Source organism: Microtus oregoni, unplaced genomic scaffold (assembly GCF_018167655.1).
Source record: "Microtus oregoni isolate MIOR12 unplaced genomic scaffold, Mior012 000183F_ref0000375, whole genome shotgun sequence".
NCBI lineage: Eukaryota > Metazoa > Chordata > Mammalia > Rodentia > Cricetidae > Microtus > Microtus oregoni.
The window spans coordinates 287927-359484 of record NW_024544841.1 but is presented as its reverse complement, the minus strand read 5'-3'; the positions used below and the strand labels follow the sequence as shown (position 1 = coordinate 359484).

At 47.5% G+C, this 71558-nt stretch overlaps 1 protein-coding gene across 1 annotated transcript; it reads right to left on the bottom strand.

The window, feature by feature from the left end:
* Nucleotides 1-39907: 39907 nt before the first annotated feature.
* Nucleotides 39908-67888, bottom strand: Upb1 (beta-ureidopropionase 1). Its single transcript, XM_041647532.1, has 10 exons — nucleotides 67735-67888; nucleotides 61857-62028; nucleotides 59609-59696; nucleotides 53693-53787; nucleotides 50353-50514; nucleotides 48612-48781; nucleotides 43397-43478; nucleotides 42237-42279; nucleotides 41368-41522; nucleotides 39908-40222 (listed from the first exon to the last, which is right to left on the bottom strand). The coding sequence occupies exons 1-10, from the start codon at nucleotides 67836-67838 to the stop codon at nucleotides 40112-40114; spliced, it is 1182 nt and encodes a 393-aa protein (XP_041503466.1). The 5' UTR covers nucleotides 67839-67888; the 3' UTR covers nucleotides 39908-40111.
* Between the last annotated feature and the right edge of the window lie 3670 nt (nucleotides 67889-71558).

Sequence of the window (71558 nt, the reverse complement as noted above, 5' to 3'; positions counted from 1 at the left end):
AATCAAGACAAGTAATTGCCTTATGACCTCAGCATGGATGCCAGTGAAATTCAAGGATGCGAGATGACTCACACAGCCCAGCCCAGTTGACTGGAGGTGTGGTCAGGCCTGAGGCAGGATGGAGGAGAGGGGCATGAGCTCACACTGGCACCCCTGGGAAGGCTTGTGTCTCCAGAAAGGGTCTAAAGAGAAACCACTCTGCTTGCTGCTCCCAGAGATACTTGGTAAAAGATCTGGCCACATTCGTGCCTCCAACTTCTGACTGAAATGGAATCCTGAGTTCAGCCCAGCTGCCCAAGAAGAGGACAGGGAGGTCAGAACTTCTCATGGGCAGTACCTTGTCTGTCCAATGAGAATCTGAGTCTCTGGAATACAACCAAGGACTCGCACTCAGGTCAAGTTGGGGAACAGAGTCCAGAGTCCGCATCTGGGCTCCTCCAGTCACACTTGGCAAAGCCATTCAGTCACACAGACGGGGACATGAATTTTCTCTGTGAACTGCTGGAGGCCAGTGTAACAAACCTTGCAGTCAGGAGCCCTTCCAGGGGTCCTGGCCTTGGCCACTACTGTCTCATCTCAGCGGGGCAGGTACTGCACTCCCAGACTACTGATCATAGGCAGCATTGGAGACTGTCCCTAGGCCAAGGGAACCGAGTAAGGAGGAGTCAGAGCCAGGCAGAGACCCTGTGACCCGGTTCCCACTATTGTCTCAATGCCTAGACTGGAGCCTGGTCGCAGGCAGAACGAGACAGGCGCATTTATCTCGTGACAAGTGCAAATGCCTGGAAAGGAAAAAGGATTACAGAAGCCAACCACTGTTTTCTCTAGACATGAAATTGAGATTAATCTGTGTGAGGGCGCCTAGAGTCTAAATCAAATGAAAGGGGAATTTATTGATAGCCCCTGCTCGGGCATCATCCCACCCAGGGATCCTCCCCAGCCAGCAGAGACTCCATCCGATCCCCTGCCTCATTGTCAGCCTCCCTCATCCTCCATGGTATAAACCACTCTAAGTCCCCTTTAGTATATACAGATTCCTTCTATCAGTTCTAGTCCCCTAGAGGATCCCAGAATCTGTGACAATCTAATGCTGCCTCGCGTGGGCATCATCAGTACAGGTGGGGTGAGAGGGGAAGAAAGAAGAAAGATGGGCATCAAGATGGCCACCCATGAAGGTTCTACACCCCAGGCATTGTCTCCCAACTACACACAAGGGAGCAGAGGCGAGTCAGTGCCCCCTTCCTAGGTACCCAACGGACAGGCACAGGCTGTGGAGCAGACTCCGCCCAGAGGGAGTTGGTGAAGCAGGGGAGATGAAGCCCAGCCACTGGAAAGTTCATGAACAAACCTTTGGTTCCCTCTCCAGAAGTGAACTCACTGTGGTAGTGTTCCTGTGAATTAAGTGCAAGGCTAAAATGAACCTCTAGGTGGCAGCACCAGGACAGTCATTCCAGATCGCCCAGCCAGACCAAGAGAAGGATGTCAAAGGCAGTGCAGTGGAGAAGTGTTGGCAATGAATGCCTGGGTTCCTATCCTGGACTGGCCACAGTGGCTCCTTGTTAAGAGAGGCTCATGAGGAAACAAATATAGACTTCCCAGCTAGACTGATTGGAAGCTCAGCCCAGCCACTGCCCTCAGAGACTGGTGGCCATACCTCAAACCTGCAAGCAGGGTTGCACATAGTGACCCACACTTTTAATCCCAGGACTTGCGTGACTGAGATAGCAGGACTCCAAGTGTGAGGCTGGCCCGGGCTGTATATCCAGTTTCAGGCTATCCTGGGCTATATAGTGGAACTCTGTCTTAAAACCTACAAACACATCTGTTTGTCCTTGCTTACATAATGGCATCTTTCTGGGTAGGTCATCTACTGGCGGAGTCCACACAACCATGGTCTCCATTGACAGCCTTGGAATGGCCTTCCTCTTGAACTGGGGTTTAAGGCTGTGGAGACCTTGACATGCTGTGCGGGTATCAGCAGCACCCTGTCACCCAGGACTTCCCCGGCTCAGGGCTGCTTCCGTTTCCCACAGAGGGTCTGCACAGCCATTTAGTCTGTTTTGTGCCCTTTAAGGGAGGTTTTTAGAGAAGAAAACCCTGGTTTAAGAGGAAGGCCATTCCAAGTGGCATGTGGAGATGGCAAAGTTCCTCCTCCTACTCCCTACTCCCCCACCCTCCACCCCCGTGGCCGAGTGAGTCTCAGAGGAATGGCCAAACCTTCTAGTCCTTGTGTGTGATGGTGACAGTGGGCATAGAAAAATGTGTCCATCACAGCTTTTTCTCCCCGGATGTTTGTGGCCTGAAGAGTATTGTGAAACCCGCCTCCTTGGTTCAGCTGTGTACAGTAATAGCCCAGCCTCCTTGTGTATTAGTACATGGTAGCCCCACCTCCTTTCCTTGTTTATTTATATACAGTAACCACACCTCCTTGTTTATTTATATGCGGTGGCCCCACTTTGTTTATTTATATACAGTAACCCCGCCTCCTTGTTTATTTATATGCGGTAGCCACGCCTCCTTATTTATTTGTACAGAGTAACCCCTTCTTGTTTATTTATACACAGTAGCCCCGCCTCCTTGTTTATTTGTACACAGTAACCCTGCCTCCATTTGACTGTTTGTAATAAACGCCCTGAGCTTCTGGGGTGCTGCAGCCTCTCCACCCCAGAGCCCACTCTGCTCAGTCCCAGCTTTCCTGGGTGTCTGTGTTTCTCTTTACTTTATTCCCTCACATCCTCAGTTCAGTACATCCCTGGAGTCATGTCAGGCACAGCGAATCTCCACACGCTAGCCTTCATCCCTCCTGAGAAATAATTGTTACTGGAGCTTTACGTGGCCTGTGAGGACTGAGCACAGGTCTGCTCTGGTCTGGCCTAACACTCCTACCCCACAGTGTTTGCATAATGTCTCCAAAAGGAAATTTCAGAGGGTATCTGGTTAACCAGCTGAAGGACTTTGAGCAGTGACATTGAGAGCCAGAATTCTGATTCCCTTACTGGCCACCCCATGGGCACAGTTGGTCTATGGGTCGTTCTCAACCTAACACTCACCGAAGAGAGCAGTGGAAGACCTTACCTCAACCAAAGATCCTTTCTTTCGCGGTGCCAACTTGGGTGCAACATGGGATTGGTGGCACCAACCCATAGAAGCAGTGGGAGAAGGTTCACTGAACTCTGAAATTTCTGCGACTTCCAGCCTTTCTATTATGAATGCTACCGCGAACACCTCACACACAACCTGGTACTCTTTGATATCACTTCCTCAGGTCACGGTTGTAGGAACACTGTTACCTTGTTAAAGGACATGTGTCCCATGAAGTATACTGTCCCCCCCAGAGACCAGTATAGCTTTCCCAGACACTCTTACCACACCCTTGGAAGCTGGGGATAGGGCAATTCTTAGCCAACAGATGTGTGTTGTGGTCTACCCAGCATGGGCAACCAGAGATCACCTTGCCAATGGATAGTTGCTTGTGTTCATATCACCATTAATACCCTGCTGTATTCTGCGTTGAAGCAGATTTTTGCTCTTTATTCACTAGTACCCCCGGGACCTGGAGCCGACCTCCAGCTACTGGGGTCAGAGAGTAGGGAGTTGTTGCATTCTGAGGTTGTTAGGGCCTGCCTTGTGAAACCGGAATGTGGAGGGATGCCTCTCTCAAGAAATGAACAACTTGGGGGCTGGAGAGATGGCTCAGTGGTTAAGGGCACTGGCTGCTCTTCCAGGTCCTGAGTTCAATTCCCAGCAACTGCATGGTGGCTCACAGCCATCTGTAATGAGATCTGGCGCCCTCCTCTGGCGTGTGGGCATATATGGAGGCAGAATATTGTATACATAATAAATAAATAAATCTTTAAAAAAAAAAAAGGCTGGAGAGATGGCTCAGAGGTTAAGAGCATTGCCTGCTCTTCCAAAGGTCCTGAGTTCAATTCCCAGCAACCACATGGCGCCTCACAACCATCTGTAATGGGGTCTGGTGCCCTCTTCTGGCCTGCAGGCATATACACACAGACAGAATATTGTATACATAATAAATAAATAAATAAAAAGAAATGAACAACTTGCTTCAAGGAAAAGGTAAAAATAGATGTCACATTTGACATTTACAGGAGATGGAATAAAATTTCACTAAGAGAGGCAAGTGTGGGCCGACAGAGAAATCAAACCAGATTTCCTTCCATGGGCCCCCACTCCTTTGAGATAGAACCTGGGCATCAGGACCACAGAACAGAAGCTGGCACCTTAGCCACAGACATCCATCCGGCTTAGGGAGAATTTTGAAGACTGTAATGTTAGAATGCAGCCTCTGCTGGGTACTCCTCCCATATGCCGATTGGCATCCTACTGGGTCACTGTTTGTGATTCCAGAGCTAGCCCGCTGGCTGGTGCCACCACTCACAGGAGCCTCATGCTGTTCCCCACCCCACCCCCTGCTTCCTCTCCTAGAGCAGGCTGTGAACCTTCCTCATCCTCTGCCGAGTGGGCTCTGATTCTCTTCAGGGACCCTGTTGTGCTATCTCTGGTGTTGGGGCCTGAACTCTCCCTGGAGCTCCAGCATCGCTGATGCCCCTCTCTGTCTGTCTGTCCATGCTGTCAATAACTAGTGAACCATTGCCCCATCCTCTTGAAACACCCATCCCTTCCAAAACCTAACTCCAGTGCTATGTGCAGGAATTAATCCTAGGGAAAGCAGATGGATAGCGTGACTGTCCAACCCCACCTCCAGTTGGTACGTAGAAATAATTGTCCATTTCCCTCCCAGGGAACCTATAGCCCTGAACATGGTTGTTTGTTTGGTTGGTTTTTGTTTTTCAAGACAGGGTTTCTCTGTGTAACAGCCCTGGCTCTCCTGTAACTTGCTCTGTAGACCAGGCTGGCCTCAAACTCAGAGATCCACCTGCCTCTGCCTCCTGAGTGCTGGTAATTAAAAGCGTGCACCACCACGTGGCATCTGGCCCCTACAGGCGAAATAAACCACCCCAAATAAAGGAGGGAGCCCCAAGGAGCAGGGACATCACATGCTGAACAACTGTACTTCTTGAGAAATCAAGTTCAAGCTCAGATTCAGCATCCTCGGCCATTATATATCGAGTTCATTTTCCTCCTCCAAATGTCCACCACCCCTGCCTCATCACCTGAGAATTGGCATTCACCAAACAAAAGAAAACTAAATGTCCTCCTTGTCCTGGGGACAATTCCTGGCACACTCAGGATCAATCTCTGATGCTGAAAAGAGTGTTTTCTGTGTCACCACTTGCCACCAATGTGCAACTGTCCCTGATAATTCTGGTATTCCTCTCTGCGTTCATAGTTACTGTTAGCACGCAGACATTTACCCTGGCCTGCTCTCAGGGACCTAGCGGGACTCGTCATCAACAGCAGCCAAGATGTGACCCTGGAGCTACCCCAGTCACCAAGCAGAGCAACCCTCCCTACGCAGGTGCATTATCCCCTCATAAAAGGCAAGCCCCTCCTGTCCCTCTCTCTTTTCCTTCTGAGCTCATTCAGAGCTGCTCCTCCCCCCAATAAGCCTCCCACCTGAGCTCTTTTGTATGGTGTGAGTTTGTGGCACCTCTTGCCTCTAACCCAGGGCTCTGGCTATGGTGTAACACCATGACCAAAGCAACTTGAGGAGGAATGGGTTTGTTTGGTTGACACTTCCACATCGCTGTTCATTAGAGAAGGAAGTTAGGGCAGAAACTCACTCAAGCAGGGCAGGGCCCTGGAAACAGGAGCTGATACAGAGGCCATGGAGGGGTGCTGCTGACTGGCTTGCTCCCCATGGCTTGCTCAGCCTGCTTTCTTATAGAACCCAGGACCACCTGCCCAGGGATGGCACCACCCACATTGGGCCCTCCCCCCGTCAATCACTAGTTAAGAAAATGCCCAGCAGGTTTTCCTACAGCCTGGCCTTATGGGGGCATTTTCTCACCTGAGTTTCCCTCCTCAGATGCCGTTAGATTTTGTCACACCGACATGAAATCAGCCAACACAGCTGACCCCTTGTCAACTTGTCATCACTGTTGAGACAAAACCCTTCCTTTCTTGCTCATCCCCGAGATCTCACGTTAGAAATATAAGTAACTTTAAAAATCACGCCGTCTTTAAAAATCCAAACACATTAAAAATTCAGTCTCTTTAAAGGACCCAATCTCTTTTAAGGTCCAATGTCTTTTAAAACCCAAAGTCTCTGCAAAATCAAAACTGAATTAACTGCTTTCTAACTTTACGAGGGAAGTTTAGGAAGTTCAGGGCACAGTCACAATCAAAGCAAAACCAAACACTAAAGTGTAACTAGCTCAGTGTCCAATACCTGGATTCACTCCCAGTTTTCCGTGCACCTTCTAGGAGCTTGGGGTTCCTTCTCCAGCTCTGCCCCCTGCAGCACACACAGCTTGTCCTTCAGGCTCTGGCTGTCGCCACCCAACTGCTGCTGCTGTTCTTGATGGCCATCCCACGGTCGGTGCTGGGGTCTTCTGCTGCAGCCAGGCTGTTCTCTCACCAATAGCCTCTCATAGGCTCTCCTCATGGTGTCAGCCTTCAATGTCTATACATGACCCCTTCAGTCCTGAGTCTTCACCTGCCACTGAGGCTTCATCTTCACTAGTGGGCTCTTAGAGTTCCAAGCCTCAGCTGCTTTCCACGACCCCTTCATGCTGTCTAAACCAGTATCACCTGGGTGACTCTTACACTCACAAGTCCAGCTGCTGGCCTGAGGTACAATCTTGGTCTTCTATGGAATAAAGCATCTGTGTGCTGACTCTGCGGAAACACTGAAACCGAAGATTTTAGTTCGATGATGCTGGTCGCTTCTGGATCATTGCTAATTTCTCAGTTCCGGACAGCCAGCAGCCAGCATCCCAGGAAAGCAAATGTTCACTTCAGTGTCTTGTTGGTCACAGGTGAATCTTCAGCCCCAGCTAACCAGAACCACAGAATCTTAATTCAAAATAACAAATGGCCCTGATCGAGTCTTTAAGCTTCCCTCTGAAACATCCCAAGCCAAACCTCCGTCATCTGCAGTGCCTCAACGTTCTTATCTTCAAAGATCCAACAGAAGAGCTCACCAAACACTGAACACGCAATGGCTTTTTTTGCACAAAGTTTCAAAGTCCTTCCACAGTCCTCCCCAAAACAACACGGTCAGGTCTGCCACAGCCACACCCCACTATCCTTGTCCCTACTGGTCTTAGCCAGGGTTTCTATCGCTGTGATGAAACTCCATGACCAAAGTAACTTGGGGAGGAAAGGGTTGATCTGACTTAAAGTTCCACATCACTGTTTGCCATTGAAGGGAGTCAGGACAGGAGCTCCAACAGGGCAGGAAACTGGAGGCAGGAGCTGATGCAGAGGCCATGGAGGGGTGCTGCTTACTGGCTTGCTCTCTTACAGAACCCAAGACCACCAGCCCAGGGGTGGCCCCATCTCCAATCACTAATTAAGGAATTACAGGCTTGCTGCAGCCTGATATTATTTTACAGAGGTATTTCTCACTTGAGGCTCCCCTCCTCTCAGATGGCTTTAGCTTGTGTCAAGTTGACATGAAACTACCCAGCATGCTCCATCTATTTGCTGCTGGATTGTTTGAGTTTTTCTTTTCGATTCAGAAGACTGGGGTCCATTTCTGTGCTAGCTCAGCAAACCCTTGCCTTTCTTCAGTCTTACGAAGTCTCAGTATACATCTGCCTCAGTCCCTCTCTTTGTATGGGGGATCAAACCAAGGACTGGGACATGGCAGGAACCCCTCCAATACTGGGCCACACCTCCAGGGCCTGATGTTGTAAGGCAGGATCTCCTTATACCACCCAAGCTGCCCTCAGCTCAGGAGGGCCAGTCTCTATCTCTTGATTGTTGGGATTACAGGCAAGCACCCCTACATCAGGTTTTAGGTAGATAGCCCCCCTTTTTTAAAATTAAATTTCTCAGGAAATTTCAGTTTCAAAGAATTAGTTTCACTATAACATTTTTTCAAACAAAATTCCCTTTAGTCATTTCTTTCCCTCCCATTTCTACCCACCCCGGCTGCCCTCCACCGCCAGTGGCCTCTGTTCTTCTTTTCCTTCACAGATGGCTTTTTTGCCTGCTCCTAGTTCTCAACCCCTCACTCCACTCTGGAGCCTCCTACCTTCCGATCTAGTTTGTCTCTGCTCTCCCTCACAATCCTTCATTTGCGTACATGCTGTGATGAGTAGGTCAGCAACGTGACAGAATCCCGTGTCACCTAGGAGACAATACGGAGCTTCAAGTCAGCCTCTGGGAAAGACTGTCAAGGATTATTTTGAATTGCGAGCAGGACTCCTCTGCATAGGGTATCCTGGACTGTGTAGAATGGAGACAGGAGGCCGAGAACGGGCATGTACATACCTCTGTTCCCTCTGACTGTAGCTGGGATGTATAAGTTACCCCAAACCTGAGCTGCTGTGACTTCCATCACAGTGATGGACTGTGCCTCCATCTGGGAGTGGAAATAAAACTTTCCTTCTCGCGTTGCTTTTGTTGGGGTATTTTATCTCAGCAACAGGAACAAGAAACTAAGACACAGACACTGAAGGTTAGCATCCCCACGCGAGGAAGGCGATACAAGTCTCATCTGAGACACACTTATCTCACGCCTATGATGACACTTTCCAGTTTGATCAGTTTCCTGAAAATTCCATTTCTCTTTACAGCTGATATTCCACTGTGTATGGATGGCCCAGTTTCATTATCTAGTCTTCTACTGGTGGACATCTAGGCGGGTTCCTGGCTATTGTGAACAGAGCAGCAAGGAACCGCACTGTAAGTGTCTCTGAGGTAGGCTAGAGAAGCCTTTGGGTACCAAATATAACACAGCTGGGCTCAAGGGTAGTTCTACTTTCCATTTTCTGGGGGAATCATCACACTGATCCTCGTAGTGGTTACACTAGTTCACACTCCCACCAGCAGTGAACAAGGACCCCACTTCCCCTAGTCCCACCACCTTTGCTGTCATTTCTTGATCCTATCTACTCCGGGGGGTGGGGGAGATGGAATCTCTAAGGGGTTTTCATTTGAATTTCGCTGATGGCTAAGGCTACTTAACATTTTGAAAAATATTGGCCATTTGTGTTTCTTCTTTTGAGAGCTGTCTGTTCATTCCATTAGTCACTTATTGATTGGCAGGTATGTGTGTGTATACACACACACCACACACACACCCTAGAATTAATTCCTTGTCTGGAGCATACATGGCAAAGACTTTTTTTTTTCTTGTTCAAGAGGCTGTCTGGGGGCTGGAGAGATGACTAAGTGGTTAAGAGCACTGGCTGCTCTACCAGAGGTCCTAAGTTCAATTCCCAGCAATCACATGGAGGCTCACAACCAACTGTAATGAGATCTGGCGCCCTCTTCTGGCCTGGAGGCAGGAATGCAGGCAGGACACTATACATAATAAACTTAAAAAAAAAAGGCTGTCTGTTCATTCTGCTGATAGTTCTCATTGATGTGCAGAAACTTTTCAATTTCATGCACCCCATTTGTTGACTTTTAGGTCTATGTCCTTGTGCTGTTGGCATTCTCCGGAAAGTTGTCACCAGGTCATTCCTTATGCTCATCGCTTCTTTCCCCCTTTCTTGTGCACACCCCTGGTTCAGCATTTCAGGTTTTAAATGAAGGCTTGTTAGTTTTAAGAGGATTGGCCGAATGGACAGTCCGTTCCCTAGGTGTGCCATTGTTACGTCAGCTCAGGATTAATCAGCTTGCAAAAGTACGTGATGTGATAAGATCAGGTTCAGTGTCAGGCTGGGGTTTGAGTTTTAGAAGCCACAGAGTAACTAACGTTTCCCAAATATAGTGCCTGGTGTGGTACCAGGTGTGGGACCTACACATCTCAGTAGAGGCCCTAGGCTCAGTAGTTTACCCTCAGGCAATACCCAGTTGCAAGAAAGACCACCAACTGAAACCACCCAAGCACCACCCAGGCACAGACCATCCAAAGGAAATTTCTAGCATTCCAACCATTGTAGATAGGATCACCGGCCAGCACACATCCATCACTTTTCATCAGGACACCCCTAGACAAATGTCAGCCAATCACGGGTCCTGAACCTTAGAAATCCCTCACCCCAGCCTCTACTATTATATAAAAAAAAAAAAAAAAAAAAAAAAAAACCACCCCAGCTGAGCTCGGGGCTCTCTGATCATGCCAATCTACACAAGTAGAGTCCAAATTTGAACTTGAGTAAGAATAAAGGCTCTTTGTTTTTATAAACAGGATTTGGTCTCCTAGTTGGATTTGTGGGGGACTCTGCGATCTGGGTGTAACACCAGGCAGGTAAGCCCCAAAGCTTGTGAAACAGACGCTGTCCATACTCATTTCCCAGCTAAGAGAAGCTGGGGCTTGCACTCTCCTTCCGGCCCCAGGAAACCGTGGTCCTAAACCTGCTCCGGAATAAGCATGTCACCATTGGTGCTGGCAGCCCGAGCAGGTCGTAGATGCTGCCAGCCACAGTCTCCTAGGCAGACAAGGCTCCCCAGAGACTCTTCACTGCAAATGCATGAGCTGTTTTAAGGAAGACAACGATGAAAGGAAAACAAAGCCGTCGAAAACAAAGATGTCCTTGGTGACCATCAGCTCTTGACTTTCAGAGCATCAAGAGTGACTCAAGTGTCCCCAGGGAGTAAAACCTCCCATGCTGATTCCAGTTCTTGTCCTGTGTTACGATTTCCATTTGAACAACTTCTTTCCTGTCCAAATAAATATTCCAGCATAAATTTCCAAAGGAGGGTGAAAATAGAGGTTGGGAGAGGTCAGAGTAGGATTCTGTTCTGAGCTAGCCCTGTGTGTGTGTGTGTGTGCAAGATTTGGACATGGGGGGCTGGAGAGATGGCTCAGAGGGTAAGCGCATTGCCTGCTCTTCCAAAGGTCCTGAGTTCAATTCCCAGCAACCACATGGTGGCTCACAACCATCTGTAATGGGGTCTGGTGCCCTCTTCTGGCCTTCAGGCATATACACAGACAGAATATTGTATACATAATAAATAAATATTTAAAAAAAAAGATCTCACATCCTCACACATACATGCAGACAAAACACCAGTGCAAATGAAAAGAAAATAATTTAAAAAAAAAAAAAAGATTTGGACATGGGGAAGGAGTGTGTGTGTGTGTGTGTGTGTGTGTGTGTGTGTGTGTTTGTGGTGTTATATATGTTGCTCCTTGTCTGCCGCATACCCTGCATTTGAAATTCTCCTTCTGTGGCAGCTTCTACAGCTTTCCAGTCAGACCGAGTTTCCTGAATGCGCAGCAGAGAAGATTTTTGAAGAGGCCCTGCCACATTTAAGAATCCCAACCCAGGGCTGGGAGTGTGGCTTGGAAGTAGAAAGTGGCTTCAGCATGTGGGAAGCCTGTCAGAGCCGAAACTAGAAAGACAAACTTCTCCTGCTCTGTCATTTATCAGACAAAGAGGAACTGGGGGCATCCTGGCATGAAAAGCCTTCTGCACTGGCCTTCGGCCTGCACAGAAGTCAGGCTGGGGTGTGGAGGATGCCTCAGGGATAGTGAACTGGGAGTCTACCGAGGGAGGCAGCCTACTTCGCTGGGCCAAGGGAGGGAGTGTGATCAGGGAGCGACTTGGTTTTTGGAATTACTGGGCTTGAAGTGCCTGCAGCCAGCACAGAGGAGAGGGAGGTGGCTCCAGGAAGCATTTCCGAACCAGAATCAGGGGGCTATGCTGAGCCCGAGGGCTGAGCTGGCTGTGATGACAAAGAGGGGCCAGAGAGAATGTGGGCGCACAGGATGGAGGCGAAGAACTCTAACATCAAAGGTGGGCTCTACATCCACTTACCCCTCAGAAGGCTGACTTTCCAGTGGTGATACCCAGAGCCTTGTCCTTTGCTGTTAGCCCCCAGGGGCCAGCTTCATGCCTGGTGCTGGGTGGGTACTGGCTTGATGGAGTGCAAGTTTACCCAAATTTGTGGTTCATCATCGGCCACTAGAGACCACAGGTCAGGCAGCAGCTACCTCCTGGGGCCTGCTGCATACCCAGGCCTGGGGTAAAACCCCAGGGGCACAGTTCATGGCCCAGGGCCAGGAAGACTTTACCATCTAAAGGCAAAATGATTATGAAATACCAAGAACACATCAAAAAATAACCTGACAGGCGTTACCTAATAATAATATTTCTCTCCTACTTGAAGCCGCTCTCTTAAAGACATTTCTTTCAAAATCACAGCCCTGTCAGCCCAAGCCCCCTGTCTCCACCCCCTGCCAGGAGCTCTCCCTGACAGCTAGCTGTGAGCTGGGCTCCGCCCCTGACAATCAGCCTGCTTTTCAAACAGGCAAGGCTCCCTTTCCTCTGCAGGTTAGAAATAGCTGCGGTGCCCACACCTGGCCTCCCCTCACTGTGACTGCCTCAGTCCTCCCACCTTGGGTGGAGGGGCCCCTCTTGTGGGTCTCAGACCCTGGGAAGGTGGAAACAGTCTCACAGCTTCCTAGGAGCTACACGCTGAGGACATGCGGACACCAGTGTCACAGGGTGTGTGCTGGTTTCCCAAAGGCTATGGGCTCAGGGGCCAGGCTGCCCTTCCAGAGCTTCCTGTGGTCTCAGTCCAGGAAGATGGCAGGTGCAGCAAGCCCAGCTTGTGGATGGACATCTCTCTCTACTGCACCCCTCAGCATCTGCCTTCTGAGCACCGCTGTCCCGCTGTGCTAATCTCTCCTTCTGTCCTGAGTTCCCTGTGAGTCCATTGCTGTCCCCACCTCTGCCTTCCTGAGACTGTGCATTGGGTCATTCCCAGCTCCCTCCCCGCAGACAGTCATTCCTTTAGGCCTGAGGGGAGGGGGGGCAGATTGCCCCATATTGCCTTTGGGCACACCAAAGGCTGATTTGGGGGATGCTGTAGGGCCCTGTAGCAGGCTGAATAGTGTGCCGTCCACCCCAAGGTCACATATTGAAATCCTATCCTTCAAGGGGCCTTTGGATGTAATTTAGCGGCATGAGTATTTTGGCTCTCACAAATGGTGTTTGTGAAGGAGACTTCATTTATTAACTATTATTCTATTACTAGTCTCTGACCTGTCCTTTTCCAAGCTGTTCTTTCCCTCAGTTCACCTTATAAACCGGGATCACAGATCTGCTGTACACACACTGCAAACAGCACGTGGAGACTATCCTCCTCAGTATCACCTGGGTAGGGAAACATGTAAAGCAAACAGAGACCCCTTTCTGAGTACGGTCAGTTTCCCTGAGACAGACAGAATGCCCCCAGAACGCGCCACTGCCTCCCTTTCTTTGGTAGGCCTCTGTGCCTCTCCTGCCGCCAAGACAGAAGTAAAGTACTTACAGAGGCTCATTTGGGTTTTGGAGGCTGAACGTTTCTCACGGGTGTATTCCTCTGCCTCATATGCCAAGCGGCTTGAAAATCTAGTTTTGAGTGGGGACCAGACAGGAGAAGGCTCTGCCATAGGCCCAGGCTGATGTCCAGGCTGCTCTTCCACTTGGGACATAGGAGCCACAGATCCAGTGGCCTTTGAAGTATCAGCGGCAGACAGGGTTGTGCGGTGATCGGAGGAAGCCCTGAGCCAGTGAAGTCCTGAGTGAACGTGTGTTGTTGACCTGGGCATTAAGGACAAGAGCCTCGCCCCTATGGGACTGAGGGGGTCCAAGTCACGGGACCCCAGTGTTTTCCAATCCCTGTCATCACTTTAACTGCATATACCTTTCAAGGGGGAAACTTAAACATTGTAAGTTAACTACTGATGAGTCCTTGTTCTTGACTTTAGACGATTCTAGCCCCGTAGCTGAACTGGAGATTCTATCTCTGACCTCATTCTTTTTTAATCTAACCATGCTAGCACTATCTAGTCAATATCATTGAATTTCTTAATTTTCCAGAAATATCTAAAAGCTTTTAATATAGAATCATTAAATCCCTTGTCTGTCACAAGCGGTGAATCAGGAGTCCCAAGTCATTTATCTTATATAATCCATTAAAGAGTTCGCCGTGCAGACAAGGTCTGCTCTGTTCCCAGGAGAAACTTTTGCTACCATAGGCAGAGTCAAATTAGAGTCAGTTCCCCTCCAAAAAACTACTGGGTCTAATAGAAATATTGATCCTTACAATTCTATCCCTTAAGGACCACTCTTGGTATCAAAAAAAATCTGAATCCAGGTTCTCCGGAGGAGCAGAATCGATAATTGTGTGTGTGTGTGTGTGTGTGTGTGCACACGCGCGTGTGCGCGTGCGCGCATGTGTGTACGTACCGGGCTTGTGCGTGCTTGCGTGTGCTAGATTAGTTTACACAGTATAGGCTGGGTAGTCTAACAATGGCTGTTTTTACATCAGAAAAGCAAAGACGCTGGTAGTTGCTTTATTCCCTAAGCTGCCTCACTAGCCCCAGGCTGGTGCGGCAGGCCCAGAGCATCCCTGGTGAGTCAGTGGCCAGTCAGTACTTGTGTTGGAAGGTCAAAGAAGCTGGATTCAGAGGTCAGGATGCCTATAGAAGAGGCCCACAGCCGGGCGGTGGTGGCGCACGCCTTTAATCCCAGCACTCGGGAGGCAGAGGCAGGCGGATCTCTGGGAGTTCGAGACCAGCCTGGTCTACAAGAGCTAGTTCCAGGACAGGCTCCAAAACCACAGAGAAACCCTGTCTCGAAAAAAACCAAAAAAAAAAAAAAAAAAAAAAAGAGGCCCACAGCAATGATGGACACACACTTACTCTAAATGAAGACAGGAAGGCATAGGCTTACATTACTTTTCTCTTGGACCTTTTTCTATCCGGCCACCAGAGTGGGTTTCTGTTCTTCAAATTTAATCCTCTCCGGAAATGCCCTCACCGACCTGCCTAGACATTTGTCTCATAGATGCCTCTAAACACCATCAAGTTCACAATCAAGCCAAACACGCATTAGTGCGCAAGTAAAAAAACCTAAGTTATTTTGAAGGGTTCCTTATACTCTCTGGTTACAGTTTACTCCGTGGTTACAATTCCTTTGCTTTTCAAAGTTCCACAGGGACTCTTGCATCCACCCCTCTATTTCCAGTGCTCTCGTTTAGGCTTTTCTCGCATCTCACTGCGGCCATTGCTGCAGGCCAGGAGTCCCCACTTCCAGTCGGTTACCCTGCTTAGTCTCTGCTCAGAACATGTATTAGTCAACAGCTACGAGACAGTTCAAGTACTAACTACACAGAGTACTATTCACATCTCTAGCTCCCCAGTGGAACCTAAGTAGCCCCCAAATAGATGACCTTGTCCTCGTTAAGTATTGTACCTGGTTGCCTAATACTGTATGTTAAATATGTGTCTTAATTAGGGTTTCTATTGCTGTGATGAAACACCACGACCAAAGGCAATTTAGGGAGGAAAGGGTTGATTTGGCTTACACTTCCCTATCACAGTTCATCTAAGGAGCACAGGGCAGGAACCTGGAGGCAGGAGCTGATGCAGAGACCACGGAGGGGTGCTGCTTACTGGCTTCATCTCCTTGGCTTGCTCAGCCTGCTTTCTTATAGCACGGGGACCAGCAGCCCAGAGGAGGCCCCACCCACGGTGGTCTGGGTCCTCTCCTATCAATCACTAATTTAGAAAATGCCCTACAGGCTCGCCTACAGCTCTGTTTTATGGAGTCACTTTCTCAGGTGAGGTTAGCGTGTGTCAGGCTGACATAAAACAAACAAGCTCACTATGCATAAAGGAATCTTACTAAGCGGATCAATAAACACCAAGGACCAAGCCATTCGAAGAGGGGATATGAAATATGACATGTGAAAGAAACACAGGACACTCACTGTCCTCTGGGAACTTCTGCTCTTATTGGAGAGACAAGCTGAGGATGACAATGCATTACAACCCAGAGACGTAGATTCTCAACCCTGGAGGCTCTCAGAGAGGAACGAGGTGAGTCTAAGGGGGACGGGCAGAGGCTCCACAAGAACGAGTGGGATCTGAGAGAGCAGCAGCTAAGCAGCAGGACGCTTCAGATGTAACCGGCACCAAGTGCCAAGTACCTGCACTAACCTGGGGAGAAGGGGGGGGGGTTGGCCTAATGGGAATGGAAGAATATATTGGGGAATCCACTGGAAGAGTGAGAGGGGGCTGGATAACAAACAACTTTCTCTAAAAGTCAGGAAAACTGAGCTTTCCCCCAAATAAGGAAGCAGTCACTTGTTTGAATATTATAACACGTCAAACTGATATATTTGAAAAAGAACACAAGAATTTCAACTTATAAAGCTAAGACAATTAAATGGTGATTTGATGTAGAAACAGCTAAGACTATCTCTTATTCAAAGTGACTAGAAACATTTCAAGCTTGAAACTTTTAATTTTTCTTTTAATTCCAAAAGAAAAGTGATCTTGGAGTATTTCCCCCACATCTCTAAGGTGAAAAAAATCTGTGATTTGATATGCTTCCAAGTATGAAATTTCCTGAGCCCCATTGCCCTGTTGACTTGGATTGCAGATCTGTAGATTAGAGACAGCCAACACGGACAGGTTTCCCTTTTAAAGCATAAGGAAGCATTAACTTTAAAAGCCCCACAGCTACCCACTGCGGCACAAAGAACTGCTGACCCTGGTGATCCAACAGAAGAGAACGGTACACAAATGATTCCGGGACGTGGTGGCTGCTGCTGATTGAATCCAGGGCCTTGTGTCAGACAAGTACACTGCCATGAACTGCACCTTTATTTTTATTTGAGGTGAGTCTTGCTAGGTTGCCTAGGCTGAATTTCAATTCATCATGTAGCCCAGGTTGGCTTTGACCTTACTGCCCTTCTACCTTAGCCTCCCAAACAACTGAGGTTACTTGCATATGCCACCAATTATCTACAAATAATTTGTTTAAAAATCAATGTGTCCGACTTTACAACAAATCTATGACCATGATGGGAGTGTTATGGTAGGAAAATTCACTGGAAGACAAACTTGAAAACAGGAGCGATTGCTTCCTAGCAAATGCAGCCTCTCAGTTAACACAGTGGTGCAGAGACAGGATGCCGTGATGAAGTCGGCCACGCTAGACACAGAGAAAGCTGGGAAGGGACAGAATGCACCATGTTTCAAAGGCAGAGTGGCAGTAACAGGCTGAAAGGAAGAACAAAGAAAGCAACTGTAGTGTTTGAATATGGGCAAGTCAAGAAGTGTATCGTAGGAGGAAGATAAATTCATTTTAAAGTACACCGAGTTTAATATAAACTCTATTCCAGGGGAATATAATAAGCCTCAATGGTAAGAGTCAGAAATGAGTCTTTTAAAACTGTCAGCTGGCAGAGCTGAGTCGTATATAAAGAAAAAACTTGAAAATACTTTAATTATACCTTGTGCCAATTGGATGGTATTTTTCTATATTTTTCCTTTCTTCTTACTCCTCTCGATCTCTGTTAGCAATTCTGATTTGCATAGTCCTCTCCACGGAAAAGAGATATGCTTAAGAGGTAACAAGCTGAAGTTGAAACATGCAAGAATTTATCCAAGAGTGATTACCCAAAATGCATTTTGGCTTTTCTGGAACTTTGAGTTGCTTTAGAGTTGACCTATAGTCAAACAAGAAATCCAGTTCTAAGGCCTGTGACATGGCTCAGTGGCTAAAAGTACTTGCCACCAAGCCCGATGACCTAGTTTGAGCCCTAGAAAACACACACACACACACACACACACACACACACACACACACACACTAAATAAATAAATATTAACAAAATATAGGGTTCAGTCTTGGGGCATCAGAAATCATCCCTAGGGCTGAGTTCGGCTGTGATATTCTAAGCCTGGAAGCCAACCTTCTGTAGTGTTAATGGATTCTCACAGTCCATCCTCAGGAATCCAGAAGAAGGGGTCAGGAGTTCTCGCACAGTGGTGGGGTGGGTGAAGAGGCTGTGGGAGTCTGGGGTCCCTATCTGGGATGGGGGCAGGAGCAAGTATGGGACATAGGGTTATAATGCAGGTCACCTGGGTGGGTGGGGCTGGTGGGAAGAGTCCAGGGTCCCAGTATGAATAGGAAGGGCCTGCCAGCAGGTAAGTGATATGTGGTCCTTATGCAGGCCATGGGATGCAAGGGTGGTGATGCAGGATTCCCCTCTATATGCTATAAATGTGTTATTACCATTGGTTAATAAAGAAGCTGCTTAGGCCTATGGCAGGGCAGAAGAGAAAGAGGCAGAAATTCCAAACAAAGATAGAGAAGAAGGCAAAGTCAGGGAGACGCCCTGTAGCTGCTGAAGGAGACAGACAACCTTGAAGCCTTACTGTAATTTCACGAGCCTCGTGGTAAAATATAAAATAATAGAAATGGGTTAATTTAATATGTAAGAGTTAGTTAATAAGAAGCCTGAGCCAATAGGCCAAGCAGTGTTTCAATTAATATAGTTTCTGTGTGATTGTTTTGGGCTAAGTGGCCAGGAATGAACAAGCAGCCTCTCACTACAGGGTGGCATTGGCTGTATGAGTCTGGTGTCCCTGCCTGGAGAGACCAGGACAAAGGGGAGCTGAACTACATGGGGTTCAGGACGTACGTGCGATCCTCAGTAGGTGGGGGAGCACAAGGCAAGAGATCGTCAAGCAAGCACAGGGTGGGCGGAGTTGGTGGGAGTCTAGGGTCCATTTCAGGAGAAGAGATACAAAGGGTGGACCACAGGGGTGGCTGTGGTTGGTGGTAGGAGTCTCGAGTCCCTGCCTGGAGACAAACACTAGGAGTAGTATAAGGTGGAGGACTTCAGAGCTGGGTGGGGCTGCAGGCAGCCCAGGATCTCCAGGTGAATTTGTCCCTCCTCTGCAGCTCTCTGCTTCTCCCTGGACTGTGGCTCATCGGTGCCAGCTACAGGGATTGGCCTGGAGGTGAGCAGGTTGCCTTACACTGTCTGGTCACAGACAGAAGCCAACCCTGCCACCGTGTCTTTCCTGTTCCTTTCTCAAGTTGCTCCCATAAGCAATTCTCTTATAGCACCAATAAAATTAGCTCTCAACCATATGAGTGTACTCAATGCTACTGAACTGTATACCTAAAAATGGTTAAAATGGTAAATTTTATATGTACTTCTATATCTATACAAACCCAAAATATTTCAATGGACAAAGGGGGGGGGAGGATAGCATAGATTAGGCTTTTAATGTATTCCTCAGAGTTCTGCAAGCTCGAAAGTCTAAGATCTAATGAACAGTGCCCGTTTCCTGGTTCAGGGAGGAAGCTTTTGTCCTCCTATGGCATAAACAAATTTCATATGGCTCCTTTTATAAAGGCGCTAATATCACTGGAGTCTCAGCCCACCTAGACTTAGCCACTCAGCTCCCAAAGATAAGTGGGTAGAGAAATCAACAATAAAACAAGAAAAAGAGGTTGAATCTTCCAGTAGCCACATGTGCAGACAAGCTATAAAGGCAGAGGCTATCTGGCTACACAGAAGGGAAGGCACAGAGGCAAAACTGGAGGGGTCCCTGTAGCTCAGGGAGTCCCATAGTATGGAGGACTGTATCTCTGGAGGGACCCCTGTAGCTCAGGGAGTTCCACAGTATAGAGGATTGTATCTCTGGCAGGGTCCCTGTTGCTCAGGGAGTCCCACAGTATAGAGGATTGTATCTCTGGAGGGGTCCCTGTAGCTCAGGGAGTTCCACAGTATGGAGGATTGTATCTCTGGCAGGGTCCCTGTAGCTCAGGGAGTTCCACAGTATAGAGGATTGTATCTCTGGCAGGGTCCCTGTTGCTCAGGGAGTCCCACAGTATGGAGGATTGTATCTCTGGAGGGGTCCCTGTAGCTCAGGGAGTCCCACAGTATGGAGGATTGTATCTCTGGAGGGGTCCCTGTAGCTCAGGGAGTTCTACAGTATAGAGGATTGTATCTCTGGAGGGGTCCCTGTAGCTCAGGGAGTCCCACAGTATGGAGGATTGTATCTCTGGAGGGGTCCCTGTAGCTCAGGGAGTCCCACAGTATGGAGGATTGCATCTCTGGAGGGGTCCCTGTTGCTCAGGAAGTTCCACAGTATAGAGGATTGTATCTCTGGCAGGGTCCCTGTTGCTCAGGGAGTCCCACAGTATGGAGGATTGTATCTCTGGCAGGGTCCCTGTTGCTCAGGGAGTCCCACAGTATGGAGGATTGTATCTCTGGCAGGGTCCCTGTTGCTCAGGGAGTCCCACAGTATGGAGGATTGTATCTCTGGCAGGGTCCCTGTTGCTCAGGGAGTCCCACAGTATGGAGGATTGCATCTCTGGCAGGGTCCCTGTTGCTCAGGGAGTCCCACAGTATAGAGGATTGCATCTCTGGCAGGGTCCCTGTTGCTCAGGGAGTCCCACAGTATGGAGGATTGTATCTCTGGAGGCAACTTTTGAGTGGTGCCAAAGAAATTTCGGCTCCTTCAGAGATAATTTCCAGTCTCGGGCTGAATAACTACTGGATTCTTGGACCATCTGTTCTGTTCATAGGCAGCCATTGTTGGATTAACTGGACCACAGCCTGTAAGTCATTCTAATAAATCACCTTTACACACACACACACACACACACACACACACACACACACACAGAGAGAGAGAGAGAGAGAGAGAGAGAGAGAGAGAGAAACATCAGTTAATTAGTCTAGTTCCTGAAAAGCATAGCACCAGCAAAAATTTTATACTAAATGAACTTCATAGGACCCTGCAACCACTTCCATTTTGACCAGAGGGACAGCATATCCACGGCCTAACAGAGAAATTCTCAGAGCGGTGCGAAGCCTGAGATTGGTCCAAATGTAAGTCTTGATGACGCTGGTTGATACTAAGAAGCCAGGTCCAGATTGGTGCAAAACACAAGCCCCAGGGACTGATTGGTACTAAGAGACAAGGCTGTGATTGGTCTAAACAAACTAATGATCATGTTGACACAGCCATCCCTTCCTGAGCTGTAATTAGTCTGCTTAGGCTAGCTCAGTGAGTCAGCTGGGAGATACTCTTGGATTACCCGATGACAGGCTTCTCCCCAGGGACCATTTCCTGTCTCTCTACTCTACAGTGGTGTGAGCTGAGCTGACATGGAGGAAGCAGCCACAGACACGGATGACTTGTGGCAGCAGAGAGGCGGGCTCCTGGTGGTGGCAGACACATTGGTCCCAAATGACCCTGGCAAGCACTCTGAAGAGTCCCTACTACGGAAGCGGTCATCTGGCCCAGTACCTGACAGATGAAGAAACAGAATCATGGTTTCAGAGCAGCCGGGCCAGGAAGGAAAAGGGCAGCGGGAGTAGAGAAATGGAAGGGAGAGCCTATGAAAGGATAAAAAGATGAAGGGCATCAATCAAAGAAACTAGGCATTTGTGGGAAGAGTTCCAGTAAGCTGTCATGTTTCCAGGGCTAAGGGTTTCAAAGAACCCAGACTGAGAGCTGTAACACAGGCCCCTGCCAAGAGCCCAAGGCACGAGAACTGGAACCCTAGAGGATGCTGCTTGCAGCAGCTTCAGCCTGCTGACTCCCTGTCCTCTGCTCACTAAATCGGCCAGAGTCCAGCACGTGAAGAGCTTCTTGCTGTTGTAATGTCTAACGTGCTGAAGCAGAAACTGCTCGCCTACTGGTGATTGAGAGGACTCTCTTTTGAATCTGTGTGGTCTCCTGGATTTGGAGAATGATGATACTTTGGGTCTTATTTTTTTTTTTTTTTTTTTTTTTTTTTTTTTGGTTTTTTTTGGTTTTTCGAGACAGGGTTTCTCTGTGGTTTTGGAGCCTGTCCTGGAACTAGCTCTCGTAGACCAGGCTGGTCTCGAACTCACAGAGATCCACCTGCCTCTGCCTCCCGAGTGCTGGGATTAAAGGCGTGCGCCACCACCGCCCGGCTTTGGGTCTTATTAAAAGAAGCTGCCAGCCAGGCAGTAGTGGTGCACACCTTTAATCCCAGCACTGGGGTGTCAGAGGCAGGCAGATCTCTGTGAATTCAAGGCCAGCCTGGTCTACAAAGTGAGTTCCAGGATAACCGGGGCTGTTACACAGAGAATCCCTGTCTTGAAAAACAACACAAACTAAAAAAGAAGCTGCTTTATTTTTTTCTTTAAAGTTTCTACTGTAACTCTCACTCACCTTTCTATTATTTGGCCTTCTATGGTATGACTTAAAAATCCAGTTAACGCGCCTTCTCCAGCATGAGAGACTTGAGGAAGAAAGTTAGCTCTAGGAAACACAGGGTTTTGGGGGTATCAAGACAGTTCCCTGAGAACTTACCTCCCATTGAAAGAAAGGGTCCCATTCTTTAAAATCCCACTCTTGAGGTCAACCTCTGAGTATTCGGGATAGAGAAGAGTTAATTCCAAGTCTCAGAAGACCCAAATACATTTTCCTTGCTGCTGACTTACTGGCTTGGGTGGTTATGTGGTTTCATTTACAATGTCTGGAGCAAGGCACGGCAGCCACCCCTTCATGCCTGAGGAAAGCCTCTGAGAGTTTATTTACCTCCAAAATATTTATGTCTTTATTATTCAGAGATTGGAGTCTTGTCTTTCTTCATATGACTCCATGGTATGGAGCACCAAAAATGATATTTTGAGTCAGTATAAAGGTTAGCTCATTTCTCTTTGGAAGGCTCCAGAGTTCAGTGAGAGCTATGGATTCAGTCTGTTGGACAAATATATCCAGTATCTATGCAGAAGGTTGGGTCCAATGATCTCTGTGTAGTCACTATTGCATAGACAGTATTGTGTCTTCCAAGGTCTAAAAAGCCGTTTCCAGATGGTCTGCCAGATCTGATTTGCTGGAAAACAAAACAAAACAGCATCAAGTACTTGTGGGTAATTCTGGGCATGGGGTCAGAGACTTGCAGCCATCAGAGCTGTGGGGATTTAAATCCAAGGTTTAAAGAGTTACACTGGGGGTTGTCAGAGTGTGCGGTCTGATATTCCCCTAGCATGCTAGCAGTCAGCCAGCGTCTGTCCTTTTGTTCCGTCAGGATTCAAGACGTAATATTGTTCAAATATGGGGATTTGTTGCCCAAATATATTTTCTGCGGCTCCTTTTAGCCACTCCTAACTGGCTGCCAAGGCCAGGGCATTCATCTGGGAGGGCCATTGATCGCTTGGGTGACCTAATCATTTTGAACCGCAAACTATTGGTGAGAGGCTCTTTCCTAGGAACTGCCAGGGACTCCAGCAGCTGCTTGTTGTTAATGTAGACATTGTCTAAATGCCTTTTATAGGGCAAGAGTGGACATTAATTGATGTTTGGGAGCTTTAAAGGCTGTTTGATGTTTTGTGGTCCAGATTAGGCACTAGAGATTTGTTCCTAATTAGAGCCGTTGTCACAAGTCTGTAATTATGAACCCATACTCCATAATAGACCACTATCCGCAGCAGTTTTAGCTAGCTACTGGTGGGCCTTAGGCTCTTGAATGCCAGAATCACCCGTTTCCAGCTAGCTTCTAGGCTAAGCTTGCTGTAGCTGAAACCACTCATTCTTTACAGATTTGTGCTTGTAGGGGAATCCTTTGTATATCTATATTCAGCGAGGGAGTTAAGAGTCGGGATGGTATTTTCAGGCCAAATTCTCAAGTCAATTAGCAAGTTGCAGCGGGTCAGAGTCGCAGACCAAAAAGAATCCGCCCAAGTTCAGAGTCAAGTCAGTTTACTGAGTACACAGCAGCAAGGCCAATGACTGTTTTTTTTTTTTTAGGGTCTTTTGGTTTAAATCATATTATCTACAAATAAAGATCCTTTGACTTCTTCTCTTCTCATTTGTATCTTGATCTCCTTCAGTTGTCTGATTGATCTAGCTAAGACTTCAAGTACTTTTATTGAATAGATATGGAGAGAGTGGGGAACCTTGTCTTGTTCTCAATTTTAGTAGAAATACTTGGAGTTTCTTTCCATGTAGGTTGACGTTTGCTGCGGGCTTACTGTAGATTGTCTTTATGATGTTGAGGTATGTTCTTGCATCCCTTGTCTCACCAAGACTTTTATCATGGAGGGCTCCTGGATTATGTCAAAGACTTTTTCTGCATCTCATGAGATGACCTGTGGTTTTGGTCTGTGTATGTGCTGTATCACATGTATTGATTGAATACAGCGAATCATCTCTACAGCTCTGGGATGAAGCCAACTTGCTCATGGTGGATAGTCTTTTTAAGAGCTCATAAATATTGTTTGCAAATATGTTACGATTCTTTTAATTTTTTTATAATGTTGGCCTGTATTATTCTTTTTTGTTAGGTCTTTTTGTGGTTTTGGTATGGGGTACTAGCGGCTTCATAAAAAGAATTAAGAAATGTTCCTTCATTTTCTTTTTTGCAGGATAATTTGACTAGTATTAGTATTAATTCTTCTGTGTAGGTCTAGTAGAATTCTAAGTTGAATTGATCTGACCTTAGGCCTTTCTTGGTGGCGAGACGTTTATTACTGCTTATATTTCACTAGGTGTTATGGGGTCTGTTTAAATTGCTTATTTGGTCTTGATTTATCTTTGATAAGTTATAGATTATAATATATAAATAATATAAATATATTATATATATTTATATTTAAAAATTATTTATGTTGATATCTTGTATACATTGGTGTTTTGCCTGCAGATCTGTCTGTATGAGGGCATCTGATACCATGGAACAGGAGCAGAGACAGTTGTGAGATGCCATGTGGGTGTTGGGAATTGAACCTGGGTCCTCTGGAAGAGCTGCCAGTGTTCTTAACCGCCAAGTCATTTCCCAAGCCTCTCAACCTGTGTTCTTAAAGAACCCAGGACCACTAGCCCAGGGATGGCACCTCCCACCACGGACTGGACCCTCCCCCATTGATTACTAATTAAGAAAATGTCCTACAGACATTTTAAAGATAGATCTTATGGGGGCATTTTCTTAATTGAGGTTCTCTCCTCTCAGATGACTTTAACTTGTATCATTTTGACATGACACTAGTCAGCACAAGAATCTACAAAAATCAACACTAGATACATTTAAAATAAAAAAACCCCAAAAACCCCAAAACCAAAACAGAACAAAAACTATACCAATTGGAGTTTGCTGGGTTTGTACTTTGGAAAAAGACTCTTCAGAAAGAGTTGTGTATTCCTGACCTCAGGGCTATGATTCAGCCAGAGTCAGCAGTCAAATTTTCCCACAGTTCAGTGGAAAGTCGCTGACCTCCATCAAAACAGTGGCTTTCCTCCAGAGTTAATCTATTAAAACACAGTGCTGACTCTGGAGGACCAGCACAAAGGTGCTCTGTTGGGGACTGGAATCTAAGCCGGTTTGGTAATTAATTCCCTGCCTCCAACTAAAATGCTAAGCATCTCGAGCCGCTTGTTTGTTTGCTTTATTTACTCGTCCATGTATTTACTTATTTATGTTGCTGTGCCAATGATGCACCAAGACTGGAGTCTGTTGTCAACCTAACGATCAAAGAAGAAAAATTTAGACCTCATACTGTTTGTCCAACAGGGACAATGATGTAGTTAGTAATTGTCACAGACTATTCTCCAGCCCCTGATCTCATGTGTGGGTGCCCGAGGCTCTAGTCAGTAGGGATAAGGTTATGAATATGGATTCTAGAAGTGTTGTGGTCACAAGTTTTAGTTGACTGAATCAGGAGGAGTCAGATTCCAGGATAGCCTGGGTTAAATAACAAAAGATCCCATCTCAAATAAAACCAGGAAAGGGTGTGGGTGCCTCTGCAAAAGACACAAATAACTTGGATTTTAAAGTTTGTGGTAGGGGCTGAAACCAGCAAAACATTCATCTGTTAATGTAGCTGCCCACAGTTGAAATGGGAACAGGAAATAGACAGGCATTCACATAGCCCTAACATCTTTTCTTCTTCTGAGGCCAAGCTCTCTAATTTGAATCACAAGCTGGGCACGAGTGGGAGAGGGCAGGCCTTTAATCCCAGCATTTGGAAGGCAGAGTCAGGAGCATCTCTGTGAGTTTAAGGATGATCTGGTCTACTAGCTAGTGAGACCCTGTCTCCCCCTCCCCCCCAAAAAATCCCAATAAAAAATATTTTGAATTACCTTTTTTTCTTAAATTAGACGCTATTATAACTCACCCATTTTTCTTTATAAGAAAATTGTGTTTGTGTATGTATGTATATTTAAAAATGTAATTGACACACTAAAATAGCATATGTATATGGGGCAGCAGGTAATATTCTGGTGCACGAATGTATTACATAATGTTAACTCAGGGCAAAGATATTTCTCTTTTTATTTCCCACTTCCTGGTAATAAAAATATCAGAGTTAAGCACAAAGGGTAGAAGGAAGGGGTCTCTTATTGAAGGAGGGTCAGAGCCCTCTAAAGACAGGGCTCTGGGGAGCAGAAGAAGAGAGAAGAGGGAGGGAGCTCACTGTGGGCAGAAGAGGAGATGCCACCGGGTGAGACAGGGACACACAGAGAGTTGAGGGGCAGCGTCTACCACACCCTCGCCCAGGCCGGCAGATGCGCATGCTCCGCTGGGTCTGTGTATTTCCACAGCTGCGACTCAAGAGCTTATCTTCCAAGAGAGTCTTTGGACGGAACCCAATGGGAGTCCAGGCTTTGGGAGAGTCTCATCGGAGCAGATGGGCCAGGGCGGCCAGCAAGACTGTTGCCTTTGGCTGAGAGCACCATCCCGGAAGTGGATGTCTTGTGAGTAGACCCCAGCAGGCTCGGCCAATAGGCCTGAGTTGGGCAGCCAGCTTGTAGGCGGTTCCCCGTCTTTTCTGCCTTCCAGTGCTGTTTGTTCCTTGGAGCATCCACAAATGCCTGGCGCTCAGGCTCTGGGGGCCTGGGTTCTGGTTGCTGTGCAGTTGCTGATTCCCCCAGGATCTTGCTCCCTTGTGGCCAAACTGTCCTTCCCTGGGCCACATTACTGTCCACTATAAGGCTGTTTATAATAAATTACGTAATCTTACTGGATTCTTTCAACAGTCTCTGGTGTGTGTGCTATTATTCACACTTCACAGATAAGAAGGTAGGAACTTAGATCTTTTGTACCTTAACTACCCTCTTATCTGTCTGGCATGGTGAGGTACATCTGTAATCCCAGCTGTTCAGAGGCTTAGGCAGAGGACCACGTGAGCCTTGAGTTCAGGACCAACTTGGGGAACCTAGCAGGACCGTGACTCATTTTGTTTCTTCATTGTTTGTTTAAGTTTTTTAGAGATAGGGTTTCTCTGTAGCTTTGGAGCCTGTCCCGGAACTAGCTGTTGTAGACCAGGCTGGCCTCGAACTCACAGAGATCCGCCTGCTTCTGCCTCCCAAGTGCTGGGATTAAAGGCGTGCGCCCTTTACTTCCTTACTGGAGAAGGGCGGAGTGCTTGTTCCATGGGCTCCTGTGGAGGTCCCAGGATTTTTGGCTGGAGCTGTTCTCACCTTTTACCATGCAGGTCTTGGAGATCCATCTCCCTTGTCAGGCTTTGTGCTAAGTATATATTGTGTGTTTTCTCCGCTTTATTTTGGTCCTAGAATTTAGTGCCCCTTCATATGCTACATGTATTACCTTTTCCCTCTGCCCTCTCTCCCACGAGACAGGAGGCTCCAGTGGGTAAGGGCTTTGGTGTTGTTTTTTATTGTTTAATCATTGTGTCCCCCAAGGCCTAGAATTATGTATGACTCAAATATTGGTTGAATTAAAACAATGGTTGGATACATTCTTGGTATGAATGTAAATTGGTGTAGATTCTCTGGAAGTCCATTCAACAACGGTAACACTTGACATCACCTAACCTTGGCCCTTGCACCGTGTAGCTATGAATTCATCCCATACACGAAAGATTCATGTGTGTGCGCAAGATCGTAAGTGAATGGATGTTTACTGCAGCATTGTTTTCTGGTGAAAGACTAGAAGCAGTCAGCTTGTTCAGCAATATGAGGACTCACTAAACAAGCCCCTAGGTTCTTAGGTGGGTTCTAGAGGGGGAGCAAGGAAAGGCGTGGATGTACACACCAAGAGGCATACCACTAAGTAAGGAAAAAGAGCAAAAAACAGCATAGTGCTTCTTTCTGTTTGTATTCAAATATTAAAATAAAAATATATGATAGATCTTAAGAGTTCTTTGCTATATCCAGACTATTTCTAGAAGACAAGAAAAGATAGTTGTCTTTAGAGGAGGTCTGAAGTTCTAGGTTAGGGTGGGAATATATTAATATTAAGATATACTTCAAGCCGGGCGATGGTGGCGCACGCCTTTAATCCCAGCATTTGGGAGGCAGAGGCAGGTGGATCTCTGTGAGTTCGAGACCAGCCTGGTCTACAAGAGCCAGTTCCAGGACAGGCTCCAAAACTATAGAGAAACTCTGTCTCGAAAAACCAAAAAAAAAAAAAAAAAGATAGATATACTTCACTGGCCAGGTGGTGGTGGCACACACCTTTAATCCCAGCACTCGGGAGGCAGAGGCAGGCGGATCTCTGTGAGCTCGAGGCCAGCCTGGTCTACAAGAGCTTGTTCCAGGACAGCTAGGACTGTTGTACAGAGAAAATCTGTCTCAGTAAACAAGAACAAACAATCAAAGAGATATATCTCACAGCTGGGTAGGGTGGCGCATAACTTTGATCATAAATCTTGAACAAAGACAGAATAACCTGAGTTCGGGGGGGGGGGTTGGGCTATATAACAAGATGTCATGTCAAAAAAAAAAAAAAAACAAATAAAAAACAAACAAAAATCCAGAACAATGCAACAAAAGATATGCTCATGAACCTCGTGACTGAAGCATCTAAAGTGTGAACTTCAGTGCTTCTTAGTATAGTACAAACGTTTTTAGCATTATGGCAAAAAGTTTACATATAACAAAATTATCTATTTTACTCTTTCAAAATGTAAGCTTGAGAGGCATTAATTAAAGTCATGATACCGTGCAAACATGTCTTCAGTAGTCGGAACTTTTTCATGCCCTCTGTCAGCAATTATTATGGGCTATTATGAAGTGTTTTACTTTCAAAAATTATCAACTAACATTGTTTTCATTTTTGTAAAAGTTATTCTAAAAGAGCATAGCAGGTTTAGAGTATGTGGTCGCATGCCTGAGGTTACACAGCTCATACGTCAGTGTAGTAAACATCGAGGTTATTATACAACAAGTTCTTACGGAGACTCAACTTCTGGCACTCAGTGAGATGTCTGGTATCATCTAAGGTCCCCGTTTTACAAGTTACAAAACCAGCTCTTGGGAGTAAGGTGGATGCCTGAGTGAAGGAAGCTTATCATTAGTAGGTCTCCCAACCCAAGGGATTCAGAGCCAATCACCAAGAGATGTTTTGTTCCCTGACAGAAAGTGGGGCTTGCAGCAGGGGGGCTGAAGGTGTAAACCACAAAACACCAGTTTGGAATTATGAATAATTAAAGGGTTACTTATTTAAAGGGAAAACTTACAGATCACCGTCCTAGACAACAGCCCTCTGTGCAACCAGGAAAGGAGTCTAGTAGCCGGAAGTCGGAAGTGGAGCCCGACTCTGCAAGACCAGGAATGGAGTCTAGTAGCCGAAAGCGGAGCCAGAAGCGAGAGTGCGAGAAAGCAAGAGAGGAGGGGGAGAGAGAGAGGGAGAGAGAGAGAGAGAGAGAGAGAGAGAGAGAGAGAGAGAGAGAGCGCAAAAGAGCAACAGTGCAAAAGAGACCACGCCCAAAAAGACCACGCCCAGTGAGCTGAAGGAGCGGATTGAGGTCCCACAGCAGGGGGTGGTGGCGTACGCCTTTAATCCCAGTACTGAGGCAGAGGCAGGTGGATCTCTGTGAGTTTGAGGCTAGCTTGGTCTATAGAGAGAATTCCAGGACAGGCTCTAAAGCTACAAAGAAACCCTGTCTCGGAAAAAAAAAAAAAAAAAAAAGTTGGGCCTTGCATTGCTCCTGAAGCATGAACTTAGTCGCCTCTGGTTTGGGGTATCTTTTACAAGTCCCAAGAACCTGTTGGGGGTAGTAGTAGAGAAGGGAACTTTGCATCCTGGTTCTTGCTCTTGTCTATCTAAAACCATGCAGTAAACATTCAGGGAAGTTCACAGAGTCAATTTCTAAGAAAATCTCTTTGGTTGTCTCTCTAAACCCACACTTCTACTTATGATCTTATGCACATGCGTGAACCTTTCAGGTATAGGATGAATTAATAGTTACGTGTTACAAGGTCCAAACTGAAGCTATGTCCAATGTTACCAAAATTGAATGGACCCAGGTTGGGTTCCCAACACTCATATAGTTCTTAATTTATAAACATGGGTATTTGGAATAAAAAAGTTGCAGTCACAGAATGGAATAAAACATACGTATGTATGTATGTATTTTAGACAGGGTTTCACTATGTAGCCCTGGCTGTCTTGGAACTCTCTAAGTAGACCATGCTGGCCTTGAATTTACAGAGATCCACCTGCCTCTGCCTCCTGAGTGCTGGGATTAAATGTGCACACACCTTCTCCCACCCAGTATAAAATGTTTTATTGCCATGACAAATTATGAGCCCCTCTGCACACTACTGTAAGATCTAGGGGGAGATGGTCTCTGGGGCTTGATCCATGTAGTACATCTCCAATGGTCTGGGGGTTGCTTGGATTTAGATGTGCCATTTGGGGGAGGTGGATGAGAAGAACTGGATCTACCTCCTGGACTGATCACAGGCTTTGAAATTGATGGAGATTGTAGCTATCCCTCATTTTCCGAGGACATATCATTCTCCCCCATTGTACCTAGCCTGGCATCAATGACATCTTCATTTACGTAATTAACTATAGCTCATCTTTTTTTTTTCTTTCTTCCACATCCAGTAAATTGGGAACTGCATGAACACAGCTTCCCGACTCATCGTTGTGTCTCTAGCACCAAGCCAGGCTCGTGGCTTATGAAGAATTAGAGGAGCAAAGACAACAGCTTGTTTTATACACAAGGAAGTATAAGTCAAAGAAATCTCTCTCTCTCTCTCTCTCTCTCTCTCTCTTTCTCTCTCTCTCAAGAGAAATAACTAGGTGAGAAGGCAGGCTACTCCACCCTGGCCCAGACAGCATTCATTCTATGTTCCTGTTTCTTTTCTATTGGTCAAAAGTCTTGTCTAGGGGCCGAAGATGATGACTCATCAGTTAAAAGCACTGGCTGCTCTTCCAGAGGACACAGATTGGATTCCCAGCACTCACGTGGCTGGTTATGATTTTCTGTAGCCCAAGTTCCAGGGGATTTGATGCCCTCCTCTGGCCTCTACAAGTACTGCATGCACATGGTGAATATAAACATGCAGGCTGAACACCCACACCCATAAAATAAAAATAAATAAATCTTTAAAAAAAATCTTGGAGCCTAGTCCAACCCCTTAAATTTATAAACAAGAAAGTGAGATCTAAAAAAGAATGACATATCCAAGGTCACACGGAGACCCATCAAAGCCCAGCCTGATACTTAGTTTCCTGCCTCCTAGCCCAGCTCTTTCTTTGTAAAAAGCTTAGAAAAACAAAGCTGCACTGGCCTCTTGCCAAGTCCCTACAGGAGGTCACACAGCCAAGAAGCTCTCAGAGTTCCTCTCTATTCTTAGCCTGAACTCCCAGTGACTCTGCTCTCCAGCCCTTTCTTCCTCTTCCCTTTGCACTTGATTTGTTGTGAATGTGATTTGTGTTTTAATAAGTGGGGCTACGTGTAGGAAGCAGCCTTCAGCCAGTCCCGCTGCAGAGGCCCCAGAAAGAAGAAGCATGAGACAAGGAGGCCTGAAAAAATAATTGGCTTCCTTTCCTCTCAAGTGAGCAAGAGCTGCTCTCTCTGTCGCCGGTCACAAGTGCCAACAAGGCTAAGCTGTCCACAAGGAGTGAAATCACCAGAAACAAGTTGTGGGGAGGATTGGCCGCTGGTGTTTACCTCTGAAGCCTCATTTTGATACAGACAAAACCCAATTCTTCCCATCCTGAACGTCTGCTTCCATTTTACTGCTCAAGTCTTCATCAGTGAGCTTCCAAACACGAATGAAGAGCCCAGTTCTGGCTCAATTCTCATGTCTCAAAACCGACTTCTTTCTCTATTTGTCCCAACACTTGCTCTGTCCAAACACAGGGCCAAAAGGAATTGAAGCTGCTCCTGGCCTCCAATTACTGAAAAGGACAAACACCAAGAGAGGAAGGAAGAGGTGACACCAGTGTGCAAAATGACCGACGAGAGCGGATCCATCACATTCAAATGAGGCAAAGGTTGCTCTGGGCGAGGGGAAGTCAAGGGAATTCATTAACAATGTGAGCCAGGTCTTATGTGTTTGATGTTTATTGCTGTGTCACATGTTACCTCCGTTGGGTGTCACTGTCTATTACTGCATAACAAATCACTTTAATATTTGCGGCTTCAGACAACAACCATGTATTATGCAGCTCTTTCTTTGGTCAAGGATCAGCTACAAGGACTGGCCGCCTCTGATTGAGAGCGTCTCATCAGGTTGTAGCTGAGCTCTCCAGCGTAAAGGCTAATTGTGGTTGAAGGGACTCCGATGTCAGGTTCACCATCTGTAGACCTTGGTGCCCTGATACAGACCTCCATATAGGACATTTCTAAAATGTCATTAGGGTGAGAGAAAAGAGGTGAATGACCAGGATAGAAGCCCTGGACCTTCGCTTACCTCATCTCAGGACAACCGCCTCCCACTATTGCTCTCCAGATGCTCCCCAACTTCCAGGAGTTAGAACGTTCACCTTCATGGTGGAGTTGAGAGCACACACATACACAACTGTTATTTCACGAGATTTTGAACATTTTACCCTAGAATACACTTTGTGTTGGATTATTTCCCCTTTCTGTAGGCTGATACAACGATTCTGAGCTGTGGCATTCAACAGAATGGGCATTTTCAATGCTTTATACATTCAGGCTGTTCCCAACTTGCAACGAGATTTTCATTGTAAAACCATCTGTGCTTTTGATTCAAAGAAAGTCAAAGAGGTCAATCCCTGGATGGGAAAGTGGAATCCAAGAGGCAGTGATTGTTAGGGTCTGTCTTAGAGACTGTACCACATCTTGCTGCGTGACTTAGATTTAAATATACACACAGATGACAGAAAGATTGGAATGGGATGTTCTTTTGTAATGAGGCAACTGAGGTTTCTCTTGTGGTGTGCCATGACTTTCCTCTCACCGTGTACCCACATGGCTTCTTCTCTATGCACAAATGTCCCCCGTGTCTCTACCTTCTTCTAAGGACACGTGTTGTTAGGTCAGGCCCTCAGCCTTATAACCTTATTTTATTTATTTACGCACTCAAAGGCACTATCTTGAAATATCATCACACTGAGGCTCAGTGCTTAAAGATATGAGTTTTTCCAGTAGATAGCAATTGGGCCTTGACAGCAGCCTCTAAGTGAGCATCCCTCATTCATTATCCTACAAGGGTATGATTATTCCCATTTCTGCAGATGGGGTCATTGCTGCTGCTTCTGGTGGTTTTTTTCATTAATGGCATTCTATTTTGATTTCCATTTTTTGATTATTTTTGAGATTGTATTTTAATTACATCATTTCTCTTTTTCCTTCCCTCCATTTCAGCACTCCTTTATGTCCCTCTCTGCTCTCCTTCAAAGTCATGGCCTCTTTTTTCATCAACTGCTATTGTATGCATACATGTGTTTTGTAGTGATATTACATCTGTATTTTAATAAATGAAGCTTGTCTGCAGATCAGAAAGTAAAACAGCCCCACTAGTCAGCCTTACAGTCCAGGCAGTGGTGACACACACCTTTAATCCCAGTAGCCATGCTACTTTGCCATAGAAACTGGGCAGTGTATACCTTTAATCCCAGTGGTGGACGCCTTTTTTTTTTTAAATATTTATTTATTATGTATACAACATTCTGCCTCCATGTATGCTGACACACCAGAAGAGGGCGCCAGATCTCATTACAGATGGTTGTGACCCACCATGTGGTTGCTGGGAATTGAACTCAGGACCTGTGGAAGAATAGCCAGTCCTCTTAACCACTGAGCCATCTCTCCAGCCCATGGTGCACCCCTTTAATCCCAGCTGTAGATAGGAATATAAGATGGGGGGAGACAGCTCTCAGAAACACAGTTTCATTCTGAAATTTCTGGAGGCAAGATCACCATTTTAGACGGAAGTAGAGGTAAGAGCCAGTAGCTGGCTGTTTTGTTTTTCTGACCTTCAGGTTGAACCGCAATATCTGTCTGTTATCCATACTACAGTATATGTATATACATAAATATTCCCAAATGTAACCTGTTGAGTTCCCATAATGTTACTTGTATGTGTTTTCAGGACAGATGGGCACTAGACAATCAGTTGGTGCACTTTCTTCCCTGGGGGCAGGCAATACGTCCTGCTCTGTGTAGAGCTAGGGTTATTAAACACACACACACACACACACACACACACACACACACACACACGGAGAGAGAGAGAGATAAAACAAAATCCTTCATATCATGACATTGTAGGACTTTTCCATAGCCTTCAAAAGTAGAGGTAGATTTGCCATCTCTACTCTATTGATGGGGCAAAGATCAGGCAGGTTCCCAGGTCCTCTAAGCTTCTGGTCCCTGGGCCAAGCCTTTTATGCTCTGATCTGCCTTTGATTCTAAAAGCCCACTTCTTGCTTTACTCTATTAAAACTTAACAAACCTTCCAGGTTCTTATATTTGATTTTCAAAGCTACAAGTATCTGACTATGTCAATGGTCATGTGGATGGTCAGCTGTCAATGGCCATGTGGATGGTCAGCTGTCAATCAGCCATATGGATGGTCAGCTGTCAATGGCCATGTGGACGGTCAGCTGTCAATGGCTATGTGGATGGTCAGCTGTCAATGGTCATGTGGACGGTCAGCTGTCAATGGTCATGTGGATGGTCAGCTGTCAATGGTCATGTGGATGGTCAGCTGTCAATGGCCATGTGGGTGGTCAGCTGTCAATGGTCATGTGGATGGTCAGCTGTCAATGGCCATGTGAATGATCAGCTGTCAATCAGCCATGTGGATGGTCAGCTGTCAATGGCCATGTGGATGGTCAGCTGTCAATCAGCCATGTGGATGGTCAGCTGTCAATGGCCATGTGGATGATCAGCTGTCAATGGTCATGTGGACGGTCAGCTGTCAATGGTCATGTGGACGGTCAGCTGTCAATGGTCATGTGGATGGTCAGTTGTCAATGGTCATGTGGATGGCCAGCTGTCAATGGCCAAGTGGCGTTAGGTCAATCAGCTAGGGTTCTGTTTGGGTTAAGGCTTCACCCTAGCCCCTGACATCCTTATACCCAAAGAGTCTGCGATGTTTGGTTGGAAGTGTCACCGTAGCCCCTGGCATCCATATATCCAAAAAGTCTGGAACGTTTGGGTGGAAAGTTCCACCCCAAGCCCCCTCCTCTGGGCTCAGTCCAGACTCCACCTCCGAGAAAGACCGGCAAAGATGATCCCTCCTCAGAGATGCTCAAGACCACTCCCACAGGGTATTTAAATTGTACCCCAGAGAACAAACAAGACTGGTTTTTCAGCCTTCCTTCCCCAGCTCCTCTCTGAGGGCTGGAAGGCTACCTAGGAGCGCTGGCATCCATTAAACCTGGGCCTTTTCTAATTTGGTTTGATTTGGTCTGATTTGGATCATTGCATCGGCAGAGAGGTTTATTGGGCTGCAAAAACTTTTCATCTGGAGGTCCCACCAAGGTGGCTGCTTTCCCCACTGGCCCAGGGCTACATGTTGGGAAAACACCCTTCTCCGCACCTGCTCTCTGCCGGGCTAAGATGGGCTTTGTCTGGGTAAATTCTGAGCTCCAAATCATTGCCTTAGAGGCCCAGGGCCTCATGTGATTCAGCTGTCCTGTTGAGGCCACAGCTGTGCCAAGCACCCGACCTAATTGAACAAGGGCCTGCCTCCACCAACCCTCTGCCTCCTGCCGCTCTTCCCCCACCGCTCACAGCAAGCTACTTCCTGCACCAGCACCCTGTTTTGCTTGTGCTATCTGTGTCTGCTTCTACCAGCTGGCCCCAGCCTGGCAGCCCCCAGCTCAGAGGATCATCCAATTATCCCATTAGCCCAGCATGCCCTTCCTTCCTCTGAGCTGTTGCTCCCCCATCTCCCTCTCCCTTTCCTAGGGCTTCTCATAGCCTCTCTTACTATTTCCTTAGCCATTCCTAAAGCTGAGCCAACCCCCAGTTAGTAAGGGACACACACATCCATCCATCTCTTTCACTGTGCAAGGAAGGACCATTTCGCTCAAGACCAGAGTCACATGACCAGCTATTGAAAGGAACACGTAGACCTCTTGACATCATGGCTGTGCTTTCTGCTTTCTCACCACAGGCGTGATGTGTCTCATCAAGTGCTCTTTAGGACGGTGCCTTGGATGGAGGAGATACTAACAGGAAGTAGCCCAGAGCCACAGAAGAGGAAACTGCAGAACTGTGGGAGTTGTAGGCAGCCCTGACAATGGCAGAAGTAAAGCCACAGGAAAAGCTCTCGTGGACCTAACAATGGAGGGGGTGGCAGCTTCCATATGAGCAACAACCAGCAATTTTTAAATTAAGCCCAAAACCAGTAGGCGGGGAAGAGGCAGACAAAGGATGTGCCCCAGTTAGCTCACTGCCTACTGGCAGCCAGAAAAGGGGGGTGTCCACACCAGCCACAGTAGGCTTTTATGCAAAAAAAATGGGGGGCTGTGTGTATGTCCATCATAGTTATTTGTCCCTTTGGCACCAGTCACAACAGTCCAGGGGAAATGAGTGTCTTCTAGTCCGGGTGGAAAAGGCTTGGAGGATGTCTCTAGAGTTCGCTGGGACTTGAGATGGAGGCCGGGGCTTTTCCTTCAGGGGTAGAGTTGTGCTCTAGCACTAAGCAGCTGCAACCGCTTTATAGTTTCATCAGATCTTTTGTGTTGGTATACAGGGACAACATCTGGTCGGCTGATTGGACCATTGCACAAAGCAGCCAGGACACCGGGGAAATACAGCTGTCAAATGGGGAATCCAACTGCCCCCCCTCAATATATTTGCTCATTTAAAGGACAAATCAATTCCAGGAGGCACGCTTAAAGGACCCCTCCCTAATTGATTTGAAGGGTGCACAGCAGCGCTTTGTAAGAACAGGACTAGCGTCTTTTGGTTTCTGGAGTGTGAGATGCTGCTGCGGGGTAGCTCAGGGCAGGGCCCTTGTCTCTCATCTATGAGGCTGCTTTCACTTTTGCCAGTGGCTTCTTCTGTTTTGTGTCTTACGATGTGTTTTAGGTGAAGATGTAGCTTACCCGGAATGTAGAAAGCCCCTAGTTCACAAAGACTTCCTGTGGCATACCGTCTACTTTGGGGGATGCCGTTTCGTTGTTTGTACGGTATAATCTGTACGAATAATTTGCCGACCTAACTCCACCACAGATGCCCACAATTAAACGCCGGAGCGTTACCTCAGTGGCACAGCGTGTTTAACAGAAATGGGACCATGGGTTCCCCAGCATTGAAACAAAGGAATCTGTAGTCTGAGAGAAAAGCTGCTTGCCAGACAAAGCCTCAGCACCCGTGATGTGAGGTGGGAAACAGGACCAAAAGGCTTCATCCAAGATGGTGCAGGCACCTGCAGGGCTATAGGTGGCAGACACTGGACCAATGCAGTTCTTGCCTGAGTCTCTGTCTGATGACATTAGCAATGGTGACATAAAATCTCCGTCCCTCGGGACTGGAAAGATGGCTCAGAGATTAAGAGCACTGGCTGCTTTTCCAAGGTTCCGAGTTCAATTCCCAGCAACTACATGGTGGCTCACAACCATCTATAATGAGATCTGATGCCAACACTATATACATAATAAATAAATAAATAAATAAATAAATAAATAAATAAATAAAATTAAAAAAACTTCATTCCCAGGCTCAGTCAACAAACGTTTACTGAGCATCTCCATGTTTGAAGCATGAGCCCAGCCCCGAAGCCCCCACCTCTGCAGGGTCAGCGTCCCTGAAGACAAGGCTGACTGTTCTTTCCCAGACAATGACAGGAGTGGATAATCAATTAGCACTTTGTGTCTCAACTCAGCATTTCTGTATGGGGATGCTTAGACACCTCTTCCAGAAACCACATGCACGCTGGGTGCTGAAGGGCCATACCAGAACGTTCACCACATCTACAGGGATAATTGAACACACACTGAGGTCCGAGGGCGGCTGTCCTTGCAGCACAGAAGGGTTAAGGACACTGCAAACATGGTCAGGAAGTTCCACTGGACATTGTCATCTGAGGTGCTGCCTAGGGACGCCAATCCCCAGCATGGGGTTGTTCACGTAAGTTAGCTACTGGGCAATGAGACTGCCTTCTCTGATAAGGAACAGGAAGGGTGGAACTACAAAACGCTGCCTCCCACCCCTGACACTCTGGTCAACTACAGATTGAGGTTCGGCCCTCGACCTCTGAGCTGTGCCTTCTGCACCTGAGGTTGGTATAAGGGGCGCAGCCCACACAGGCACTGCCCTGGCGGTGGCCAGGGGCCTTCATGGACCATCTGGTCTCTCTCACCACCATGTAAGACACAAAGCAGGACGGTCACATGGTTCCATTATACACACACCTAGGCAGAGAACTGAGAGACCTAATCGTAAGTCAGGGTCAAAACTGAAGTGGGACCCACGAGAAAATGGACAGAAATAAAAGACAGCAAGAGACTTAGTAGAAGGAATTTTCTGTCGTGATGCTGGGGCTGGTTAGGCAAGCCTGAGGCCCATAGGGAAAGCCATCAGGAAGGGCAAGCTGGGACTCAAGGGCACCGGGTGGTGACCTGCCCCACATATATCTGTTTGTGGTAACTTCTATCATGCTATGGGCAATGTCTTCTGTTTTTGCCATAGGAAAGAGAGTCATTAATGTCCTTAATCCAAATCAAATGAATATAATTCCAGAAACCTAAACATAAGGCAAAGAAAATCAGCCTATAAATCCCAATCCCAGAGAACCTAGACAACAATGAGGACCCTAAGAGAGACATACATAGATCTAATCTACATGGGAAGTAGAAAAAGACAAGGTCTCCTGAGTAAATTGGGAGCATGGGGACCATGGGAGAGGGCTGAAAGGGAGGGGAGAGGCAGGGAGGGGAGCAGAGAAAAATGTAGAGCTCCATAAAAATCAATAAAATTAAAAAAAAAAAAGAATTCCAGAAGCCCAGAACCGAAGCTCATCCTTAAGATTCTGTTCTCTGGAATTGCTTTCAGCATCAAAGTCTGTAGCAGTTAGACCCAGCCAGAGGCAGAACTCATAGGGTAGATATTAGGAGACGTTATGAGGACGTGAAGGGAGCGATAGTGGGGCTGGCCAGGTAAGTCTAATAGCTCCACAGAGGGCTGTCAGGGAGGCAGCTTGAACCTCTCTCCGAGGGCTGGAGCTGCCGTCTACAGACAGTTCCTTCCTCCCCACAGAAGGCTCAAGGATGCTCTCTCTTTACCACTGTAGACAGACCGAGTGAGGTCCACCTTGGTTTTATGGCGTGATCTCACTCAGTCAACAAATTATAAACTTTAATCGCATTTGGAAGATACCTTGACACACTGCCGGACACGGTGGCACATTCTCCGTAGTCCTAGCTACTCAGAAGGCTATGACAGGATGACGGTTTGAACCTTAGAGTTCAAGACCAGCCAGGGAAACACAATGGGACCACGCTTCAGGCAGGTTGTGCCTGCCTGAAGAGCTGTCTGTAGCTAGTTAACTCAGCTCTTCCTGAGGGCGGCGCCCGCGGAGCCACCTGTTCAGTCATGCTGTGCTCTCTCTGACTCTCACCTGCCTTTACCCTCTTCCCACTAGCGCACACTTTCCCAAACTGACTCTCAAGGAGCCGGGAACCTTGAGACTGTACCAGGATGGAGGAGAGGAGCTCGCGTAGGAGCAGGAATCAGAACTGAGGTCTGCCTGGCCTGTGTGGCATCTCATTATAGACACAGATGGAGAGTGAGGTGGGAAGCTAGGGAGACTATCAAAGCCGCTCACTCCCAAGCATACCCCCCCCCATCCTTCTCTGATCCAGCTCCTTTCAAAGGGCTGGATATGCGCCCCCAGCACCTGAGAATTTCTTAGCTTGAGGTAGAATTCACACACGCAAAACGAAACTCTTTCGGAGTGTGCAATCCAGTTGCATTTAATAGATGTTCTTTGTTGTTGAATCATCTTTTGAATCCCAAAACATTTCCAAGTCCCCAGAAGAAAATCACATGTTCATTATTAGCAGTTATTCCCCATGTGCTTGCCCATTCTATCCTCCTCCTGCCTGGATATTGAGCCCCACCCCACCCCCCAATTCCCGCACACATTTTAAAATTTAGCCACTTAACCCGAGCTAGGGGGTATAACCAAGTCTTCTTTCACAATGTTGGGTCGGTAGTTGGGTTTAACCGCTTCAGCAAGTTCCCGGGCATACATCTCAAGTCTGCCTGTCATCTGAAAACAAAAGACACAGGCTGGGGAGGATTTAAAAATCTGTTCCTTTTTTGCGACCACTTCTGGCCACTAGGGGGCAGTCACGGGTCAGGAACTATATCCATCCTGCGGATCGACAAGGTTATTTCAGACAGTAATAAAGACAATAATTGCCTTATGACCTCAGCATGGATGCCAGTGAAATTCAAGGATGCGAGATGACTCACACAGCCCAGCCCATCCCAGTTGACTGGAGGTGTGGTCAGGCCTGAGGCAGGATGGAGGAGAGGGGCATGAGCTCACACTGGCACCCCTGGGAAGGCTTGTGTCTCCAGAAAGGGTCTAAAGAGAAACCACTCTGCTTGCTGCTCCCAGAGATACTTGGTAAAAGATCTGGCCACATTCGTGCCTCCAACTTCTGACTGAAATGGAATCCTGCGTTCAGCCCAGCCCAAGAAGAGGACAGGGAGGTCAGAACTTCTCATGGGCAGTACCTTGTCTGTCCAATGAGAATCTGAGTCTCTGGAATACAACCAAGGACTCGCTCTCAGGTCAAGTTGGGGAACAGAGTCCAGAGTCCGCATCTGGGCTCCTCCAGTCACACTTGGCAAAGCCATTCAGTCACACAGAGGGGGACATGAATTTTCTCTGTGAACTGCTGGAGGCCAGTGTAACAAACCTTGCAGTCAGGAGCCCTTCCAGGGGTCCTGGCCTTGGCCACTACTGTCTCATCTCAGCGGGGCAGGTACTGCACTCCCAGACTACTGACCATAGGCAGCATTGGAGACTGTCCCTAGGCCAAGGGAACCGAGTAAGGAGGAGTCAGAGCCAGGCAGAGACCCTGTGACCCGGTTCCCACTATTGTCTCAATGCCTAGACTGGAGCCTGGTCGCAGGCAGAATGAGACAGGCGCATTTATCTCGTGACAAGTGCAAATGCCTGGAAAGGAAAAAGGATTACAGAAGCCAACCACTGTTTTCTCTAGACATGAAATTGAGATTAATCTGTGTGAGGGCGCCTAGAGTCTAAATCAAATGAAAGGGGAATTTATTGATAGCCCCTGCTCGGGCATCATCCCACCCAGGGATCCTGGCCCTCTGCTCACTGGAGAGCTGGAGCCTCCTTCCAGCTGCCTGCAACGGGCAGAAGGGGACTTGAGGACCCACCTTGAAAGTCCAGAAGTCATTAATCTGCTGGCAAAGGTTGAGGTTGAGCTCAGTGACCAGCAGCCCATCTTGATTACGTGAGAGGCCAGGGGTCCGGCTGCCGTCAGGAGCTGCCACATAGCTTGATCCGTAAAAGTAGCCAAGGTCGTGGTGAGCTTTAGGGGACAAGGGAAGCAGCCACGAGTTTGTACATGGTGTGGGTTAAGAAGGAGGGCAGGCGCGGGGCAGGATAGCAGAGAGAAAGCAACCTGGCATACCGCCCCCGCGTCTGCCGCGTACCAGTCTCCCTCCTCACGCCTTCAGGTCTGAGAGAAGGTGGCATAGCGTTCCGTTCACATCACCTTCCCCTGCCCCGAGAACGGTTCAAGGCCACCATAGCAGAGTGAGGCGGCCCCTCTAAGACAGATTCCAGGACATCTCTGCCTGTCAATCATTTGGACGAATCTAGGATCGGAACCTCTATAAGTTTGGAGAGCACCTGGGCCCTCAGATGGAGGGATCGTGAAACAGTTCTGTTCATCCTCTTGTGTCTTTCTGAGAAGGGCCCACCGGAGTCTGGTGTGAAACACCCTTTTAGCACTTCTGGCTAACATTCTTGGGCAGAGAGGCCAGACCTCAGGGTGGAGGAATTCTAGCAGTGGCACATTGGTAGTTGCCTTCAGTTCATAACCACCTGAGGACCCCAAATCCTATGACAACCTATGCTGACTCAAGGGACAGCATCCGTACAGTTAGGGAGCAGAGGAGAGTCAGTAGCCCCTTCCTAGGCACCCAATGAGCAGGTACAGGCTGTGGAGCAGACCCCGCTCAGAGGAAGTAGGTGGAGCAGGGGAAATGAGGCCCAGCCACTGGAAGATTCATGAACATACCTTTCTTTCCATCTCCAGAAGTGAACTCATTGGGGTAGCGTTCCTGTGAATTAAGTGCAAGGCTAAAATCAACCTCTAGGTGGCAGCACCACGACAGTCTTTCCAGATCACCCAGCCAGACCAAGAGCGGCAAGGGAGCCCAAGCAGGTACCAGCTAAAGGGAGGCATTGGTCTGCACTCACTGCGCAATCGGCAAGCTTTGGTAAATGTTCAGCAGGCCAGTGCTGCGCCTTAGGAAGCCAGCAAGGAATGCGACGGGCAAAGCAAGACTTGATTTTGTATTTGGGTTCATTTTTTTTTCTTTTTTCTTTTTTTAGATCTATTTATTTAAGTATACAGTGGTCTGCCTGCATGTATGCCTGCAGGCCAGAAGAGGGCACCAGATCTCATTACAGGTGGTTGTGAACCACCATGTGGCTGCTGGGAATTGAACTCAGGACCTTTGGAAGAGCAAGCAGTGCTCTTAACCACTGAGCCATCTCTCCAGCCCTGTATTTGGGTTCATAATCCTGGAGCTGGGAGACGCTAGGTACCCACAAGTCTCAGAGCTGGGCAATGGTATGTGAGGTCAGCCTGCCTGCCGGAGGAGCATTCCACCTTGTATAACAGAGAGAAGAGAGGAGAGGAGAGGAAGGGAGGGCAGAGGAGAAGAGAGGAAAGGAGAGGAAGGGAGGGCAGAGGAGAAGAGGGGAGAGGAGAGGCAAGATGAGAGGAGGGGGGGGGGCTGGAGAGATGGCTCAGAGGTTAAGAGTACTGACTGCTCTTCCAGAGGTCCTGAGTTCAATTCCCAGCAACCACATGGTGGCTCACAACCATCTGTACTGAGATCTGGCGCCCTGCTCTGGCATGCGGGCATACATCAAGGCAGAATGTTGTATACATAATAAATAAATAAATAAATAAATAAATAAATAAATATTTAAAAAAAAAGATGAGAGGAGGGAAGGGGAAAGAACGACGAGAAAGGGGAGGGGAGGGGAGGGGAAAGGACAGGCAGGATGAGAAGAGACCAAAACCCAGAAGAAAACTACCAGATGAAGCCATTTTCTCCTGGGACCCTACAGTCTGTGGCATGCGTGCAGAGAGCAAGAAGACAGGTGAAGTTCCCCAAGGCGATCAGTCAGTGCCCCCCCCCCCTTAGCTGGACCTCAGACGCGTACCTGACCCACACGGTTGATAGCACAAGTGAAGCAGTGATTGGCAATGGCTGCGTTCCTGGCTTCGATTGGCCACAAGGACTCACTGTGAGACGGGAAGGAGAGGCAGATTGGAGACTCCTCGGCCACTCCGTGCATGCTCAGCTCTGAGATGCAGCCTGGCTGGGAGCAGAGCTGAGCATGGCACCAAGTCAGCACTCAGAAAGCCAAGGCGACACTAGTCCAGGTGACACAGGGAGGACCCCGCCCACCTGAGCTAGCTGGGACAAGCCTGAAGACAACGGATCTGCAAGCTGACCAGCTTGTCAACATCTTGCTTAACCAATACCAGCTTCCTAAGGAAAGCCAGTGAAAGGCAGAGCCCACACTGCCGTAGTCCACTGGGGGTCAGACGACCTTTACCCTAAGTCTCAGTCTCCCCCCAAAACATCTGAGTGAGATGATGTAGCTTGAATGGTCATGAAGATGAAGTTCCACGTCGTGGTTGTTCTGCCACTGCCATGTCCACCCTTGTTATTCTTTCCACGGAGGCCATCTTCTAAGTCAAACTGAAGGATGGTAGGTATCAGAGAGGAGCTATGGGTTTAGGGAGCTAATGCGTGGCCCATGGAGGATGGGCTTGGAAATCCTGACACAACACAAGGGTTTGTCTAACACTGTACTTAAAGAAAAAGGAAAATCAGCCACTCATACAAATAATCATATGTTACTTTACGAAAATTTCCCAGAATCCCATTAGCCTAATAAACTGGTTGCTATCATTTTTTTCCATCCTTCATGACTACTCTTGCACACACACACACACACACACACACACACACAAAGCATTCTGAGCACACATAGTGAGACATCTCCTATCTTCTCAGGGCTCCGTGTTTTAAAATCGCCACGTTACATTATCTTCACCATGGCCCATTTTAGTGACACTGACCCAGAGAAGAAACAGCTTGAAATTTCCTTAACCCTGGCCTTTCTGTGGCTGCCAGCTGCTCTGTTATGAACACCGTCACCACCACTGTCTCATGCGTCCCTTTTCTCCCTTTGACATCACTTCCTCGGGCCACAATTCTACAAGAACAACTGGGAAAGAGCATGAACTCACGAAGCACCAGCCTGCTCTTCCAGAGACCAGGACCAGAGACCGGCTTTTCTAGCTCCTCACACCCTTGAAAGCTGAAGGCTGGGCAAATCTCAGCCAAGAAAGGAGAAACCAATCATTTTTCAACTAGGCTGCTATGGACCTAAGGAATTATGTGCCCATGACATTGGTTTACTTCTGGAGCTAAGAAAGGTTCAAGATAACAGATTGGGGAGGGCCTTTGCATACATAACATGAGGTAACTCTCTGGGTTCACCCGGAAGCCTGTGCACACCCATGTGCCCAGGAAGTAGACTTCAGGTTCCGCTAGGGAAACCTGAGAGGGAGATGGAGTTCCCCAAATGTATTTAAAAATTTTTGTTACATTTTATTTCCTTATTTTGTAGGTGCACATTTGTAGCTGAGGGAACAACTTGTGGCAGTCGATCCTCTCCTCCCACCATGTGGGTGCCTGGGGACTGAACTCAGGTCCTCGATCTTGGTGGCAGACACCTTTACCCTCTCAGCCATTTTTCTAGTCACTTTCCGAAAATCTTATACACAGCTGGTGAAGGGGAGATACTCCACGAGGTGGCCCCAAGGTTCCACTAAGACCTAGTGGACAGACGACTAATGACCATCTTGCCTTTCAACTGACAATGGACAGTTAGCTGCATTCAAAGCACCAGGAGACATATTTCCCAAGTGGAAAACCCGAGGGGAGACCCAAAGTACGGCCTTTGTCCTTTGGCTCCAAAGCACCCTTCCTAGACCCAGCCCACACCTCCATCTGCACCTAACATAAGCAACTGGATAGCTGAGTTCTAGGTTTTTAGGGTCCTGCTGGGAAAATTCTGAACGTGGAGGGATGTTCTTCAAAACATGAGCACCATGCTTCAAAGCGAAAGTAAATTCAATGTTGCCTCTGACATTTAGAAGACATTGAATACAATCCATTGAGAATGTAGAGCTTTTCCCATGACCCCAACCCTAGTGGGACAGAACACAGACATCGTAGCCAGAGAATTAAAGCCAGCACTTCCTGCTGTACCCATCCATCATGCTCTGGAGGAAGGCAGTTCCAGGTTGGAATGTTTGTACATAAATTCCTAGAGTTCTTTTAACTTGCGATGATACTTCAGAATCGCCTGGGAGATACACTTCTGGGGATATATATGAGGATATTTCCAGAGAGACTTAACTGAGGAGCGTGGCACCCTTAACCAAACTTGGGCAGTACCATGCCTTGGGCAGTACCATGCTATGGGCTAAAGTCCTAGAATGAATTAAAAGGAGGGAGGAAGAAGATTGCTGAACAGAAGCTTCTCTACCTCCTCCCTGTAGATGTACAGCTCACCCTCCTACTGTTGTGCCTTCCCTGCCACGGGCTAAACCACGGAACACCATATGCTTTCCAAATAAACCCTTTATTTACTTCTTGTCTGACTTTAGGTCCCAGTAACAAGAAAAGTAACTATTCAGGCCATTGATACTGAAAGTGGGGCTTATACTTTGAGAAACCTGTTTATGTGGTTCATGGGCCTATTGAGGGAATGCTGAAGTTTGGACCAGAGATGCTGGAGAATGGACTAAAGAGAGTTAATGGGCCATTTTGGTCAGAATTGAAAAGGCCTGAATGCTAATATAAATTCAGATGACTAAGACTCTGTTCATAAAGTTCCTCTTAGGGGAGCATAGAGGTCTATCAGGAAGTAGGGAAGACACCATTCGTTTTGGATTCTGGCAAAGAATGAGGCTCTATTTATGCCAATATACTTTCACTGGAATCTTGGACATAGCCAAATTCAAAACACATTTGTCTAGCCAAGGTAATTTCAAGATAGCATAGCATTCAGGCTTTGGCGTGGTTACTCCTTTCTGCTCTTATCTGCATTTACAGTGAGAGAAAAAGAGACTGCTTGAGGAAAAGCGGAAGACACAGGTGTCTTGAGGGCGGAATTCAGCTTGGAAAAAAATCAAATTTATTTGAAAAGAAAGAAACTGAATTGAGAATGGCCTCAAAAAGGGTTCTATGCTGGAAAACCATGGCTTTAGGAAGTGTTTCTCCAGATTCAGACACCAGGCACATAGAGGCCACTGTGGCTGTAGTATAAAGGGGGTGGGGGGAGGACAGGCTACATCTCAAGCTAGCAACAGATTCTGGCAGCCTTGCTTACATGGTATTGGTTTCTCAGGCATGCACATGCAAAAGTTACAGGGTCCTGATAGCTTACATCAAGATTCCAGAAAGCCACGAAAGCAAGGCAGTGTGTAGCAGGGTCAGATTCCTTGTAATGGGGTTTTTAAGGGCCAATGAATGAAGCTATGAAACCTAAGTTGCTATGGAGACCCCAAGACACTGGAGATGTGAGGGCTGTGGGCCATCAATGGAAGAGATCTGCAGGCATGGGAAGGAGCTGGCCCAAGAGAGAGCTACATGGTCTGCCTGAGGCAGAACTAAAAGGGCGGGCTTACTCAGGATTGTAGGAGCCCAAGCGATGCCATCAAGAGCCTCAGAAGCCAGACATGGTGCTTTAAGACTTGGTAGTTATTTCTGCTGGGCATCAATCAGTCTTGCCTGGTCTGGCTTTTCCTTGTTAGGCTCCCTTTTAAAATTGGAATGTTTGATCTGTGACATTGTATATTGGGATTGGGATCCTCTCCCCTACCTCACAGAGATTCACAGATATCTTTGAGTCTCAAAAGAGACTCTAGATTTCTGAGCAATGTTGAAACCATTGAGACAACAAGAAGCTGCAGTATGAGAGAGGCCTGAGGCCGGAGGACCAGCAGTGCAAAGTTGTGAGTTAAAAGTCATGTATTTGAGTGTGAAGTACAGCAAACGGACTTATGATGGCTAATCTGCATTGTCAACTTGGTAGACACAGTCTCTGGTGAGCCTATGAGAGCATCTCCACAGATATTTGAGAGGAAAAAACGACCCACCCTAAACCCTTAGCCTTGCAAGCATCCAACCATGAGCTGGGCTCCTAGACTAAGTAAAAAGTAGCAAATGAGAAAACGAGGTGAGTGCCAACACTGATGTCCCTTTGCTTTCTGACTGAGATGACCAATTGGCCACCTCAAGCTCCTCCTCCCTTCCCCGTCATAATGTCCTAAACCTTCAAGCCGCGAGCCAAAATAAACCCTCCTCTCTTTGAGTCTTGTGAGCCGTTCATTCATGGCCATGACAAATAGACATATAAACCTCCCAACGCTTAGCTTAAGTGGAAGGGAGACACGGCACAATCTCAGCCGTGTGGGCGATCTCAACCAACTCCCTGCTTTGCACTCCTGCTCATGCGCATGCGCTCACCTGCTCCAGCCCTCAGCAGCACAATCTCAGCCCGGTGGGCAATCTCAGCCAAATCCCTGCCTTGCACTTCCTCTCATGCGCATGCGCTCACCTGCTCCAGCCCTCAGCAGCACAATCTCAGCCTTGTGGGCAATCTCAGCCAATTCCCTGCCTTGCACTTCCTCTCATGCGCATGCGCTCACCTGCTCCAGCCCTCAGCGACACCACGACAAAGCAGTCTGACCTCTATTAGAGATGAAGCTGGGGCTCAAATACTTGCTGTTACATATTACTAAAGGGAATCTTTCCACTTGTTAAATCAAGTATCCCGGATTATCCTGTGCCTCTGGGTAGTGTCACTCCCTCTGGGCCACTACTCTGGAGGACTGTCCCTCCTTCCAGGCCTGTCAGAGTCAGGGCTCTGGATTCTGAAGACCCTTGTCCGGAGGTCATGCTGGCCAGGCACCCATTGGACTCCACTTAGGAGTCAGGCTTTGAGATTCCAGACCGTCATGCAGGAGGGTGGTTGTATTATCTTTGTCCCAATGTTCAGAATCCCAGCAAAACTTGCTGCCAATGGTAGAATGGCTCTTTGGGGAGATCAGATTATGCAATGGTCACGCTGAGCACTTTTCCCCCCTAGTGAAAAACTGGTTCAATGTGCAACAGCCAATCAATCACAGGGCGGCTCAGGGCGTCGATCTAGACAGCCTGATGATTGCACCTGCTCACTATATTTTAGCAAAGCCATGTCTGAACCCCACAGGTTGACTCTGGCCAGGCCAGAGGTGGTGAATGAGGTCCAGAAAGCGCCCCCCCCCCTCCGCATCTCTGCCCTCAGTGACCTGAGTTCTCCAATGGTGGCTGAGGGGTTGAAGATGATCTCTGCTCCATTGATGCTGTACATGAGCCAGTTGAGGGGATGGTGCCGCCCGTAGCAAATGTTCACGGCAATCCTGCCAAACTGGGTCTGGAACACGGGGTGGCCCAGGTTTCCCTCCATGTAGTAAGTGGACTGAAAAGCACAAAGAGCTCTACGTTGGTGCCTCAGAGTGGAAACAGCTCTGCTTTCCTCAGCCTCGGCAGAAGTGAGTATAACCAATCTAAAATTAACATTGGGGTGTTGATGTTCCAGAACTGCAGTGTTAACACACACAAAACCCAGACACAATAACAAAGCAACCCCAAGGGGGAGAACACAATGGCCTAGTATTTAACCCACGATTTGCTTTGTGGTAGATCACATGACTTCCAGAAGAACCTATGGGAAGTTTTGAATCACCACACAAGAAAAGGTTGTGGTCAGGTCAATGTTAACGTGAATGACCGACCTCAGCTCCTTACACAGAATGCTAGAGGTAAAAAGACCCAGCCAGGGCAACTCTTCCTGTTTAGGAACTGTATGCCACTTGAGTTGGTTTGGGACTTTCCCCACTGACTAAGACTAAACCCAAGAGTAAAACACGCCCTCCATACAGCAGCCTGGTATCCTGCCGAGGGTTCCCTGTAGGACAAGCAAATGGGAACCTTATTCTCCCACCTCCTCTTCCCTGCCTGACCCTCGAGGCTGCCACTTCCAGGACTTGATGGAGATCTAGTTGAAGGGATGCTAGAGGGCACGCTGGGTCCCAAACAGATCTGCTCCTGGAGCTTTAGGCTTTCTCTCATTAATTTCAAAACTGGCCAGGTTAGATAGCAACCAGGATATGGACCCTAAGCAGGTCCTGCTCTAGTCAGGCCAGGGGTTTCTGCAGGGAGCTAATGATTAACCACGGGGTAAACAAGCAAGCAGTGTGTCTGTCCCACCCCACCTCCAGCTGCTTCTTAGAAACACCGGCTCTTCTGTCTCGCCGTAGCCCTGAAGATGGCTTCTCACCCTGCTGGCCAGCCTAGCCTGAGAGCAGCGCAAATCCTCAATCCAAGGATGCAAGTGTGGGTGCTAAGGATGGGGGTGGTACACCCCAAACTATTGATCCTCTTGAAAAGTCATGTTCAAATCCAGATTTAGTATTCTGGCATTATATAGAGTCCATTTTCTTCTGCCAAATGCCCTCGGCTACCATCCACTACTTGTGAGTTGGTATTTACCAATCAAAAACAGTCCCTCTCTGAGAATTCTTCACACCAGTGAGCCAAAGGTGTCCTGTGTAACCACTGCTGTGCACAGACATTCAAAGACACCTGAACATGTGCTAACTGAGATACCATGTAAGTCACAAAGAACAGCATCCACTGAAACTAGGATTATATCATGGTTGCCTAGCTCAGAGGCCCTTTCCTAGGGCTCACAGAAATAATCACATATTTGTGCTCTCTTTACTTGCATTTTAGCTTATGAGCCAATTCCCTCAAGGGAATATTGCAGAAACTCAGATCAAGTCCCTCCTCATGCATATGACGTATGTATAAATCCCATGCTACTGAAAGTTTTTGGGGCTCTAAGCACCTCATGTCCATATGATGCATGGCAATGCTATCAGACTCTCTGGACCCTACAACGGCACTGTCCTGCAGTGTCGCGTGCCACAGCGTCTGGCACAGGATTCCTGCCCGAGAAAGGCCCGAGGAGCTCTGATAGGCACTCACCTCATTGAAGTCGCCCACTCTGGGGATGTGGTTCTTCCTGGTCTTTCCCATGACCGCTCCTGAATTGGAGATCACCACAGCTGTGTTCCACAGAACTCCCCCGTGATCGCGATCTCGTTCCAAAATCGGAGACACCACCACCATATTGTGCTTCTTTGCCAGCTGGGGGAATTGAAAACCATGAAGTTCCTCTTTCAGGTGAATTATTACTTCTTTTTTTAAAACTGGAGAGGAATTTAGCGATGTTCCTAAATAGTTAGACTTGGTTTTTGGCTACTACTTAAAGCAGTGTTTTTTAAAAAGTACTAAATGTCAGCGTTGTCTTGATACCTAGAGCTGGTTATCAAGAATAATCAATAGCCAGATAGGGTGGCACACTTTTAACTCTAGCATTCATGAGGCCAGCCTGCTCTATACAGTAAGTTCTAGGTCAGCCAGGACTACACAGTGAGACTGTGTGTGTGTGTGTGTGTGTGTGTGTGTGTGTGTGTGTGTGTGAATTTGAACAGTCATCCTTGTGCAGAGCTGGGATGAGACTATAAAGTCATTTAGGCACTCTAGGAAATTAGTGGAAGTTCCTTAATGTTAAACAGAGAATCGTGACACAGTACCATTCATGCATATACTGAGAAGGCAGGCACTCAGTGAGACAGGTCTACGAACTGATGAGCCCATATTCAGAGACGCACTACTGGTTATCATTAACAGCCAAGAGGTAGAAGCAGTTTTACTCTTTACCATCAGATGGAGGGCTGAGCAAAATGTAGTGTCTGAAGACAATGAGATTTTTATCTACTCATATAATCCAAGGAATTCCTATCAATGCTAGAAGACCAAATGAACCTTGAGAGCACTATGCTAAATGACATCATCCTATGAAAATGCAATATATGATTTTTTTTACTTATAAAGGAACCCTAGAGTAATGAAATTCACAGACATAGAAAGTAAAATGTGCTTCTCAGGGGCTGGAGGGGAGAGACACCAGGAGACTCTCTAATGGATACAGTGCTCTAGATTCCTGGCACTGGAGACTGATGGTCTATGGCACAGCACTGGGGACACATAGACAAAAGCACGGGGGATAGCAAGTTTTACATTCTTCATACAATGAGTTGGATTCTTGAGTTACCCTAGCCAAGGAGAGGGCACAAAGGCTGGAAGAGGCCATGTTGGGGGATGTGGTAGTTTGAATAGGTTGGCCTCTGTAGACTCTTGGGTTTGAATGCTTTGGCTGTAGAGAGTGGCACTGTCAGGAGGTGTGGCCTTGACGGAGGAAGTGTGTCACTAGGGGGGTGGGCTTTGAAGTCTTATATGCTCAAGCTATGCCCGGTGTGGGACTCAATTCTCCTACTGTTGCCTGTGGGACTGGATCTAGAACTCTCAGCTACTTCTCCAGTACCATGTCTGCCTGCATGCTGCCTTGCTTCTTGCCTTGATAATGGATTACACTTCTGAAACTGTAAACCAGCTCTAATGACATTCTTTCCTTTATAAGTGTTGCCATGGTTATAGTGTCTCTTCACAGCAATAGAAACCCAGACTAAGACAGGGCGTGTACTGTGGAATGGGAGGGGAAGCTTTGGATCAAGATACATTGTATACATGTATTAAACTGTCAAAGAATAAATGGAAGATACTTAAAGATAAATAAAATGGAGTCAGGTATGGTAGCTAACACCTGTAATCCTAGAACTTGGCAAGCTGGGGTGAAGAGAATTATGAGTTTATGACTAGGTTGGATAACATAGCGAGCTCCAGGCTACTAAACCTAGAGGAAGACCCTGTCTCCCAAAGATTTGTGATGAATTATCATTATTCTTCTCATCTACACCAAGATATCTTGCCATTGAGTCTGTTTTGTGCTCTGATACCAAGAGTAGAAAGCAGGTGGCTCATAGAGAACAGAGATTTGTCCTTGGCGTTCTGGACCCAAGGAAGTCAGTCCAACAGCAGCAGCCCACAGCTGCTGGGCCTCTGTGTGGAATCATCCGAGGGTGGGGGCAAGAGAGGAGGAAGAGGCTGAACTTGCTTTTGTTAAAAGAAAAACACTCTGGAGCTAAAGAAAAACACTCACAGGAGCTTAATCCTCACGACCTGACCACCATTATCATATGCCTCCTGACAACACTCATCTTACATATTTTTACCCCAGCAACTTTGGAGAACACATTCAAGCCATAGCAGGCACTAAATTCTTTCTGTCTCCAATACGGACATCAGGACCTGTTGACTGAGCAGCTTCAGATGGTCGCTTGTTCTCCACACCACCTAAGCCACCATTACCTGTGACCTCAGTAAAGGACATTGGTCCTTCTTGAGTCTTCCTGGCAGCAGCTCTAACCACACTCTCCCTCAAGCCCTCATCTAGGCTTACTGATGGAAACAGTCCTCACCCGGGCCCCTTTCTTTTACCACAACAATGAATCAATAGCTGGGTGAGAGGCTTTCCCCCTAGCTTGAGAGAACGGATGTTTAGAATCACCATTTTGTCCTGATAAAAATCAGCGCGGCTACAGCTCTGCCCCAGACTCTTGAGTCTGAATGAAAAGAGAAACAAAGTGTTGCTCTTAGAGCCAAAACAAGGACTCATCACCAGTAATCCCTTGACTACATGGGCTTTTCTGATAATGGCTTTACTAACATATAATTCACACAGCACAGAATCATTCTTTCAAGGTGTATAAATCATTGGTGTGTGGCATATTTCCAGAGTTGTGCAATTGTTTCAACAGGCTGAATTTGGCACATTCTGATCGCCCCTCATGGAATCCCTGCACCCTACAGCAGTCACCCCCCTTCTTTCCTCATCCTTGTACCCTGCTTTTCTCCCTCCTGTCTCCAGAGATTTGGCTATTGCGGGCACTTTGGATAATTGGGATCAGACCACACGCGTCACAAGGCTTTCATTGGGAAAACGGAAAACCAGTTCCTACACCATGAGACAGACCGTGTATTGACGCTTTTGCTGAGTTACGCAAACAGCAAGCGGGGCGGGCAAAGGTCTAGAGGAGATAAATGTCACTTAGCCCTGCGTGCTAGCGCTGCCATTTGCCAGATTTTCCATGAAGTCACTCCAAACCATCCCTCCCTAGGCTGCAGCTCTGCCCACAAATAAAGCCAAGGAGAGCTCTTGTAGCTCTGAACCAGGAACTTGAGCGAAAGGAGACCCCGCAACAAGGAAAGTGTCAAAGTCCCAGCTAATCTCATCTGGCCAAACAAGCACAGTTGCATTTTCCACAGTGAAAGGGCACATCTGACAGCTGCAGTTGTGCTCACAACCTGCGTGGGTTTGCCCGCCATCAACCCCCCCGGGGGGGGGGCACAGTTCATGTGTCACCTTCTGACAGAACCTGGTGGTGAGCCCATCCTCTGCCGACTCAGCAAATTCTGTCCAAGGCAGTTTCTCGCGGGTACAAAAAGCGAAGGGCATATCTAGGAGAAAGAGAAGGGTTAGCAATGAATCCTATGGTCCCCTAGCGAGTGTCCTCAGCCCAGAGCAGGTCACCACTGGGATCTTTCTTTTCCTGGGGACAGGGAGATGATATTACAAGAGTTGGAAAACTACTGGGTGGGAGGCGCATGCCCAAAGATAAAGGCAGCACCTCCATGATCTCTAGCTAGACCCTGCCAGGGCTTTAATTCAGTGGAAATATTTTATCAAACTGTGTTTTGTTTGTTTATTTGGTTGTGGTCTGCTATGTTTATTGGGGGGCGGGTCTTTGGGCAAATTGAACATTCTAGCACTGACTACACCACCATATATCTGTTTTATCAGTGCTCAGTATTAGACCCAGGGCCGTACGTATGTTGGACAAATGCTCAACCACCGAATCACATCCCCAAACCAAAAGTCACTGGTTTGTATTTGCTTTGTTTTTCAACGCTGGATACATACACATACAGCAACAATACAGAACGTGTGTCGTCCCCACCCAGCATGTGGGTCGGAGGGATCACACTAGGAGAAGATCCGGGGCTCTCATCTGTGTATGATATTGTTAAAGTACCCGGGGCACATCTGAGGCACGCAACTATGCAGTTATCTTTACATCTTCCATTGTGGACACAACCTGATATATGGCCATGATTAACTATGTCTTTCTTGTCCTGGAAGCAGCGTGGTGGTAGGGCACCTATCCAGCATCTAGGCTTAGCTAGATCCAGACTCTCCACTACAGAAATGCAAATGTTTTTCATCACTAGTCATGCTGGGTGTCCTGCCGCATGTTTCCTGGGAATCCTGGATCCATCCTCTCTTCGCTGTTCACATTTTCTGCCCATTGCCCTGGTTGCTCGCTACAGGTTTGTTGTTATTTGTTTGTTTTTTCTTGATTTGAAATACTGTGTATGTTGACTGGGCCCATTGGGTATGTTTGTTTGTTTGTTTGTTTATGTTTTATTTTTTGAGACAGAGCTTTCCGGTGTAGTCTCAGCTTTCCTGGAACTCTGAAGACCCTTGAATTTATAGAGCCCCACCTGCCTCTCCCTCCTGAGTGCTGGAATTAAAGGCATGCACCACCCTTGTCTGTCCCCATTCAGTAGTCTTTAGCTTCCTGTCTTACAGAAACCCATCTTCTTTGTTTTAAATTGACTAACTGAATGGATGTTTCCCTAGATGTTTGCTGTTGCTCTTGTGGCGCCAAACTGACCCATTTTCAAGAAACATACATCACCTCATGACATGACCTGGTTGTGTTTAGCATCGGCATGGAGTTTGTGGCCTATTTAGGGATCACAACAATGGCCAGTGTTGGCCAAACATGGTGCCTACCGTGGGAACGGACAGCTCAACTCGCACGCCTTGCAAAGCCGGTGTGATCCTTTCCCCTTCATATCAAAGAAAGAGATGCCACAGAAGTCTTCTGGTTTGGCGGTGGTGGCGCACGCCTTTAATCCTAGCACTTGGGAGGCAGAGGCTGGTGGATCTCTGTGAGTTCGAGACCAGCCTGGTCTACAAGAAAGAGACGCCACAACTTCACATGTCTCCCCGTCTCAGTAAGCCTGATCCCAAAGCCACACTGAGCCAGCTTGCTACCAAAAGCACTGTCAACCACCCAGATACACAGCAGGCAAAAGATGTCGTCAACAGAGTCCAGGAAACCTTGGTTCCAGAATCAAGATTCTCTGAAGTCCTTTCAGTCCAGACAAGAGAACTATTTTAAGGAAGCCAGCAAGAAGAACTGCTAATAACAAAAATATTCCCTAATGACCATTAATTCTCAGCTTCCAGAACATAAGAAGTGACTTAAGCGTCCCCAGAGAACAGCATTTCCCATGCTGATTTCATTTCAAGTTGCTACGGGTTCCAGATTTCTGTTTCCCTTTGAATGACTTCTTTTCCTGTATACATAAATATCCTGATACAAATAAAATTGCCAAAGAGAAGATATTGAATGGAAATTAAAGGAAGCAGGGGTTACAAAATCCCAATCAGGTTTTTGAACTAGAGAGTGAAAGGTTTCACATTCTCAGACATAACACTGAGTCAGCCTCATGACTGAGACATTACTTTGTTCTTAAGAACTGCTGGCCTAGAGCAAAACACATTGATTATCCCAGAACCCCAGGACTCAGAGGGTAAGGCAGGATTGTCCTGAGTTTGAGGCCAACCTGGGCTACATAGAGAAATCCTGTATCAAAAAGAGCAAAGAGAATGAGATGGTTTATGGTCTTGGAAGGTGTACTAGCTACCTTGTTATTGCTGTGATAAAAATATCATAACCAAAAACAACTTACAGGAGAGTTGATTTTGGTTTACGGTTCTAGAGGGAAATCCCATGATGGTGGGGGAGGTACAACAGCAGGTAAGCAAGCAAGCTGGGAGGTCACATTTCTGATCTCACCCACACATAGGAAGGAGAGAGAGGAGAGAGAGAGAGAGAGAGAGAGAGAGAGAGAGAGGGGGGGGGGGGGAGGAGGAGAGAGAAAGCAAGAGGAGGAGGAATCTCGGTAAGTGAATTTTGAGAGGAAACTGAACCACATGATAGAACATAGGTTAAAAATATGGGTTAATTTTAAGCACTCATTGGAAAAAAAAGCTTAAGCTAAGGCCAAGCTTTCATAATGAGTAATAAGTCTCCATGTCATTATTTGGGGTTGGTGGTGGAAAAGAAAGTCTGACTGCAGCCCCAAGAGTGGGCTATTGCTATTAGGGATGCTGTTTTTATGTGGACGGCTTTTGGGACTGGGGCTGAGAGCAACATGGACTTGGAAGGTCCAGCTCAAGGGGCTTTAGAGGAGAAAATTATTAACAACGGGGCCAGGGAGCATACCTGGGATATCTTAGCAAAGAATGTGCTGTTTTCTGCCCTTCTATGAGCTCACCTGGGGAATAAATTTAAAAGTAATGGACGCCTTTCTTTGGTAGAGGAGATCCCAAGACAGCACATACTGACTCCGTCATGTGGTTCTTAGTAAGCACCCTAGGGCGAGTCTACATCAGAGAAGAGAAGGTGGGACAAGCAGAAATACAAAACGTCCAGTTTGAAAAGTAAAGGAACAAAGTAGAAGAAAAAGGAGAAAATTCTGGAACTAGGCTGGAGACAGACCCAAATGGAGTTTATCAGGTAGCAAGGATAAGGAGGGGGCAGAGACATGCTAAGTGAAAATTTTAAGGAGACACTGTTTCAGTCTGGGCCTATCAGCTCAGACTAAAACTCAAAATAGCATCACATACACTAAAGCTCACAGCACCAAATAGCAACTCAGTTGTTTATCTCTTTATTTTGGAAAGAGATGACAGCCAATTTCCCCAAAAGACCAGTTTCAGTATCATGCTCTCTGCTTCCACCCTCACCAAAAGAAGTACTTGGAAGGATCCCGGTGCTACCCACTCAGGTACTGTCTCCTTGTCCCCAATTAACAAGGAAAGTGGTCATGATATGGCCGGTCCTTTCTCCCTTCTTTGTTTCTGCTTTATGTTTATGAAGTCAAACTTCCTGCTCAGCTCATCTGAACCCTTCCTCTCTAGCCTGATTCTAGAATAAAATTAATTTTGAAACTCTAAAATAGCTGGTGTAGTGGTGCACGTGCCCCGCCTTCAATGCCATCGCCGGGGAGGCAGAGGCAATGGCGGTGCCCGCCTTCAATGCCATCGCCGGGGAGGCAGAGGCAATGGCGGTGCCCGCCTTCAATGCCATCGCCGGGGAGGCAGAGGCAATGGCGGTGCCCGCCTTCAATGCCATCGCCGGGGAGGCAGAGGCAATGGCGGTGCCCGCCTTCAATGCCATCGCCGGGGAGGCAGAGGCAATGGCGGTGCCTGCCTTCAATGCCATCGCTGGGGAGGCAGAGGCAATGGGTCTCTGTGAGTCTGGAGTCAACCTGGCCTACATATTTTCAGGATAGCCAGGGCTATGTAGAGAGACCCTGTCTCAAAAAACAAACAAACAAAAACAAAAACTAAACCTCTAAGATTATTATTATTGGCAAGGAATAAGAGAATGCAAGAAAACATAGAAAGACCCCAGGATCTATACTGAGAGACGCCCCCAAACATTTAGAACAATAGATTGCAAAGGGCACACACACACACGATGGAAAACACTCACAAACTAGCAGTATTAGCAAAACCAAAAGACCTACAACCTGCCAGAGAAAAGTAAGCAAACCAAAGACAAGGAATGGCTCCTAAATCTAAGCACCTTTGAGCCCGCCCACAAGCACAAGGTGCTAGAGGCCAATGGAGCAAGGGATCCATCCCAATGTGTGAAGGTAACGAATTTCTTTTTTTGTGTGTTTGTTCGGTTTTTTTCCTTCTTTTTTCTTTTTATTTGGTAACGAATTTCTAACCCAGAATTTGAGATCGATTTAAACCAGGCAAGTTGTGAAGACACAGAGTTCGCGCGCGCAGTAATCAAGAGACTTATCTCAAAAGCTCTCCTCAGGGAGCCTTGCTGTCGGTTGAAGTAAACAGAAGGGAAAGGGTTACTCCTTCACAGTTAAGGCAGAGCCGCGCGCTGTCTCTGAGTGGCCAGCAGAGGGGGCAACTAATTCAGACGGAAGCCATCCGAAGGCTGTGGATTCTCTCTGGCATGGAATTGATAGACTGCTTAATGTTTCTTAAAAAAGGTTCAAGGGATTTAGAAACTGATAGAAAAGGTGTAAGACAAGACTTAGATGTAGAACACAAGGCAAATTTTAGGGGAAGCAAAGTGAATCAGGACAAAATGGCTTCGCTGAGACGGAATGGGGCGAGCACGGGAAGGTGTGCGCACACGTGTGGAGGGCGGCTGTGTGCATCACGGTAAAGGGCGCACAGATGATGCAAACTGAAAAATCAGGGGACTGGAGAGATGCCTCGGTGGACAAAGGAGCTTGCCTGACCTCCTGGGTTCAACCTCCAGGTCCCACTTGCTGGAGGGAGAGAGCGAGCCCTGCAGGTTGTCCTCTGACCTCTGTGTGATGCATATACGTGCGTGCATGTGTGTGCGTGTATATACACATCACATATAAATGTTTGAAAAGCTGAAAATTAAGAAGTAGCTACAGAAACCAGAGGAAATTCCCCCGGAACCCACTGAGTGTTGAAAGCATTGTCCAGGAGAATACTTAATTTTATTTTTGATAACAGATTATGGACTCATTTTATTTCTCTGACAATTAAGACATAACAGATAGCATGAAGAAAAGGTACATAGTACTAAACTATAAACAACAGAAGACTCTGTTTTACATAAAGAAGAGAGCCCTGAGCTGCCTGCCACAGGAGGTGAGGGAGACTAGCTGGAAGGAATTCACAAAAGCTAAGTTGCAGGGTGTGGATGCCACTCGGTCAGGGAGGGTGTACTTAGCCTGTGCAGAGCCAAGCTTTGATTCTCTCGGGCTAAAAGGGAAAAGGCTTACACTGTCAGTACCTGGTGATTTTACCTGGATCCACCCATGAGAGAGGGAGGAAAGGGACAGTGGCTTCTTGGTTTCTAGTAGTGTTAAATACATTGTCTAGGTCAGCCATCCTGGCACATGCTTGAAATCTCAGCACTCAGGAGGCAGAGGCGGGCAGATCTCTGAGTTCGAGGCCAGCCTGGTCTACAGAATGAGTTCCAGGGCAGCAAGGGCTACACAGAGAAGCTGTCTTTAAAACAAAACAAAACAAAACCATCAAACAAAAGCCACCACCACCAAACAGACAGAAGGGAAAAAAAAAAGGAGATCAAAAACAAAAAACAAAAACCTCAGGCCGCAGATAGTCTTGAGATAAAAAGCACATTGGTTTAAAGGTGGTTGAGGAAAAAAAAAAATCATGACAGAGACTTACTCCATGCTTCCTGGAAACAAATGATATTGACCCCACACATGGCAGCCACCTCCACAATAGCCTCTATACGTTTGTGGAGAGCAGAGACCTGGCAAGTCAAAAAGCAAGGATTAGAATATGGCCAGTACTATTGTTGAAGCAAAAGAATTTACCCAGATGCAGCTAGAACAGCAAAACTCCCATGTGACCCCCAGAGAAGAAGAAAGAAGGGGGTGGGAGTTTTAGTGTCTGTTATTTTCATCAGACCCAAACCTGCAAGGTAGATGGAACGAAAGCACCTCTAGGCTCCCCCAGATACGGACTCGGCCCCTCTCCGCCCTTCATCTCTCTATACCATCATCCCCTATCCCACCTTACCCTACTTGTGATGGAGAAACAGCATCATTTTCATGGTGTTGCTGAACAATGTGAATGAGTATGGCTGTAACTTCCATTACACAGAGCAGGGGTGTATCCACGTACAGGGACACCTACACACACACACACACACACACACACACACACACACACCCCACACTCTAGACCAGCTGCATCAAGGTTTCACCGGACCGTGCTGCCGCTCCCGCTATCCTGGAAGATCTGGCTTTTTAGTTGGTTTAAATCTTAAGTCAGTCGGGATGTGTTCTGAGCCAGGAGTGTGCTGCCGCCCCAGTCTTCCAGAGGATGCCATCCTTATCCCACCTCACCTTCTCAGCTTTCCCATGACAAACTCTCTCCGCTATCTGTGGGCAGTACAGGCCCTACTGTGGTACTATGGTTCTTCTGCTGTTTGTCACTCAGAGGACCCTGCAGGGTCCTTGGAGGGAGGGGGCGGGAGGTGGGGAAGGAAAGATACTTGTCATTTGTGTCCTGGCATAATGTCTGGTTCCCAGAAGACAAAAAGGTTGGGGGTGGGGGGCAGGTGGAAATCCCGGGAAGGATTCTTCCCTGTGTTCTTAGTCTTCCCAGGAGGCTGTGAGCTCCAGTCAGGCTCAGCACCATCAACATGCAAAGCCTATGTCTAGGTACAGTGGGGCTGAGAATGTCCTTGTCCCTACAGCTTGACAAGCTAGATGACAAATGTGTTCACAAACAACAAATCCAGGGAGAAAAGTGAACTGGGGATTATTACATCTTTGTGTATCTGTGGTGTGTGTGTGTGTGTATCTGTGTGGTGTGTGTATTGGGGATCAAACCTATAGTCTTACATACACCAAGAGAATGCTCCATCCCTGACTTATGCTACTCCACTTGTACCTGTCCTTCTCCTCTTCTTCTTCTTTTTCTTTTCCTTTTTTTCCCCTTTGTCGAGACAGGGTTTCTCTTTAGGCTCTGTAGACCAGGCTGGCCTTGAACTCACAGAGATCCACCTGCCTCTGCCTCCCAAGTGCTGGGATTAAAGGTGTGCACCACCACTGCTTGGCTCCCTGTCATCTTTTAATAGAACTGGGAATGTAACTGTGCAATAGTGCTTGCCTAGTAGGCCGAGTCCCTGGGCCGTTTCTCCACTACCTACCAACACGCAAGTGCGCACACACACACACACACACACACACACACACACACACACATCCTGGAATTCAAACGACCTGAGGTTTCCTACAGAATACTTAAGAATTATCAAAGTGTCTGGAGATTACCATGATAGACAAAGCCAAAGTTCCAGCAAAACCTTCTCTTTTGATACAGCTATGACAAGCTGTATAAATAAACCACTGGCATCTGTGACATGATATTTTAGAGAACTGTAAAATATTACCACATCGATATTTTAGAGAACTGTAAAATAGTACCATAACCATAAAGGAATGTCTGACATACTTTCATAACCTGTGGGACGTTGGGTTAAAGAGACATCTAGGCATAGTGAGCTCCTGGCTTTATGATAAGCAGGAAAAGACACAGATATGACTGGTCAGTGTGTCCTGGCAAAGGTGGCCTTGGGAAAGCAAGCATGCTGGGGAGCCAGCTCCAGCTCCAGAGGGGCACTTTCCCAGTTGGTGAGGGAAAGGAATTTCAGGTCAGGGGTGGTAGAAGTGGCCGAAGGGTGATGGAGATGAGGAGGAGTGAGGAGGAGAGAAGGAAGAACAAGAAGAGAAGAGCTAGGCGCAAGACAGGAAGGAAGAAGAAAAGGCAGAGAGAGGTGACTCAGATGCCCTTCTGGTGCTCTAGCTATGGAACCCCAGGACAGCCTGCCAGTGACTGCACCGTGGGACAAGCCAGAGCCAGAGCCCCCGTTATATGCACATTGTTAAAACAAAGACCGCACCTGTTCTGCCACAGGAGCAGATGTGGGGAGTGGGATCCTGTTCTGAACGAGCCCCACACGCACGATCTGGGGGCATCTTTGCTGCTCCTTGGCTGCCCCGAAGGCGTATCCCTTCAGTTCAAAGTTTCTTTCTGAGGCAGTTTCTAAAGCTTTTCTGGGCAGATCAAGGTTTCTGAAAAGGCAGGAGAGAAGAGAGAGAGGATTTTGAAGTGTCTGATATATTACTCCCCTACCCCGACCCCTGGGGGACCAGATGTAGAGTGTAGGCTTAGCATGTGTGAAGCCCTGAGTCAGATCCAGCACCGACAAAAACCCAGGCCCACCCCACCACCTCTCTGTAGTTGCTTCTCAGATAAAGAAGAGCTGTGAAGTGTCTCTTTTGGAAAGCCTTCAACAGGGCCAAGAGACCTGTGGAACGGTCAGGCTGGGATATAAATGAACACTGCTACCCTGATGTGAACTGGGGGACCTAGCATGCAGGAGGCCTGGCAAAGGGAGGAAGTGCTATCCATCAACAGGCTGGTGTTTGGAACTACAGAGGATCAGGGCAAAGACGACAGCCCCAGCGGCCAACCCAGATAGGAAGGAATTGGCTCCAAAAAAAAAAAAAAGCATTTGAACCAGGATCAGAGGGCTATGTGGATCCTAGAGTTTGGGCCATCTGTGCTACCAGAGAGGGGCGATGGGGCTCAGGAGGAAGGCTGGATGGAGGCCAGGAACTGCTAAAGGAAAGAGAGGCCCTGTACTCATTGGCCCCTCGGGAAGCTGAGTTTTAGGAAGTTGGCCTGGAGCCTTGTTCTCTGACACTCCTTCAGCTACTTCCATGACTGGTAAGGGTGGTGGGTGTTGGGTGGGTGCTGGCTTGATGGGGTGCAAGTGTAAATGTTAACCCAAATTTGTGGTTCATCATCAGCCGCTAGAGGACTATTTCCCTTCTACCACAGAGACCACAGGTCAGGCAGCAGCTACCTCCTGGGGCCTGCTGCATGCCCAGGCCTGGGGTAAAACCCCAGGGGCACAGTTCATGGCCCAGGGCCAGGAAGACCTTACCATCTAAAGGCAAAACGATTATGAAATACCAAGAACACATCAAAAAATAACCTGACAGGCGTTACCTAATAATAATATTTCTCTCCTACTTGAAGCCGCTCTCTTAAAGACATTTCTTTCAAAATCACAGCCCTGTCAGCCCAAGCCCCCTGTCTCCACCCCCTGCCAGGAGCTCTCCCTGACAGCTAGCTGTGAGCTGGGCTCCGCCCCTGACAATCAGCCTGCTTTTCAAACAGGCAAGGCTCCCTTTCCTCTGCAGGTTAGAAATAGCTGTGGTGCCCACACCTGGCCTCCCCTCACTGTGACTGCCTCAGTCTTCCCACCTCGGGTGGAGGGGCCCCTCTTGTGGGTCTCATAAGGTGGAAACAGTCTCACAGCTTCCTGGGAGCTACAAACTGAGGACATGCGGACACCAGTGTCACAGGGTGTGTGCTGGTTTCCCAAAGGCTATGGGCTCAGGGGCCAGGCTGCCCTTCCAGAGCTTCCTGTGGTCTCAGTCCAGGAAGATGGCAGATGCAGCAAGCCCAGCTTGTGGGTGGACATTTCTCTCTACTGCACCCCTCAGCATCTGCCTTCTGAGCGCCGCTGCCCTGCTGTGCTAATCTCCCCTTCTGTCCTGAGTTCCCTGTGAGTCCATTGCTGTCCCCACCTCTGCCTTCCTGAGACTGTGCACTGGGTCATTCCCAGCTCCCTCCCTGCAGACACTTATCCCCTTGGTCCTGAGGGGAGGGCAGGCCAGGCTGCTCCATCCTGCAGTCTGTCCCTGTAGTTCAGTGGTCCTCAACCTTCCTAATGCGGAGACCCTTTAATATAGTTCATGATTGTGGTGACCCCCAACCATAAAGTCATTTTGTTGCTACTTCCTAACTGTAATTGTGCTACTGTTATGAATCACAATGTAAACATCTGATATGTGACCCCAAAGGGGTCGCGACCCACAGGTTGAGAACCACTTTTGTGCTTTTGTTTTCTGTTCCTCTGCCTCTCTTGCTATGAAGAGCCTCAACTCCCCTCTCCTTACCCCCACTTCAAGGAAGAAGGCCTGTTAGTTCTCATTCTGGCTCCAACCCACACTCCTGGGTCCCTCTCTCCTTACTAGGGCCGAGGTAGGCCTGCCTTCAGGGCCCTAGGCTTCTGCTTTCTCAGCAACCTCTCGCGTTGGGAACTTCATCTCTCTTCCTGCGCTGGCTCTTCGCCGTTCGTTCTTTCAATGATTCAACTAGAGCCTTGGCACGGAGGAAACATGTTTGCGGAGGGGGCAGATCGCAGCCCAGGGGGAAGAAAAGGAAAAATAAGTCTTCTCCAAGTGTTGGTTCCAAACCTCAACAGCAGCCAGCGCTCTTAATCTTTGTGCATCCTTCCAGAGAGCTTCAGAAACGCCAGATGTACTGGCAGCCTTCTGCATTTTCGGCTCTTCATCTTGCCTGTTTCTCTTGGTAACACAGAGGCACGCGGGCATAATTTTTCTATCAGTGAGGGACTGCATGGATTACTTCAGCTCCCTGTGAATGTAGTGGACCCGAAAAAGTCCCATCACCTTGTGACATCTTAGTTGTTATGACATTATTATACATTACATTACTGGGTTTGTCGTGATCCTGATATCAGCACACACAGTAGAGCCAGTCTTAAAAAGCCCAGCATATACAGTTATGCACAGAACATCATACTTGATCATAATAAATAACTGTGTTACTGGTTTCCGTAAATGCTTCAGTTTTAAATTAGAATAGACCATAACAGTTAATATGAAGCAGGACACTGTATTGCACCAGCATAATATCTCATATTCATAATCCTTCCTGAAGGCATCAAGTGTCTATGGCAAAGGGCTACAGCTTAGGTGGTCCCTACTTATTGTGCTGGCTGATTTTTATTATCTTGATGCAAAATCTAGACATTATCTAGGAAAGGGAAATCTCTATTGATGGAACACCTCCATCAGATTAGCCTGTAGGCAAATCTATGGGGGTAATTTCTTAATTAATGATTGATGTGGGAGGGCCCAGCTCACTGTGGGTGGTGCCACTCATAGGTTCTAAAAGAAAGCAGGCTGAACAGGCTGTGATGAGCAAGCCAGTAAGCAGCTCCCCTCCACGGCCTCTGCTTCAGTTCCTCCCTCCATGTTCCTGCCTTTAGTTCCTGTCCTGACTTCCAGGATTGACTGTGTGGTATGAGCTGAATTAAACCCTTTCCTCCCTCTGTTGCTTTTGGTCATTATTTTTATCACAGCAATAGAAAGAAAGCTAAGACATCTAGCATGTGCCAAGCCTCCTAAATTCCATTCCTAGCACCACATGAGAAAAATCTCACAGAGATCCGCCTGCCTCTGCCTCCCGAGTGCGGGGATTAAAGGCGTGCGCCACCACCGCCTGGCACATCCTGCCATTTTCACTGAGTAAGATTCCCGTTTTGATGACTTCTGGGGAAGAGTGGGTCTGGTTTCTCCAACAGTTTCTATTCACCAAACAGTCACAACAGATGCTTGACCATCGTTGCTACTGCACCCAGAGGATTCTGCCAGGTAAAGTTGTTGGCAGTCTTCTAGTGGGGTCCCTATCACGGCTGACCAAAGAGTCCTGCTTTGGCTGCCAAGGCTTCATTCTGCTCAATATGATATTCCTGGAACCTCATGGATGCCCTTCGTGTCGTTCTTTAATATTTCTGTAAGTGACGTTCTGAACGTTCAGGTTTCACGTCTCCTGGGAAGTCTTCGATACAGTCAAGAACGTGGGTTTCTGAACTTTCACATTCCCAGGAATTCCTAGCATGCAAAAGGCCTTGGGTTTGGGTCTCAGTGCCACCAAAAACAAACAAACAACAAATAACACTCCATCAAGGGCAGAAACTGCATGTTACCAATTGTCTCTTGATTGTCCTAGGCAGAAATAAGCGAGCGGCAAATGCTGAAGGGATTAGTGAATTCTTCTCAGTTCTGTTCTCTGAGGATCTCATCTGTTTGGTGTAGGCTTTCTCACTTGGCAAATATTTAATAAGCATTGTCAGTGTACTGGGCACAGCAACAAATCTGGAGATACTGCGTTGCAGGGAAGTAGCCGGGTACAAACTGGCCTCTGAAGAACGAACAAGGGTTTAAGTAGGAAGAGTTTTTACGTATTTTAAAGATAGAAAAATTTTCTGTCTTTAGGTGGGAATCTGCTCACAGCCAAACCTCACCCAAGCGCAAGAACTGAGCATGCCCATTCACACCTTAAGAGATAAAGTGTGAAAAGGCTGTCAGGGAAACAGAACCCAAGGGAAGAATGGAAAACGAGAGAAGGGCCTTGCTCAGTTAGTGGGAGTCAGGCCCCAGAGTTAGGGCCTGGCAGTCACAGACTAGCCCTGGTTAGCATTTTAGCCTCCGTTGCTATTTTACCCTACTCTGTGGTTCTCCAAACGCTGATACAATCCCTCCACTTGGTAGTCCATGGCCTGGCCTTCCCCTACCCAGAGTGTATACCAGTCACCTCTGGGGGAGACATGTCTGTCTTCATAATGCCCCTCAATTTTACCTCTGATGCTAACAGTGCCAATTCCATGGTTACTCACTTTACCCTTAAAACAAAGCAATTGGGCCATCCCTAGAAATTGGGGTAGGATACTCCTTATTTTGTTTAAAAATAACAACAACAACAATAACAACAACAAAAGCCTTCTTTGGAAGTCTGGATTCTGTACTTCTCATGTGACTAATTTCCTGCTGTTGTATGGTTTTCTATAGGGCTGTAGAACGACAGCTCTGATATGCCTGGCAGGCCACTGAACTACACTACCCATCCGCATGACTGACTGGTCTTGCAAACACCATAGGAAGTAGAGCATTTTGGGGGTCACCTAGCCCCTCATAGCTTATGGAGAGTTGTTCTTTGGTGGGGGGGGGGTGGAGTTTTTTTTTCCCCAAAAATGCCAAAGACATTGTTCTTCCACACACTTGCTGTGTTAGATTTCGTGCAGGCCTCCCTGCAGGGATTCTAAAGTTGCTGGGAACCACTTGATTTCATTAATTCTCTTTGGCTGATCAAGGTCCTACTACAAGGTCATGGGCCCTTGGAGAGGTCGCGGAGCAAACAGGCTGGATTGAACACTCTGCTGTGAGCAATGGGGTGGAAAGAGGTTTAGCAAGGTTCAGAGTCTATGTTTCATTCTAACAGCCGAGAAAACCCCGTACAGGGTAGAGGGTTGAAGCCCAGGACAAGGACATAGTCCTCTTAAAGACGACTTTCTGGTTGCTCCAGAAAAACGGATTGAAAAGAACATCCAGGAGGGGGTACTTTGTCCAGCTCCGTTTTACCAGACGCCAAATAGCACACTACTCTAAAATAGAAGTCTGGGGACCCACTGCCAGATTGCCCATTGTGGGAAAAGTTGTGCTGCCAATTCTCTTGGCTTGACAGTTCGGAAGCTTCTTAGCTAGTTTGGTTGAGCAGGCCTCCAGCTCCAAGATGCTAGGCCACAGAAGGAAGGAGAGATCAGAGGACCCTAGTCGGAGGCTCTGGAGGGAACCCCAGAGAGGAAGCTGGGAGTGGAGTCAGAGCTAGGAACTTACAGAGAGAGCTTGAAGAGACAAATTCCCGTTCTTCCTATTTTGTTTTACACAAGGTGTGTGTCAGGTGGCGGCGGCAGTGGGGGGCCGTAAAGCGGTTTGTAAGGGTCACCCTCTAAGGGCTCTTTCCTCACAGTTCGGTCTATGGCCTCTGCCAGCCTACATGATTCCTCATCCCAGCCCCCACAGAGCCATTCTCAGCCCAGAAGCTCTCCCCAAGTCCACACATGGTGGCTACAATCCCACCCCCGTACCACCCCCAAACTCAGCCTCTGGATCCCTGACCTAGTCTGCTTGCCATAGAGAATTCGCTTCACCTCGCCCAAATCATCAGGCGGCAGATGCTTTTCCAGGCACTGCTCCAGGGACTGCCACTCAGGTCCCGCCATGGCCAGAGGCTGCAGGTTCTCGTGTCCCACAGGAATGTTCTGCCTATGGGCCCCAGGATTGGGAGGAGACAACCGTGGACTTCTGGCAGCTCTTCAACTGCAGTGTATTGGATTCTCAGGGGGGAGGAGGGCCCATGAGCAGACAACACTCTTCTCACGCCTCTGCTGACAGCAGCCAATCCGTGCTCAGGATCTTCATAGTGAAACCGCCCCATTGGCTCACCTGGGGCGAGTGCCAGACTTGGCCAGACTTGCCTTCTGGACCAGTGTGGGTCACAGCTGGAGGTTTTCCCTGGAAGCTTTCCCTATCCTGGCTGTCTCCTCTCTCCCCTCTCTTTCTTCTCTCTTGCTCTCCCTCGTCCCTGGAACTCACCCTCTCCTGCCCCAGGTATATGATAGGCTGTTCTCGGGACCTGGGCTGAGGTCTTTTGACTTGGGTCTTATCCCGCAGAACAGTACAGTTTCCTTTGAGCCACAGGTCCCGGGAGTCAGGCAAAGCGAGGCTGGTATCTGATACTTCCCTGGAGTCAGTGCTGCAGAATCCCGGATCCTGAGCAGGTGACTCTCCTGTACTCCGATGCGGCTTCAGGATCTCTGCCTTCTGCAGTACGCGTGCCCTCCTGGGCGCTTTGCCAGCTGCATTAGACTTTTCTCCCAGGTGGTAGTGGTGAAGGCCCCTCCTGTTGTTCCCCGAAACGCTTACAAACCTCCTGTGAATTATGAAAGCCGGCCAGCTTTGCTCCAGACCGAATGGTGAGGGAAGCAGTTCCAAGGCGCTAATTTAGTTCTGGGGCCTGGGCAGTTATCCTGTTAGACGGGGTCATCGGTTGATTTATCTGTGAACCTGCAAGGCTGTGACCACTTCACAGCGTTGCTGGAGTTTAGCTCTGTGGGAGAGCACCCGCTGCCTCCTTGCTACAGGCCCTGGAGTGAGAGGGTGGGGCTTAAGATACTTGGTTTACCACTGCTTTGATGTTATCTGACGGTTTCCAGTCTCTTCCTTTGCCAGAAACTCGGAGCTTTTGTGTGTGAGACTTCACAAAGTGTAAGACAAAGACAGGTGAGAGGTACCGTGGTTTGATGGAGAGAGAGATAAAGACAGCTGTCCGGGTCCACGGAGGCCCCACAGCTGCATGTTCAACCAACCTTGATCAAAAAAAATTTCCTCCAGCTGTGCGGTGGTGGTGCAGGCCTTTAATCCCAGCACTCAGGAGGCAGAGGCAGGCGGATCTCTGTGAGTTCGAGGCCAGCCTGGTCTACAAGAGCTAGTTCCAGGACAGGAACCAAAAGCTACAGAGAAACCCTGTCTCGAAAAATCCAAAAAAAAAAAAAAAAAAAAAAGAAAAGAAAAAAAAAGAAAAAATTTTCAAAGACTTTTTTTTCACACCATTCCCTAAGTAATAGCCTTTCCATTGGGGTTAGTCTTAGTCAGGGGTCCTATTGCTGTGATGAAACACCATGATCAAAAACAAGATGGGGAGAAAAGGGTTTATTTCACTCCTGGTTCCATAGACCAGTCCATTGTCAAGAGCCGTGAAGGCAGGACCTCACACAGGACAGGAGCCTGGAGGCAGGAGCTGATGCAGAGACCAAGGAAGGGTGCTGCTTACTGCCCTGCTCCTCATGGCTTGTTCAGCCTGTTTTCTTATAGGACCACCTGCCCAGAGATGGCACCGCCCATAGTGGGCACTCTCTTAAAAGTACACAGTGATCGCTCACAGTGAAGAACTGTGATTGCTCACAGTGAAGAACTGGGCATAGCATCCCTCAAGGTCAGCAGCCTTTTGTATCTTCAGGACCAGTAGTTAATGGGTTTTCTTCCTGTCTCACTTGCAAAGCTAAACTGTCTTGTTAACAAGAAATAACTGTTTAGAGCAATGACAGAAAATGCTCCTTATTTCCCACCTGAGGACTCTCAAATGTTCTTATCGCATTTCGGAATCGTCTGTCATTGCCCTACTCACTAATTGCTAGGGAATGGATAGAAGTCTTTGTGTTTTGGATAGTGTAGAAACTTTATCGAGTCCGATAAGCAACAGCATCATGACGCATTGGGCTTGTTGGTAATGACAAAACCCATAGCTGCCACGGGAAAGGGACTGTGTTTGTGTTCAGAGAGTCAAGACTTTGAAGGGGAGGAGGGGCTAGTGGATGTGTTATCCAGAACACGCTACCTTGTCATCTGCACCTTCCATTCCTTTAGACATTTTTTATAAGTGTAGCTTGTAGGAAACACTAGTGATGAAGATGACTCACAAATGCAAATCAGTTCTGTCCGGTGGAGACTACGCAATTGTTGATTGCGCTGAGTAGTTTCGCATTCACCTGTAAATTACTCTTTATGGTCTCAACGCCCTACTGTTTCTCTCATTGATGAGTCCATTTGCATGCAAAAGACAAGCAACTCAAGGCCATTCTATGTGAGGGATGTGTTCATTACATACATATTTAGTTGTTATCTCTAGAGCAGTGGTCCTCAACCTTCCTAATGCTATGATCTGCAGGCTGAGGACCACTGCTCCATGGGGAACCTTCCAGGACCCGACAGACGCACCCTTAGGGTACCTGACTGCTAGCTAACTGGGATGGGTTTAAGCAAAACTCTTTCTAAAATGAATGACACTTGAAAGAAATTAAAATATAAAAGGAAACCCTTAGAAAGGTCAAAGGAGGCTTTCCCAAGTTGGATAGGCATAGAAAATGCTCCTTACCCTACTTGTTGAAGGGTTATGTCTGTACAGAAAACAGATTAAAGTCAGGTGAAGCGGTGGTAGCCCAGGTCTGTAACCCCAGCAGTGGGAGGCTAAGGTGGGATGATTGATACTTGGGGTTAGCCTGAGTTACACAGAGATACGTTGTTTCAAAAATATAAACAAACACACAGAGGTGGGCAAGAGTTATCAAGTAGCCTGTTCTTCCTTGTTCTATCTGCTGCTTATTTCTTTATTTTTTATTGGTTTTTATTTTATGCCTTTGGGCACTTCTGGGTACAAACTGCATGTATGGCCAGGCATCACATGTGTGTAGTGTCTGCAGAGGCCAGAAGAGGTCGTCAGATTTCCCTGGAACCGGAGTTGCAGTTGTGAGCTGCCATGGGGGTGTTCAAAATTGAACTCTGGACGCCCCCCCCCCCCCCCCCCCCCCCCCCCGCAGCCTGTGCGGCAGCAGAGGACGCAGGCCGCAGGTACAGGCTGCAGGGACCGCACACCGAGACCAGATCGCCCCACTACAATTAAATCAAAGAGGTAGGCCTTTGGTTGGCGAAGTCCCTGGCAAAGGAGGAGCCAGGCCCTATTCCTTAAGACCCTTCTGAGGGGTGAGAGGGACCTTGCCCCTCCTCCCCCCAGGAACCAGGAAACAGCAAGGGCATTTTGTAAGAGGAGCCCTTGGCCAGTAGGGAAACCTGAATCAGGTTTAAAAGACCCATTAGATAGCATCGATAGGAGGAGATGGGCAGGCACCAAGGCAAGAATTCACCCAATAACCCGAAAAACAGCATGAAAACACCAGAACCCAATGATCTTACAACAGAAGGGCTTCAACACCCTAACACAGAAGGAGTGGAAAAAATTGACTTTATGAAAGCAACAGAGTCCCTTAAACAACATGTGAAAAATGCCCTTATAGAAATGGATGAGAAGTATAACCAAAAGTTGGAAGAAATGAGTAAATACGTACATAATACCCTGGGAAACCAAGAAAGAACGATCAAACAGGTAA

Coding starts and splice junctions, on each gene's coding strand:
- Upb1 (XM_041647532.1), bottom strand. CDS start 67,838: ATGGCGGGACCTGAGTGGCAGTCCCTGGAGCAGTGCCTGGAAAAGCAT. Junction 43,479..48,611: donor GCCACCATTGGAGAACTCAG/GTCACTGAGGGC, acceptor CCCGTCTCACAG/TGAGTCCTTGTGGCCAATCG. Junction 41,523..42,236: donor TTCTGGAGATGGAAAGAAAG/GTATGTTCATGA, acceptor TGTCCCCTAAAG/CTCACCACGACCTTGGCTAC.